The sequence below is a fragment of the Amphiura filiformis genome, chromosome 15 (genome assembly GCF_039555335.1).
Source record: "Amphiura filiformis chromosome 15, Afil_fr2py, whole genome shotgun sequence".
Classification (NCBI taxonomy): Eukaryota; Metazoa; Echinodermata; class Ophiuroidea; order Amphilepidida; family Amphiuridae; genus Amphiura; species Amphiura filiformis.
In genome coordinates, this window is record NC_092642.1 from 34,429,648 (window position 1) to 34,501,736 (window position 72,089).

General features: G+C 36.8%; 3 protein-coding genes across 3 annotated transcripts; 2 read left to right on the plus strand and 1 right to left on the minus strand.

Moving 5' to 3' along the window:
• Positions 1-8,730: 8,730 nt before the first annotated feature.
• Positions 8,731-28,028, minus strand: LOC140171551 (alpha-2-macroglobulin receptor-associated protein-like). The gene is made up of 7 exons (XM_072194826.1): positions 27,748-28,028; positions 22,128-22,269; positions 20,786-20,908; positions 17,671-17,778; positions 16,443-16,720; positions 14,860-15,024; positions 8,731-12,933 (listed from the first exon to the last, which is right to left on the minus strand). The coding sequence occupies exons 1-7, from the start codon at positions 27,937-27,939 to the stop codon at positions 12,868-12,870; spliced, it is 1,074 nt and encodes a 357-aa protein (XP_072050927.1). The 5' UTR covers positions 27,940-28,028; the 3' UTR covers positions 8,731-12,867.
• Positions 28,029-33,010: 4,982 nt separating this feature from the next.
• On the plus strand, positions 33,011-38,056 carry LOC140171552 (uncharacterized). The gene is made up of 4 exons (XM_072194827.1): positions 33,011-33,588; positions 34,203-34,336; positions 35,291-35,410; positions 36,580-38,056. The coding sequence occupies exons 1-4, from the start codon at positions 33,288-33,290 to the stop codon at positions 37,546-37,548; spliced, it is 1,524 nt and encodes a 507-aa protein (XP_072050928.1). The 5' UTR covers positions 33,011-33,287; the 3' UTR covers positions 37,549-38,056.
• Positions 38,057-40,442: 2,386 nt separating this feature from the next.
• Positions 40,443-52,453, plus strand: LOC140171553 (NXPE family member 1-like). The gene is made up of 4 exons (XM_072194828.1): positions 40,443-40,643; positions 44,847-45,736; positions 46,643-46,692; positions 49,738-52,453. The coding sequence occupies exons 2-4, from the start codon at positions 44,988-44,990 to the stop codon at positions 50,529-50,531; spliced, it is 1,593 nt and encodes a 530-aa protein (XP_072050929.1). The 5' UTR covers positions 40,443-40,643; positions 44,847-44,987; the 3' UTR covers positions 50,532-52,453.
• The last annotated feature ends 19,636 nt before the right edge of the window (positions 52,454-72,089 follow it).

Consider the following 72,089-nt stretch of genomic DNA (forward strand, 5'->3'; position numbering starts at 1 on the left):
AGGCCAACAAAACAAAAAAGGCCGAAAATATTCATCCATCATCATCAGTCTGTCATGTTTCAGGCCATGATTCAGATTTGCATGAGCACTGCAGCAATAAACTATATTGTAATATCACAGTTTGCTTGTTGTAAAGTCACTGGGTGGGCGCTAATAGGGGCATGGGCGGTTAATGAATGGAACAAAATACGGTACATAATTATCATTTACTTCATAGGCCACTTGTTTGGGTTTTTTTTTCCTTCTTCCAGTGTCTTGAGAATATTCACTGTAAGGGCCATCAACATACAATTTTTTTCCAGTGGCTATACGTGCTAAGTGTGTTTTTTCACAAGCAAGACACATGTCATGCCTGGAGTATGATAAGACTGCAATGATAAGGCCACTGATAAAATATGATATGTTGATGGTAATTAAAGCCATGTACGATCTTATAATATTAAATTGGATTTTTTTGCATATTTGTAATGTCTACACATGTCCCAACTTGCACCTAAATGGAATCGGCCAAATTTGTTGTCTTTGTAGGTCAACAGAGCAAAGTTCGGCATATTATCATAATTTTGAAAATTATGATAATATGTGTACATCCATATCAAAACGATGCACTATAAATTTGTCAGGTGCTACATGTGTCTCATTTCATGTAATAGCTAGGAATAAATACCAGACTCGTCTCAAGTGGAGGTCAGTTCCAATCATCCCCAAGTCATAGGTTTAAGGAATGTTCTCTGTATTCCTAAACCATGTGACTTGAGATGATTTGAAGTCACCTCCGCTTGAGATGAGTCTGGTATTTCTTCCTAGCTATTATGTGAAATGAGACACATGTAGCAGCTGACAAGTGCATCGTTTTGATATGGATGTACACATGTCCTCCCATAGAACTGCATGTTATATGGCCAAAATAACCAGTGGCGTTTCTTTCACTTTTACCTTGTTCTTTCAACTTAATATTGGACAGCAACCCTTCCCGTCAGTTATCACTAATATCATTTCAACATTTTGAATAAAGAATTACAAAATTAAAATTTGATGGAAATCGTACATTAAGGCAGGGCACTTTTAGTTTGTGCCTAAGATTCCAGTTATGTCAAAGGAGCCCATAGCACCAGTTTTTTACGAGTCTTTACGGTATAAGTAACTAAATCAGGACTGTGGCATACATGTAGTCAATCAATCTGTTACGCAAAAAAGGGTGTGGTGTGTAGGTGTGTGAGAAGAAAAAGGATTTCAGTTTCTTGATATGTATAGTGGAAATGTTTACAACTGAGCTAGGGTCTTGTGCACATAATGATGTAAAGCATTGGGCTATTCCAGTTGAAATCCATACACCCCCTATGGAAGACATGACATTAATCTCCCACACAGGGAGTATGAATTTCAAATGGGGTTACCTAAATTGGTAACTGCATTTGAAATCTACACTACCTGTGTGGGAGATTAATGTCATGTCTTCCATAGGGGGTGTATGGATTTCAACTGGAATAGCCCAATGCTTATAGGCACAACATCTTCTTTAATAAACATCTCAAAAAAGTAACTAACCCCCCTTAAATAATGGCCATTATTCAAAAAGGGGCTATTGTATTGCAAATCTGTAAAATGCGTTGGAAGCAGAACTTATTTCTGCGTATTTTGACACCTCATTTGATACGATAGCCCAGAACACAATAAAACACCGGTCAATTTAATGTAGTGAGGTCCAGATTTGAAAGTTGCACTTACACACAAATTTTTACAATACAAAAACACTCCGATATCATTACACAGATTTCCTTCCATTTATATACTGAATGCAAAATCAATAGAATTTACTGCAACTTTCAGATCTTGGGCTACATTGATTTAAATGTACGCTGTGACGTCAATATTTAGTCAATTGCTACAAATGAGGTGTCAAAATGTGCAGAAATAAATTCTGCTTTCAAAGCATTTTACAGATTTGTAATACAATCACCCGTTTTTGAATAATGGTCATTATTTAAGGGGGGTCAGTTACTTTTTTTGAGATGTTTACTATCAGAAGCAGAAATTATTTTGCCAATTGTTTACATCCAAGATTGTTTGTCATTGCTACTTATTGATGCGACTAACAATAAATCCACGATGTGGGGATATTTTTGGAACAGAGTATACTAATCATATGCTATTAATTTAAGTGACTCTATCTGACAAGTGTGTGCATTTTATATATTCTATAAATAAATCTGGGAACAAAATTACTTATTGTGGTTCCTGTCATTATTTGTTCTCATTGTTGTCAACATTGGTGAGGCTGGTAATTATGGTATAGATATATATAAATTTATATACTGTAATAAGGAGTGAAGCAGCACTATTACTATGGTGTATATTATTATATTCTTGAACAGGTGTATTGAAAATAAAAGATTTGGCATGATGATCTAAACAAAATACAAAGTACTTTAACTAATTTAAATTTGAGAAAGGTTTTATTTCTCCTATTTTTTCAAATTTGTTTGAAATTTTTTTTATTTCTTACTTTTTTCTATCAATTATTTTAACTGATTTATTTTTGGGCTGTCTAAGATCAAGGCAAGGCATCAGTTATGGCCAACATCAAAATGGCCTCAAGTAAGCTCATTTCTAATTAGTTTCAGTGCTGCAAATAGTTATTTGAAAGCGAGTGACAAAAGTGAGTTTGTACTAAAACAAAGTTGCCATTACTCTGGTTGATAAATAAATGATCTTTGGGTGATGGATCCAGTATGAATTTTGTACAAAATGGGGTGTGTCCTTAGTGTAAGATATTCATGAGTTAGACTAGTGTGTAAAGACTCCATTGAGAAATTAATCAGCTTACGGAATAAAGCTGTATAATCCTACAATAGAAGATTTCTGTGCTAGGCTTAAGGTAAAGCCAAGAATTTTCTGCTTTACAAATGCTAAATTCCGCTTTTCTCTGCTTTGTAATTTTAGCACATTTCTGACATAATAAAATTTCACAAGAATCTTACCCAATAAAATTTGATTGGGTATCATGGCTGCAATGGGAGGTAGGACAGGCGTTGTATGGTAAATCTATGACGGATTTATTTTATTTTGATGAATTTTGAAGACCCATTTCATTTAGTATTTTATTTATTTCTTTTCAATTGTATTGTTTTTCTTTTTCTAGGTAATTTTTGCTTATTTAAAAAAAAAACATTCTCAGAAATGCGTTTTCCGCTTTACCTCCGAATTCCGAGTTCACGCGGAGAATTCTTGGCTTTAGCTTAAGGACCCTACAGACTTTTTAGGGGATGTAGAATATTCGATGTAATATGATATATCTACATTATTTAATCTATTCACATTTTAATGTTAAAGTTGTAAAGAATGTTTGATGACGTGAAATCGATAATATATTTCTACCAGATATTCTACGTAACATATAATCGATTTTACATCATCAAACATTCGTTATAACTTAAACATTACTGGGAATGGAATGGGAATAGTTTCATAACATAGATATATGTTACATCAAATATTCTATGTCGAATACTCAAGAGTCTGTAGTGGCCTTAATTCATTGCTGTAGTGCACGTTAGTAACCATTGGTTACTGAAGCCTGGGCTCGTACACTTATTCCGAATTATGATATGCAATAGGCTTTGTGTGAACTTGTGGTCATTTTGATCAGTGGTTCGTAATAAAGAAAATGTGAGCCAGTTGACCTAGCAATGGTCATATTCCAACATGCACTACGCCAGTGAATTACAAAGTTTTACACGAAGGACAAACCCAAAAGTGGGTCTCTGGGTGACAGGAATGGGCAGGGATGCTAAAATGGCATTAACAACCCAACAAATTAATTAATCTCATATGGAAGTGACCACCCGGGCCGGACCCCGCCCATGGCCCCACACCTTGGTAACAACTCAGCTACACATTACACAACTTTAAGGGGGTACTACACCCCTGTGTGGTAAATGTTTGACTATTTTTGAATTTTTCTCGAAAAATAATAACACTGGTAACAAAAGTTATGTATATTATTGGGTCAAGGAATCCAATTACTACACTGAAATTTCAGTGACTCAAGACAAGCGGTTCAGTATATGTGACACGATCAAGGGAAATGAGTCGGATGTCCCTAATATTGATTTTGAGATATTGGCAAAGAAAGTGTTAAAATTCTTTTGTTTTATATTGTTTTCAGCGATTGATAAATTGACATAACTTCACAAAGAAAAGAGGTATCAACATGGAGTTTTCAGTTTCTGAAAGTTCTACATGCCCTCTTTAGAAACATGTGTAAAACTCATTTTCGACCAGGGCCGACATGTGACTCATTCCCCTTGATCATGTCACATATATGATAGGAAATGAGGTACATCCTGCATATATCCTAGCGGTACCTTATTTTTTTATCATAAATAACGAACCGCTTGTCTTGGGTCACTGAAATTCCAGTGTAGTAATTGGATTCCTTGCCCCTTACAATATACATAACTTTTATTACCACTGTGTTATTAGTTTTTGAGAAAAATAGACACACATTTATCGAGGGGTGTGCATGGTACCCCTCAAGACATTAATAACACAACTCGCAATTATTCAGTGTGGTTTACATGTATTTACTAAAAGAACTTCCGCATTTAGTACAACACATACATGAAACTATATTGCTGACTCAAAGCAAACCCATAATATATTTATTTATTTTCTACAAACTCCCAATTTTAAACTTCCCATTTTAAGTACTTCACATTAAGTTTATGATTCCTTGTACTAAAGTTACATCACATACTGTGGTTAAAAAGCGCAGTGATTTATAGTGCGCTACGCACAGGCACAACGCCTAGACGTTGATCCACAAGCCTCAGCACACTTTACAGGTTGTCGCTGACCACTACGGCCCACATCATTCCACAAACCATTTAACAGCATTTCAGGGACTTTGCTGCTTCCAAGAGCGCACACCCTAGACATTCCACAAATAACCTTCACAACCAGGATCAGCTCCCCGAGTTTCGTACGGGTTACAACGAGACAAATTAGCAGTGAGTTCCTTGTCCAGAGGAATTTCAAGCTAACTCAATTTTTCCACGAGAGCGTGGCACCGCCAGGGTTCGAACCCGCAACCTCTCGCACCATAGTCGAACGCCTTATCGATTGAGCTAACTTGACATTATCCCTGACACAGATTCCATGATACAGAAGACTCCTGCAACTTTCCAAAACTGTATACAGCAACAAAACTAGCTACTTTGGCAGCCCTGCCAACTGTCCCTCATTTTGAGGGACTGTCCCTCATTTGGGGTTTTCCAAAGTGAAAAAGAGGGACAGTCCTGCTTTCTGAAAATTTCAGTGTTCAGAAATTTAAATGTAAGAACAGCAGAAAATGATGCAAATTTCACTTTAAAATTTTGCTAAAGCACTCTCTTTAGTCTACTGTGATAAATTTAGACCTGCAAAACCTTCCCTGAATTCTGAAAGTATTGCACACCTCAATTCTTTGAATTTGCAGATACCTGGTTTGTGTACATGTACAAGGTTTTGGCCTCAATGTTCCTCTTTCTGACTTTGGTAGGTTGGCAGGTCTGCTTTGGGAATGTTTTACAAAAATATATTAATTTACAAAACAGAGTGATTGTACTGTGTTCACATCAGATGGTGATAAATTTGGGTAAATTCTAGTACTTTTTCAAATTTAATAGCTATATCAAACATCTCTCCTCTTAATCAAATTAGCCAGTAAACCCCAATAATATTTTTAAACATTTTAATATCACATTTAAATGTTGGGTTATACAATATTTGAAAACATTTGCATCACAAAACACTAGTACAAAAACATTTCCATAAGGTTGACACAATTTTACTGCAAAACATTTTTTGCAAAAACACTTTCAAATAAAACACTTTGTAAATATATAAGTGACATCCGTTGCCAAGTGTTTTGTGGCAACATGTTTTATAACCCAATATTGACACATTTTCTGGCAACCTCAGTCTGCTCATAATAATGCTACTGAATTCTGAACATCTGAGTACTTTTCGATAGCAAGTACCTTTGAATTTTCATATATAATATATTTAAATCTTGTAGTTGTAACTATAATTTTCAGCCCTGTGGTCTACCACTTTTATATCACATGTCTGCTACTTATATATTAGAAATAGAAATAAACAGATATTAATTCCCATACATGATGTACTTCTAATATGAAATTTAAAGGATATGAGTTCTTTGGACCTTATATACAAAACACAAAAATGTTGTATTTGATACAGTTCATATATATAAATGTTTGCTATTGACATACTGAACTATTTTTTTTTTACTATGAGGAAAATATATGCTTCTACACAACTATAAAAACGATAAAACAAATCTTCCATTCTATGGATATTTTATATAAAAGTAGGCAAAAATACTGTCATTGCATGCAACTTAACATTTTGTTTCTGAAAATGCATATTGTTTGTAATAGAAGTGAATGCAAACCTCAAATACTTTTTGATTTAAATTTTCCCACATTGTATAAAGTTATATTTCTAAATTGTATCCCCAATTTCATATTTTTTAAATTGAACAAATACAATTTCATTCTTATAAATACTTGTTTCTTTGCTATTCAAAAAATATGCACAAATTTCAATTATTTATGCATAAATGTACACAGAAGGGTGGGAACTGAAATAAGTGATGGTACAATACTGGCCTGGAATTCAAATATAATATAAATTATTTTAACTTGCCCGATAAAACACTGTTGTTTAATATTTTTGTTTGTAAGTACATAAATATTGAATAAAAATAAACTTTTTTTTTTTTAAAACAGCCTCTGTTATTGTTTTTACATTTTCTAACCAGGTTGCAACATCATCAGAGTTGAGTGAGGGAGCACTTAACGTGGCTGTGTACTCTAGACATTGTTTCTTTCGCGAAATTGAGCTTTTTTGAAATGTATTTACTTTGTTATGTTTTTTAATAAAAACAAGGAAAGAAAATCCGGATTTGTTAACTCCAACTGCTCTATTTTATGGATTTTATTTCACTATTTCAATCGTTTCCGCAATTTAAAAGGAAAGACAACGCATCGCGTTTTGTAGTCGCGCAATTTGTTAACGCACAGATACGCTATGCATACGCAACGCTTATCTGCATGCGCGGCGCATCTTATGGAAGCACAACGGAAGCACTGATTTCACCAAAACCTAGCGGTCAAATGGCTCTGTTTTAGCTGATAAAATGTGAATTTTTTTCAAGTTATTTCCCCCGATTTAAACATCAAGATATAAATAGATTTCGCCCAAACTTCTCAAGGGGCTGTAGATTTACCGGATGTTCACGTAATGTAAGGTAGAAATACGAAAACTGCCGCATTCTCCTATGAGCTTCGATCTAAGTGCAAAATATGACCACTTTATACTTCAACGGCCTTTATTTCAATGTTCATTTTCTCGGTAAAATGACGATTTAGGTACACGATAACTCAATAAATACAGCATCTACAGGTAGGCAATTATGCTCATCATAAAAAGCATGATCGTCTTAAGAAACGGTTTTCTCATTTTTTTATATTTTGGTCATTTCCGATTTTAGGCATCATTTTGTGCAAATAGGCGTTTGTGAATTTTAAAAAGTTCATTTTGATGCCTTATATGGTCAATATCTAAAAAATAAGGCCGATATCAAAAACTAAAAACACCGCTTTTGGAATGGAGCCTCAAGATTGAGATAAAAACAAAATAAAATATTTTGGAAAGAGTGTATTTTTGTTATGATGTACCTAACAAATAATGCCAAAAACTCACTTTTTTGTGATTTTCTTCATAATTGTTGTTTTTACACTAAATCTATATTTATATTAAGATTCATTGATGTCTTGCCTTTATAAAAATGTATACTTTTATATGTCTTGCGCGAATAATTACAAAGTTATTGCAATTTTACTACTGTACATGCATGTTTGAGAGTACACAGCTACCTTAAGTTTGTTCGGCTTATTTAAGGCGGAAATTATTCGGTTTTTGTTACTGGGTGCTTCAAGAAAGTCCCAACTCACGCTCGCGTATATTCACATAAGCGTGCACTAGTCACGCATTACGCAACACATAATGAGTGCACTGCACACCATTCTATATCACTACACATTGTTATGAATCTTATTTTTCCTGCCTTATATAAACCGAACAAACTTTAGCATTATCCACCTCCAGACACTCTCTCTTGAGAACAACCAAGGCAGTATTGCTCCAAAACACATAAGACCTGTTTCCTGTTATTACTTACATACCACTTTTGCTCTGCCCTGAAAGCTATAAAAGAACTGGTTACCTCCCGGGTTACCTCTCTCATCTTTGCAACTAATTTTTGATGAAAAGTCTTGTTTTTTGTTTTGTTCTTTTAAAATAATATAGTACACATTGAATAAAATATAAAATTTAGCTACATAATTCTAAGACCTATTGGACACTATTTAACTATATATGATAGGTGCATATAATAGTACATTACTAAACATGCTAAATCAAAAACACTAAAGGCACCATGTGAATATTTCTTGTGCATAGAAAATTTGTTCAAAACATGTATTCTACAATCTCATCTAATACTCACCTCCATGTATAGCAATCAACCCTAACCCTAATCCTTATCCTAACCCTACACCTATTGTACACAGCAGGTACAATGTACATCTATGTCCATAGTCCTTAAAGAGGAAGCCCCACCAGAGCAGTTCTTCCGGGGTGAACCAAACCTGCCTGGTTAATTTGATAACCAGGCAGGTTTGGTTCACCCCAGAAGAACTGCTCTGGTGGGGCTTCCTCTTTAATATTAAGCATATTGTTAAGAACCATCCTACACTTATTGGGCATTAATAACTAAAGAAAAAATATTATATTCCTACTAGAGGTATTTAAAAGTAATTCTTGGCCAAGGTAGACCACTTGGCGACAAAAATGTGAGCTTACATTGCTATCAAGAAAATTGCACGCCTGAGTCTTACACAGCGTACATGCTTAGTAGGCCACATGGACGCAACTGGTATGTTCCACCGTGGCCAAGAATTACTTCAAATTACCGTAGCTAAATTTGGTCTCATAAGTTGAATAGTTCATTCTCACAGGTAAGGTTTTATCATCACTTACTTACTGTAGTGGGCTATTCCATTTAAAATCCACACTACCCCTGTGGAAGATTTTGGAGTATGAATATCAAATGGAATGAACACATTAGCAGCTCCATTTGAAACTCACCCTCCCTCAGGGGACTATTTAGGTTGAATCTTTATCAGAGGGTGTATGAAATTCAAATGGAGCTGTCTATCGTGCTCATTCCATTTGAAATTCATACTCCCCTGTTGAAGATATTTCCAAAATCTTCCACAGGGGTAGTGTGGATTTTAAATGGAATAGCCCAATATGAATAACCAAGTTCGTACTGTGAACCTTGGGGAGTTAACTGAACGGAGAAAGTCTAGATGCTGAGATTGCTTTAAGGTACTATCAAACTTTGAATACAATAATGAGCTTTGTTTACAAACTTTTAAATTGCTTAAGGATCATGATCAAACTTGAGTTCACACCGGTGCATAACTATGGTGCATAATAATCTTGCCATATGAAAATTAGGTTTAAAAAATATTATTCAGCAAGTTAAGAAATAAACTCTTACGTAAATAGTTCCATTTTGCTTGACTAAACCAAGTGAATTTTTACTCACTACAATATTTTGTCCTTATGTACCCTGTTTTTTTAAACAAAATAAATAGTTGGTAAGTTTTTAAAGTGTTGATTTCACTTTGAACAAGTATTTCAGTATACGTTATCACTTTGGTGAAAAAATGAACCCATGAAAAAAATTAATTGATCGCAAATCTTAATAAAGTACAGTTTGGGTGGTTACTATTTCAATTCATTAATAAAGTGAATAATTTATATAAATACCGCTTTGGCTTGTCAACCATTAGGCGACAGAAGAAATGCCTGTTCTACGGGCCCGAGCAACCCAGATTATCTGTGTGCATGAGCCATTTCTTGGCCAAAAGTGGACCGAGTGTGACAGAAATTGTCGTATGCATGTAAAATCAGCTTGTTTGAGCAACATTTTGACTGAAACAAATGTGTGCAAAATGAGGCAAAAACTAAAAAAAACATTTGCTAAAAAAAATAGAAAAAAAACCAATGCCTGACCGACTGACACAGGTCTGTCTGCCCATAGAACAGGATATTTTTCTGTCACCTAATAATAATGTTCACTTGGCATTACTTAGCTAAACTTTTAATCCACTCCCTAGTGAATATTAAACAGATATCAAACAGATCTGACTTATTACAGCTCCGTTTTGTTTGAGTCCTTTTGAGATTTAATGAGATCCTGCAACTCATTCAGTTCCACGTTAAGCTAGGCAGTAAAAAAAATACAAATTGATATTATACAAGGTTTACTGATATTGTCTGTCCAAATTCTTCAGTAATTATCTAGGAGCCCTGATTTGCTTACCAATTTATTTCAATTTTGCTGCACAAGCAGAAGAGTACTGGTAAACACCATACTCTTTATGAAACTGACTGTGATGTACATGTATATACATTGTTTAGGTACGAGTCTCTATACAAGGGACCAACTGCTTACTATCCCCTCCAAAGAATGGAGTACCATCATGGTTCATTACAAATTCTAAAAGAACCTTGGGGGAGACCAGACAATTAACACATAAAGTCAGTACAATGTGGTATCGCAATTCTGCACCACACTGTATCGCAACAGGTAAATTTTGGGGTGCAAATTACACTGCGATAGAGCTTAGTTTGAATGCTGGGGAGAGCAGAAGTCTGAATCTAGTTAAATTCAGACTTTTTCCCATGACAACAAGTCAATACCCCAGCAAGTTGTCACTGCAGGGAATTGAACCCAGGGCCTCTTGCACTAGAAGCGAGTACTACACAAACCACTGTGCCAGGCTATTCAATTAAATGCCCAAAGAGATAGATGCATTTTGCTTCAAGAGTTGATCAGGAGGTCCTGATAACTGTATGCAATGGGCTACTCCAATGGGAATAAGCACATTAGGCAGCTCCATTTGAATTTCATACACCCTCTGAGAGAAGATTCAACCTGAATCTTCCGTGATGTAGAGTGAGTTTCAAATGGAGCTGCTAATCTGTTTAGTTCCATTTGAAATTCATACTCCCCCTGTGGCAGATATTTCCAAAATCTTCCACAGGGGTAGTGTGGATTTTGAATGGAATAGCCCAATGGAGATGTTGCTTCAAAGTCTTTCTACAGTGTCAAGACCAGGCCCATAGCCAGAAATTTTTTGTGGCATGTGGATTGATTTTTGGATCCTATTTTTTAACAAATTTCACAGAAAGTTTATGATTTGGGGGTATTCCAAATTTGTGACATATTTAGCCCAATTTTGCTATTTGTTACAGACAAAGTAGACTTTTTGCAGATTTATAGGGGTGCGTCAACCCCCCGCCCCCCCCCCCCTCGGGTATGGACAAGACATCTCATGCTCAAGGTTCACAATTTAATTCTACTGAAGAATTTGGACATAGATTATTGCTTTAGATTTTTATACATAAATTGAACAACAACCCATACATAACATTGAATAACATTTCGCCATCTGCATCACATACTGTCATATCTCAAAAGGCTGCCTTGTGTACGTGTGATTTGTTATTATCGGCATCAAATTGTGATGTGATACACTGCAAAATTAACTTTAAATATTAATTTTGAGATATCACAATATTACAATCTCATGTCCATTTATAAAAAAAAATAGAAGCATGCTGAAATATAGAATAACAATACATGTATTTCATACAATCATGTACAACAATGATAATAAAAATCACACAAGGCAGCCATTTGAGATACAACAGTATGTGATGCAGACGATGATTTAACAATACAAAAATATCTTGTGTAGTGATCTGTGTATATAAAATCTCCCTTTACCTGTATGCAATTTTTAAATGCAGAGTTGAAATTCAAGGACTAGAATACAGTATACCAACAGTTTACCAACTTATGTGTGCAACACAGTGGTACAACAAAGTTCCATCAACTGGCTACATACCAGATAGTCACAAGGGTTGCATCACCATACCACTTTAAACATGTACTTTATTCAACTAATAATAGACACATCTCATAACATCATGGCTTGAGTTGAAAACAAGGGCATATACATGCTGCTGGGTACTGAACCTATATATGCAGTGTGCTTGTGTATTTCATGACTGGTGGATGCTTTTGTCCATTTACCGCAATCAATGTCAGTTGGGATTTTTTTGATGCGCGCATGAACAAAAACAAGAATTTCATCTATTACTAGTTGAATTGAAAGCACAATTCGTCTGGTGTATCACATAGTGACGGATGTGAAACTGGGTGTATCACATAGTGACGGTTGTGAAACAGGGTGTACATTATATCACATCGTGTCGGATGTGAAACCCGGTGTATCACAAAGTGACAGATGTCAATAATAAACTGACCAAGAAATGAACATCAGACTAGTTGAATTGTATTGGGTATACAATATAAACTTGACATTAATGTTCAACCATTCAAGTGTCTATTAAGAGTACACCTTTGACAGTTATTTCCATAGTATTAAAATCGTACTTCTCATATAATGTAACAAATTGCCAAAATTATAAGTCGCTATAATTATGATAACCATCTTTCATGAAATCTCAACATGATCCAATTGCTCTTAATTATCCGTCAGTATGTGATACACCTGAAGATTTATACATAAACTGCCTTGTCTCACTAAATATCAACTCTGCCACTAATTTTATACTCTGTAGTTGTGAAAGACCAAAATATATTGGCGGGTACAATATTCTGCAATAATTGACTAACTAAAAATGGCCTTTACATCACAGCTCTTTGTGTATGCGTCCTGCAGTGAGTGCTTTCCTCCAGCTGCCCATTGTCTCCGATATCTGTGTGGTGCAAAAAGGTGAGAGTGTAGAGTGAAGTGTTGAGTGATGCAGATTTGCAAAGCAATAAATACATTAAGGGTAGATGAGGTATTGTTGGTTGAAGCAACCTAAAAATTGATTTACATTACCTAGATCAATATATTATTGAAAAATAACACCTTGATGTTTTGCAAAAGTTCATTCTACAAATCGTATACTTTGCAAACTTGCTTAATTTATTGTTGTTAATGAGTTATGTATGTTTTACAAAAGTGTTGTTGTTTCAGCCCTCTTTACAACGTAACTCGAGAACTGCAGCACCTATAAAAGTATATCTGTGATATTTTAATTCTTCTACACACTCGCTATGAATTGAGTAATGCAGTTTTTGCCAAAGCTCATTACCATTCGTAAGATGCTGTGAACTACTAAATCACAACAGTTTAAAATAATTATTAACCAAAGAATATCAATGTTTGGCTGTGCCATATTTGCATATCAATATTACACATGGAGGAGGGATATAGTAGATTCATAACTTTAGAAAAAAATATATTAATTTTGATGATGGATTCAGCATAGTGCAGTGTTTACAATGTGTAATTCAACATTCTTATTCAGTGGGTGTGATTTGTAAAGAATACACATAATTTGATTGGTTTTCAGGTATATAATATGAGGTGATATTGTATATTGCTGTGCTAGCATCCACTACTCAAAATAGTGGACATGAATATCATCAATGACACGATAGAATATAGTAATAAACAACAATTCCTATCTTTTATTTTCTAAATATAGAAAAGCCTAAATTGAAAATCATTGTTGGGCAGGAAAACCCTCCTATGTGTCATTGGCCCATTATGTAACTAGACTAATTCCAATCAGCCGTCTACACTTCGCATGTACTGTTCATGCCTCGTAGTGACGACTGATTATCTGACAGTCCATATCATGACGGACTTCTGAAAACTATTCAATGCGACTTTGGTTGTGTGCCGTAGCGCGACTGACTAGCGGCGCCCGTGTACCGCGTCGCTGCACCGCGCCGCTGTGACAAGATCGCGCTCTGAACTTCTAAAAACAACAAACTCAGTCAAAAGGTCAATTTGGACACAACTGCGCATGCTCTATGCCACAGGAATCCTGTTGCAAAATCCGTCACTTTTTTCCACATAGTTTTCTCAGTCGGCAATCCAGACGGTTGACGACTGAGGGCAGCAGTCTATTATGTAACATCTTGACCTTGGCAGTTTTGTTTTAAACATGTTCAAGGGCCACCAGTACATAGGTGTTTCCTGCCCAACAACTGTATGTGACACAATTTGATCCAATCAGGCCAAAGGAGGAAACTTTTTAAATTGGGCTGTTCCAGTTGAAATCCACACTAAACCTGTGGAAGATTTTGAAAATCTCTTTCACAGGGGGATGATGTTTTTCAAATGTAATTGGTTAGGGTTAATCATTTTGAAACCCATACTGCCTCTGTGTTATAGCTGTACTTATATCTTTCACAACTGGAGTGAGTATTTCAAATGGAAGTTACCCAATAATGTCTATTCTATTCTAAATGCATACTCCCATTATGGAAGCTAAATCTTCCACAGGGGTAGTGTGGATTTTAAATGGAATAGCCCATTTAAGTCATTATCATCATCAAATTGCACAGTATATTCAGCACACCCATTCAGGTACCCCATTTGAAATACACACTCCCTGTTGTGTGGAAGATTAATGCCATGTCTATCATAGGGAGTGTATGGATTTGAACCGGAGTAACCTATTTTGTTTTGTTTGTATCACACAGCCTATTAAAATGGTGAGGACCATGAGGGTGAGCTAAACAATATTAATTCCAAACAAAGATGGCTTCTAACAAATAATTTCACATCATGATTCTGACATACATTTGTATATAGTTTCACATCAAACACAAAATATACTTACTTTAGAGCCCAGTTCCTTGGCTGTCTCTCGTAGTGTGTGATGTTTCTGAACATCAGGGTTCTCTCCTCTGCTCTTTAGATTGTGATACATTTTCTCCTCTCTTAGTGCCGCCTTCTGTGCTTCTTCATAACCATGGATTTTGGCCTCAAAAGCCTGCAGTTCTTCCTGTTATATTAAAAACAAGGATGTATAAAAACAGTGTTGTAGCATCAAATGGGCATGTGCCCTCAAATCGATCTGAGATTTTAGAAAATAGCATAAGAAAATAGCAGAAAAACCGCTTGTGCCCCCCCCCCCAATAAGACCCGGTGCCAACCAATCATGGTCGGTGCCCCCCCAATATGTTGACCAACACTACGCCACAGTTGACATCAATGTTTATCAACAAAGGCAACGGACTGGCCTATCCATATGCTTGAACAAACAGTATATGACCACTGTACAATGGGCCTTATTGTGATGTGGAAGGAGTTTTAAAAGCACAGGTTTTAATCAAAACATGATACAAGTGCATACTGCTGGGCAAGGAACAATCAGGCGGCAAGTGGCATGATAGAGCCGGCAACTTGTGAAACCGCCCAGCCGTATGGCATTTTCCATATACTCGATAGTTTTGTGGGGTTCATTATCGAACCCCAACGGTTTTAGCTTGTATTTATATTATTGATTAACATAGGCCTATTTGTTTGTGATATTTCAAGCGTTTTAAAATTTCAAAATAATCCCATTCAATTACACGGTTGACGATGGAAATTTACTGAATTTAGAGAATGCACATCATTCACCACCTGGGAACAATGGCAATTTCCCAACTTATATTGTTTACTCATCTTGGGATCGATAGAACGAATTGTATCTGAGCCAGTGAATTGTATCTGAGCCAGTGAATTGTATCTGAGCCAGTGAATTGTATCTGAGCCAGTGAATTGTATCTGAGCCATAAAAGGCTTATTGTACAAGTAGTAAATAGCCCAGGGAACCCCCATAGATCCTCATTACTACAAACTGGACAGAAGGAAATCAAAATATGTAAACATTATGACTTTTCACAAAGCTACATTAAGAGTTTACATTTTATAAATACAGTATTTACTCAAGTGGATATAATCCCTGCGGCCCAATACCAAATGGCCTCACTTTGGGTGCAGCCTTCAAATTACTACAGTCAGTCTACTCTGAAGTACAAAGTACAGACGCGGACGCACACATTGTGCCGACTTTGAAGGCACGCATACCTGCAGCAGAGACGCAGTACTACGCACTTTTAACGCGCTGTATACGCGCGCGTTGTCACTTTGTACTTCAGAGTGGACAAACTGTAGTGAGGCCAACCTGGGAACTGATGGGGCCAGGCAATGCAGCCAGAGAAATATGAGGCCGGCCCCACATTAGTGAGGCTCTCACGCTTAAAGGGATACCACCACATCTGGAAAAATGGAACTACATAATTGAGTTATGTGGCCAAGGGCATGTCCAGTCCAGACACCACCTAAATCCAGACTAGTATATACAGGAGTGTGATCTAAGGACAAGGTCACCAGTTGGCCTGGCCAATGATTTTGGACCTTTAAGTAAACACAAACCTTGATAGACTCCAATTCTTCATCAGAGAAGCTGGCCTCCACCGCGTCATTCCATAGGGAGATCACCCTACGATCTTCAAACCCACCACGCTCCTCTTCAGGGGTCATCTTGGTCCTCAGACGTTGGTAGTCCTTGTTGAGGTCACGATGCTTCAGCTTCAGGTCCAGTTCTCTTGCCCTTCTTTTCGCAGGATCTGCTGGATCATCTCCTGTTGGTGTCATGTTATCTTTAGCATTCCTCTTTTCTCTCCTGTCTTTCTCCTTTTTGGCATCATTAACTATGAGAGAGTAAATAAAGATATAGACTTAATTGTACTAAATTTATCCAGAAAACGACAGTCAGCAGTGGCGTACCGTGGCCGCTCCTTCCCCGGGGGGCTGAAGAAAATACAATTTTGCCGCCCCTTCCTCAACAGCCCGAAAAGGTTGACCTTTTTTTTCGGTGGTTTGAAAAAGTGAAGAACAAAAAAAAAAAAAGGATTATAGGCGCTAGCACCCTAAAAGCAACACATTTTGATGTATAGTACCATTTTTTATACTTTTTCAAATTTTTTCCGCCCTTTTTTCTTTACTAATTTTTTTGCCGCCCCTTCTTCTTCCGCCACCCCTTCGCTTTTGGCCGCCCCTGCTTTTTACCACGAGGGGCTCACGCTCAGAGCCCCCCCAGGAGGAGGGCAAAATAAACACATAATGTGCAAAATTGCTGCAAAACTTGTGCCAAGTCTTTGAATATTTGTGACTGCAATTGTTGGAAAATGTGCAATTTTCCCATTTTTCTAATTGACCCATTTTCCCTCAAATTGCAAAAATATTAAAATTAATAACCGTCCCCTTTTCACCTTTTTAATTCCATCTGCGTCATATTTGCTTTTAAATTTGGAAACAAAACACAATTTTATATTTATCATTCATTCAAATGTTCCCTGTCAAAAAATCAAGGTCAAAACCGATCAGTGTACGTTCTGCTGTACGTCCCTGTAGAGAAATCCAAGATCCATTCAAGTGTGGGAATGGACATTTATGAAAAATGGTAGAAACCTAAACTTCTCATGCCTGGACAAGGAGTAGTGCGGGCCCTTTTAACATCTCCTCTATCAGCCCTAATTCATTTTCGCTTTTGCTCAGGGCCTGTGAACCCTTGGGGCCCCTGGACTTTGTCCACCCTGTCCACCATGCAGCTTGCTAAACCCCTGATTAAGGACTGGGTAGAAAACAGGTGCATACTAACGTGGGCCGTAGATATCTTCAGCTAGTGCATTATATTCATTAAGCTGATCCTGATGGTGCATAAGTTCTTTCTTTAACTCGTCTAATTCGTGCTTGTCAAAGTGATCCTCTGTGAGAAAAAAGCAAAAGGTACACATATAGAAAAGTAATTATTGCATTGTGAGAGAAAATCATATACAGTCCAACCTATCATACTGCATCGTAGTGGATACTGGCTGTGCCGTCATCCACTACTCAAAATATTGGACCTGCCTGTTGTCTAGCACACGGTAGAGGATAGTAAAAACAAAAATTCCTATCGGTTATTAAGTCCAAGTTTTGAGATATTTTCTCAAAATATCAAGAGCTATCTTAAGAACCACTGAATCAATACTAGGCTCTTTGTACTCATTTCAATGCACTTTTCATGCCAATTTCAAATATGAAAAGTGGCATCATGGTTGGATAAAAGAGGTTGGACTGTACAATATAAAGTGTACATACAAAACTCATGCAGATATTAACTTTCGTCTTGATCTAGGGATCGGATAGCAACTTTACACAGTATTTTTGCAGGACATAAGGCTGGCGTTGACATGCCTTATGTCGACATAATGTCGACATCGGCATGTATCCCGACATGTCGACATCAAAAAAAAATTCTAAAAAAAAAAAAAAAAAAATCAGGGACACATTGAATTAGTATGCATTGCTAGCTGTTCAACAGTATGCATTGCTAGCTGTTCAATAGAAGCAAAAGTAATTAAACTTTATCCAACTTTGTAAAAAAAACATTTTTTTTTAGTAGCATTATTTCTCTGGTTTCCAACCTTGAATAACAAGTCATTTTGGGCCTATAACTTGCTTATCTGGCCAAAAATATTTCTTTAATTTTTTTTAGAATTTTTTTTTACAATTTTTTTTAGCATTTTTTTTATGTCGACACACTGTCGACGTCGGTATACGAATTATATGGACATGTCGACATTAAAAAACGGTGCCGACGCAGAGAGCCCATCAGACACATCAAATTGGCCTTTTCGGTAAATCCCATAAGCCTTTGCGAGTACACCTAAGAACTCGTCATTTGACGCCACGCCGATCTGCGCCAATGCGCACATCGTTTATCGAACATCGTCATTGCGCATTTCAAGTCGGCGTGACGTCAAATGACGAGTACTCAGTTGTACTCGCAAAGGCTTATGGGGTTTACCGAAAAGGTCAATTGCCTTCTGAATACAAGGAATGTCCTTCTAATATCAAATAATTTTGATTTTTTTTTTTTAATATGCGATGCAATACATTATGGCAAATTATTGAAAATTGACATTTTTGACATTTAACAGTCCCCAAAGTAAACTTTATAAATCTAATGATACAATGTATGTACTTAAACTGTATGTAGCTGGGAGAAAAAGCCTTCCACCATTTGAAGATTTTGACCTTTCATATTGAAGATATACATTTTTTCCCCAGAAAAGACCTAAAAATTTTCAGGTGTTTGGCTTGTGCGATAATGAATGGCTCTTTTCAGAACCACCCAAAACTTTCATGTTAGCAGATAGACAAAGTCTGCTTGTTCTCTGTTGACAAGAGGCATTCTTCAGTGATCGGCTCTTTTCAGAGCCATCAGTAGGCAAGGGGTGATCTTCATGTCTCATTCTTTACTTTGTCTTGAAGAAGTCAGAGCTACTCATGATAAAAGCTTGACAGTTCCAAACTTGTCAGAAGGTGAACCCGCTAAAAAAACTTACTAATTACTGTAATAACAGCTTTCATTACATCAGAATATTTTCAACCTTTTGTCAATTAGAATAGAAACTCAAAAAAAAGTGGCTACTTTTGCCAGATCATTCCCTGATGGTGCATTGGTTGGTGCATTTGTTAACAAGAGTAATCTTAAAGGCCCTTTCAGTGATTTCACAGGAACATTAAAAAAAATGGAAATTTGTCAGAGTTGCTTAGAAATAAAGAATAAGTCTACAGAATTTCATTAAACCACTTTTCCCCTGAATACATCGACAAATTAGTCAAAAAACAGAAGTTTTAGAAAGGTTTTCTACTTCAACTCAGATCGACTCGAGAAAATCGAGATTTTCGTACAGTTCGCCACCAATCGACTGGAAAAACTTCCTAGTCCAGTGTTTCTAACACGGGGGAAGTAGAGTCTAAATTGATTTAAAACAGACGCTTAATTTTTGTAGTAGAAAACAAAATAAGCAATTAAAGGTCACCGAGGCAAACTAACGGTCAATTCAAATATGAAAACAGTTAAAATTGTGTATTTTGTTTAAAATAGTAGCTACTGATGTAATAAGTAGTAGAAACAATACGCAACGCGCGTGTTGGTACGGTGGAGAGTGAGCTTCTTTTCGATCTCGAGTCGGACTTTTTGTACTGTCAGTATCAAAAGTCCAGAATCATGCTAATGCTTTATTTTGTCTAAAATACACGGCTTTCGATCGAACCACTAGCAGGCTATGTTAGCACATCTATGCCAATTACAAAGGTACCAAAATCTGAATTTTGATGATTTTTACGATCGTCCGGATGAGCAAATCACTGAATGGGCCTTTAATGCTCTATCTTAAAAACTACTGGACCAATACTAGGCTTGTTTGTACTCATGCATTTTTCATGCTTATTCCAAATATGGTCATGACAATTTACATTACTGAAATTTTTGAATTTTAAATTTTTTTTGAAACTTGACGCGTGAAGAGAGTTAATTGTATGGGTTCATTAGCTTGCAAGATTTGGTTAACTTTTGGGAAATGTTGTTAAAAGTGATCATTCTTCTACTTTCCTACACAGTGCTTGGCTCCACAAAGTTGTTTTCAAAGAGTGAGGTATCACACAGTGTAACAATACAACTTTTGACATTGTGCTCAACAACACCAAGAAATAGCAAATTTTGTTATCTACATTTGAAGATTTTATTCCATTTTTTCTCCTGTTTTTCATCTCTTCTTCCTCCTCTGGATCCGGAAACCATTTCCCGTCTTTACGCAAAGCACGGATCATATCAAAATCCCGCATTATGTCTGCAACAAAAACGGCCACAAAAAAAGAATCCAAAACATTTCGTTATGTTATCTCACTAAGAAAATACTGTAATGTCTATAATATAAGCCTACGTGTTTGTGCATGTCTCCACAGCTGCTCTAGTCTTTGGTCTTCAAAGTCTCTGTTGACGTCATTATACAGTGCCTTTTGGTTATCTGGTGCACCCCTGGCCATGCCAAATCGTTGCATTATCTCTGAAAAATAATGGGTTGGTGCAATAACAGAGTAAGAGCACAAAACAGATGTACCTTGTGAAATGTAAAATCAAAGGGTACAATAAATAGTTCGCCTCATTGTTGGGATGGCATGAGCCGTATTTTTTAAGTATATAGTAGCCATTTAACTAAAAAATTGCAGTGTACTTCTTTATATTATATTAAAGGCCAAAAAAAGAAACAAGTTTGTTTCCTGTAGCGCGCACGCATTACGTTTTTGACGGCTTATTTTGCGCATTAGAATTTTTTTTCACTTTTCAAAGAAAAAAAAACCCAGAAAAATCGCAAAAAATAATATAAAACACTACTGGAGAAAACATCACACATTTTTTAAATACCTTTTTTAATCTGCAGGTTGAAAGGGGATCATAAATATTCTTGAATATGATTTGTTTGTGTGTGTCAGAGAGACCCACTGTAAATTCCCATTCCAATTTGCAGCAAAAAAAGGTATTTTTGTCATTTGAAGACATGGATTTAAAAAAAAATTTTGCATTTGACTTTTTTGACCTGTTACATGAAACAAACATGTTGTTTTTTTGTCTTATATGAAACAGGGTTGTCACTACACTGGTGGTCGGTGCGGTCGATAGTGACCAGCACTCAAGCTAACCAACCGGCACTCAAGGAAATATGAGGACTTGCCAAATGGCACTGGAATAGAGAAATGGTACTTTTTGCCATTCAAAACAGCTGGAAAATGATCCATGAGAGTATTTGGACAAATAGTCCAGTGACAACCCTCATAGGAAATATAGATGGAAGCTAACCACCACATTTACAAAGGTCTTGCCCTTCTTGAGTCAACATCAAAAATATATCAAAAATATAGATGGGTGTTTTTCTCCGTCCCAAGAAAAATCATGCACATGGGGAGGATGGAAACAATACCCCTTATAATCAAGCCATGGGATCTTCTTTACAGAACCTATACCATTCCTCTTGTGTGTCAGCTTTATTTGTTTCAAAATTTGAGTGCAAACACAGCTAGGTCAATTATGCTCCCCCTTTCGACCCGCCTGAACTACCAAAATAGAATTGAACATGTAACAAGAAATATTTGATACATTTCTGTAGCTACATTTTAGAACAACAGAAATAAAAAGCAACATATAATATCTACGTAATGCAAAATTGCACATATCATGCGGTGTTTCATATTTGGGACAAAAAAAATCTGCACAGCACAACCACTTACGATTGAGTTTGATTTTGAGTTTAGCATCAGCGTCCCCAATGTCCTTGCCCTCTCTGTGGTCCTTCTTCACCTGCCAGGCTTTCTGGTCATGAGTGGCCAGCAGACCTTTCAACTCTGCCATTTTTGTCTCGGATAACTCCATCTGCAACATTAACAAATTAGAAAAGATTTCAATTTATTTCTTATTCTTTGTAATACCGTACCTATGTGCCACACAATTGCCTGCACCAGTTGACTATCTCCACCTCTTTTTCCCTCAGCAAAAGCTTTTCTTGGTGAGTCAATGCAAGGACTGCCTTTTTGAGAGGAGTGAGAGCAATCACTCCTCTACAGCTCTTCTTAAGTTGCATTTTCAAGAGTGATTTATAGCTCTTATAAATGACTCGTTAAATTCTTTATGCTTCAATAGCCACAGGTGCAAACAGCTCTTCTTGAAGAGACCAGAAGAGTATTCTACAGCTCTTCTCTCATTTTCAAAAGGCAGTCCCTGCAATGTGCACTCTAACCCTAACCGCCCAAGGGCTTTTTGGCGACGGGAAGGGAAAGAAGGAAGGAATAAAGAGAGAAAAGAAGGAAAGAAGTTGTTTGCTCTGGGTGGGATTCGAACCCGAGACCCCTCGCATGCCAGGCACTGGGTCGGCGACACTTTGCCAGCGAAACCGTGCCTATATCACTTAGGGCGATTGCGTCATCACACCACGTGGGATGCATGCACGAGTAGCGCATATATCAAGTAGTATTTTGTAGTATACCGTCCTGTTAGGGTTAAGGCTATACCATTTGTTGGCATTAAGGGAGCAGTTTCGCACGCGCATCTATGCGGCGTATTGTGTATGTGGGTACGCCAGCGCTTTGAGTGAACGCTAGTGATCTGAAGCTGTGGCAGTGTCCTATGAAATTCACTAGTTACAATAAAAATATTGGACCTGTCTGTCATTTCTCATACTCATAGGTAGAATAGTAAAAACAAACATTCCTAATCACTTATTCTCATTCTCTTGTTAAATATTATTATTTTAATAACTGTAAACTATTTTAAAAACAAAAATTAAGTTGTTACCGTCGTAAAATCTCCCCTTATTATAAAATGAACTAATTTGTTTACAACTTCAAGTATTCTGTTCATGTGTTACGCAAACTGCTAGCGCGTGCACATGATATTCCACACTAGTCTACGCATAAAACGCGAAACATACACGCACATCTACGAGTGTGTTAACAGGGACTGCCTTTTGAAAATTAGAAAAGAGCTGTAGAATGCTCTGCTGGTCTCTTCAAGAAGAGCTTTAGAAGAGCTGTTTGCATCTGTGGCCATTAAAGCATAAAGAATTTAACTATCATTTAGAGGAGCTATAAATCGCTCTTGCAAATGCAACTTAAGAAGAGCTGTAGAGGAGTGATTGCTCTAGCTTCTCTCAAACGGCAGTCCCTGTGTTACGCGTTATCAACACTCATGATGGCGTGGGGTCGTTTACAGCCTGATAGACGGCACCTATCAGATTATGTGTCTGCGAACTAGACCACTCCCATCTCCCACTGAGATAGGAACAGGCACATCTGAGTGAGGGTGCTATTTATTTACTTGATAATAAAAAGGCCCTAAATCTGTGCCACTGAAAACACGTTTTTGGGGAAAATGATGAATAAAACCAAAATTAATCTTCTTCAGATGCTCTAGCTTGCATTGACAATAGATTCAATGCTTTAGGAACCAGAATGCACCATTGGCTTCACTCTTTAATATTTTTTCCGTAAGATATGCCTTGGCAAAAATCATCATTTTGGTCAAAAAATGGGTCAAAAAGGGACATTTTTGGGGAAAAAAATCAATTTTGACCCAAAATTCATCTTCTGACAAAAGTGAAACATAGTTTGACAAAAACTTGCATCCTTTTCACATACCAATTCAAGTTTACTTAATTGCTGGGAGAATGCACTTTTTTGTAATCGCTTGGCAAAAATCATCATTTTGGCCTAAAATGGCCGAAAAATGGCAATAATAAATATTTGACCAAAATTTTTTCTCACCTAAAAATTTAGTTTTTATATGAAATTTCACAGATGTGTTGAAAATGACAATACAAAGTATTCAACAAAAATTAGATTAAATTACAATGAAAACAAAAAATTGACAGGGGGGCACAAAAATTATCAAGTCCCCCATGCACTAGCTCACTATTAAATGTATGGTAAGTCAATATCAGAAAATATGGCCTAAAGTTATTTTTTTATTACTTCCGTGGTCCGGGTACGCGCTGGTGAATTGCGATCGCGTAAAAGTGACAAGGTCGCCTACTACGCACAGAAGAAATAAACAATCCGTTGATCAGCCAATCAGCGTGATTGTTTATTTCTTCTGTGTGTACGCTCGTCTACGCTTGACGCACAGCTCGGACCACGGAAGTAATTCTGTCGGTCCGTGTCACGTCACTTCCGGTTGATGATGTTCGAGTGAAAACAAGTCCCTGATTCGATTTTTGTTGATGATTTCTGTCATTGGTGTTATGTAAATTTCGATCGCAAATAGTCAGTGGAATCAAACAACCGTTTCTAAGTCTTAAGAGTGAAAGAAACTTACTTGATTTACAGTTTATAGGTATGCCAGGTGAATTCAAATTTGCCAACAAACTGCATCATTTTATATATCAAATTAAAGCCCTTGAGTAAAGAAAGCCAACACTGAAAACCTTTTTGTCATAGCACTTTCCGTAGCAAAGTTACATCTTGTCAAAGATTGACTTTCATCAAAAAGATTCTGCTAGCAAAATTCCCCAAAACAGCAATCTTACGGGGGTGTTTCTAGATCTTAGTCTCATGACGATAGCACCTTTTTTAATGGAACTGCTATCAAAATCTCTCTGAAATTCCATGTGCGAGTCTCTCATCACCAAAAAACATCATATATTGGGGTCAAGTGAAGTATAGACAACATATTTATTTATTTATTTATTTAAGGGATTCCTTCTTAAAAAGCTTCTTTTTAATTTCAATGTAAATTTGTATTGCCGGTTTAGGCCATTTTGACTGACTAACAAATGTGTTAACTGAGGTTTCCCTGTGATACCTACAGTTTATATACTGACAAACTTAAAATTAAATTCCATGGTCGAGTGTCGTTTTTTTCCGAAATTGAATGCCACTCCAGCAACATCGCTATGTAGCCTCCTTCACAGCCGGTTTCTGTTGTTCACAACAAACCGGCGCCACATGCAGTTTGGGCCCGAGACTAGAGATAGCCCGGATGTTCGACCGACAGAATAAAGAATTAACTTTAAGCCAGACAGGGTCTAATTCTGCATAAAACCGGGCAACGTTATTTCTATAGATCTGCTGCGCATTCAAATTGCATTGTATTGCATCGTAATTTCATTTGTGTCTATGCTAATTATGTTTACACAACATGAACTCATGTGTTTTCAAGCAAATTCGCCGATAATAGGTGATCAAAAGTGATCGGAATGTTACAAAAGTACAGATCGCATTCAGCTTACTTCATATGAGATGATCTTTGGAAAAATACGGCATAATTTGTCTTGGTGTTTGCGGAATGCCATGCAGTAAAGTATTAATACGCTTGCGGCAATTCATGATTGACAACTAACAATCGGGCGTGTCCTTCGATCCTCCGCTGTCAATTTCTTATCCACTCACTAATCCTCACAAAAGCTTTGTGTTGATTACGTAATGTGTGGAGGCAAATTGCAATAAGTACAATGAAATAATGAGTAGGGCGGGCTCCGAGGCGGGTTTCTTCTTCATCTTACGTAACAGTATTGTTCTCCAAAAAAACCCGGAAGCTTATCGTTTGGAGCTCTAGCTGAAGATAGTAAATGTAAACCTGTATTTTAGCTAGAGTATCTCGAGCTACTTTAAGCTAAGGCTATGCCTGCCACTTCCACATACTTGTGCATAATACGGAACGTCGATTTGTGCCCATAAATGTTTAGGCCTATGTTAAACTGTATGTTATACAAATTGTACAGCTATCATTTCTACCCTATGACGAACCGACATACCTGTAAATCAAATAGCCCACAAAAAACTGGTCATCGCTGGTATTTTTCATGAAGAAAAACGACACTTTTTTGACGCCGGAACATGTCCAAAACACGTCAGCTGTCGTACAAGCCTCCCCACGCATGTACATAAACAAGCCGTGTTCATTGTTTAATTTTCACCTGCAGCTGTTCGCAAGAATACTTTCTGCATAAAATTACCTGGGGTCGTTATCAGGCCTGAGACACACTGGCGCTAGTTTGAGGACAGTCACTATGAGTTACTAATGTCGGCACATACAGAAAATGCGTGATGGGTCGCCATTTTGTGACTCGTGCAAGCTAACACAAACAAATTATTGGACTTAATAATCTTTTCAAGTTTTAATTATAAAACGTGCATCTATCATGATAATATTACATTTTATTATTTTATTATTTGAATTACATAAGCTATGTCAATTTTGTGTCCATGTTAATTTTTATATGGATTTACCTGTGTTGATTTTAAACTGTTGTGAACGTGGAGCTACGCAAATTGGCAGGCGATTACCCACCATGCAATGCGAATACACGGAAACGATCCAGTTTAGGATGCATCGCAGTTCCTGTTGTGTAAACCAGGCGTAAACCGCCCATCCAACCTGATGGTGTGCACAGGATTTGTGCTGGAGGCTAGTTAATGCGCACAACCAATGCGCAGAAGAAGACCTTGATACTAGGCGGAGCTTACGTTTCACAAGAATGATTGACAGCTGTGAGTAAGTGAAATTCTGTTCTGTGATTGGTACAAAAATATGGTTCTCGTGATAAATGAATATATTATCCATGGCTTCAAAATTAGGAACTGTTTTTCCACAGAGCCCTATATAGGGCTCTATGGTCTCTACTCATCATACACGACCATCAGAAGATCTGGCCAGCCACGACGCTTGCCAATCAGGCTAGCTATTTGTACGGGCGTGGCCTCTCATCCTTTTTATTATCTCTGGTCTTGTCACGCTGGTAGATTCGCCCACCTGTGATTACTGACCTGGATCTGACAGAAGATTGTGGAATTTACGATTTTCAGCAGCAGGATTTTATGAAACTGCCAATATTTGCAAGTATTCTGAAGGATCGGTAATAATTAAAATATTTTTCATGGTGTCGGTAGTGCAAGTTGAAGTTAGTGAATTTGTGGTTTTGTATGTTATGTGCAAGAGTGTTTTCAGGAAGCGTAAATAGGCAGGCCGTTATGCTAAGCTCTCCATCTTATATGTGAGTTCGGCGACGAACTGGACACATCACACGGTAGTGTGATGTGTCCAGCCTGGATATAAGCTAAGGCTAAGCTAATGTTCCGACAGTAATTTCATCATATAACTAGTTTCACATTTAGCAGTACAGTAGAAGATTGATTTTGGTATCAAATTGTTTCTGAGAAGTTCTCTCTTCCAATAAACAACAATTCAGGTTAATAGAATCAATTTGAAATTTTTATGCCTGTCCCTAACTTAGTCCTGCCAGCAAGACTTCAGTCTTCATCATAAACATAATGACATCAACGGACCTGACTAGGTACGACGAGTTACAGTTACTGGAACTAGTCCCTAACTGAGTGAGAATAAACTTTTTAAGCTTACCCGTTTTGCTTTTTCCCACACTTGAATAACATTCCGCGACCGAAACTCTGGTTTTTCACCCATTTCAGGTATTTTGTTCGTCTTCTCCTCGTACTTTCCCCCAGGAATACTTCCCCCTTCAACTTTACCAAATGCATTTATGCATACAATAAGGATAAATGTCAAAATTAAACGCTCCATTTTGCTATTCATGTATTGCGTACGTGTCAAAGCTTCAAAATTCGACTCCGGAAGTGACGATGACGACGACAACAAACTTCTGGCATTTAAAAAGGTTGCCAGCCCATTAACCCAATTAAGGAAGTTTAGGAGCACTGTGCACTCAGCACTGCGCGGAGAACAGAAAAACATTTTCAATAATGAGTCTCTGATGGTGAATTGATCCATAGGCCTTCAAATTGATCAGTGATGATTCTGATCAGAGAGCTTCTCTGTTCTGATGTTGAAAAATCATTATATCAATATGATCATTTCTATATGTTTGGATTATTATGAGGCTGGGGGGCAAAATAGGAGCAATAATTATTTTTGGCAATGGGCGCCTTTTAAACGCATAGGCTAACGTACATGGAATTGAAAAATCGGCAAATATAGTATCTCTAAACTCCTTTTTATACATTAATCAAAGGTAGTCCTTCCAAGTTTCATTCTGGAAAATATGAAGAAATCTTGTGAACTTTTATTTTTACAGCAATTTTAAATGCCCATGTGTTTTCTATGGGCAGCTTAGGATGAAAGGTTAGTGAACATGTTACTGTTTACAGTAAACTAATTAAACAATTCTACTGCTGTCATGTAAGATACATGTCACATTTTCAAAACCACTCGTTTGTCAATTCTTGTCACAGTGTTTCAAGTTGACCATAAATCCCTCAAACAACCTGATTTTACTGACTATTAAAAGGTAGCTACTTTGGAAAACAGTACGGAAATGCAAAATCTCCCGTACCAAAACTGTCACAAAAAAAGGTTTGCAATAAGATCCCAAAAATTTGGCATTATTCAAGGGGGGGGGGGGGCAAGCATTTTTTTCCTGCCGTTTGCATTGAACTGCACAGCTCCTATAATAACGCATCATAAAACCCAAAAGATGTCAACTTGCTTGACCGGCCTCTATTGACATGATTTTCCCCCGTATCCAAAATTACTAACTGGCAAAATCAAGCATTGGCATTAACTCAATAACTGTTCGGTGAATTTAATGGTTTTTATAGAGTATATGCAAGTGTATAGGCCCCACTAAGCCCACGGGAAATTTACACATGCTATCTTGTTTTCAAAAGCCTTAACGTTTTATGTAAAACGTGCCATCCCTCCTCCCCCCTCTCCGTTTCAAACTGCCAAAAAATAAATAAATATAGATAAACAAATTGAGGCTAAATTTTGCACGCGGCCTTCTTACAGACTGTACCCATCAGTTTTTATGTTTATTGAAAAGCCTGGCTCTTCAAAATGTTACATGATGGATGGGTGACAATCAGGGCAGCCTCTATCAGAGATAAAACAAATTGGGATATGACAGCTCATTATAAAAGTAGGCCTAATGGAAACCGCCATTACTCTGCCATCGCGTGGAGCAAAACGGGCAAATGGATTTGACGAGTTAATGGATCATTCTGATGGATTACAATTAATTTAACCACGCAGTGCTACTAGCATCAACCATTTAAAAAAAGATAAAAAGCTCCGAATTACCGAATAAATGCGTTATGTGAGCCATAATCATAATTTGCCATTGATGCTGTACGCGCGCAAACAGTTTGACACTTTCCTATAATGCAAATAATTTTCATTATAAAGAGGTCTTTTTCAATATAGGCCTACTTATTTTTATTTCATTTTATTTTTCAAAGCTGAGTTATATATCATAGGCCTAGAACAACCGGGTGAAGGGTGTGGAGGGTATATAGACCTAACTGGGATGTAATATTTTCTGGTAGAAAAAAAAAATTCTACCCCTACTGGGTCCACAAATAAATGAACACTCCCTCGTGCCTATTGGTTCTAGTAGGCCTACATGTATCATGGCAATAGGCCCCTGCGAACTATGAAATGTTGTTAAGTAAAAGATTTAATTAATATGGTCAGATCAGGGATATGAGATGTTAAGTAATAAATATGCATGATGTTTGTAGCTGTTTGTATTTTCAAAACTCCTACAAAACACCCCAGCAAATGTTATAATATGGCTTTAAAGCCATTATAACATTTGCTGAGGAAGACGCCCTCACTGAATTTTTAAAATTCCTTTTTTACACGATTAAATTGTACTTTATTAAACCAATATACCCTGCAAAAATCAAGACTCTAGGTGTTGTAGTTTTGTCAAAATCCGAGATTTTGAATAAAACGCCGGAACCGGCGCTTTATTATTACGATGGAATTATTAGTCGAACGCATACACGATGTTCATAACACACAGTACGTACACGGCGTGCGGGACGGTGATATACACAACAAAGGGTCGTACCACAACATGACCGAAGGAGTGGTATTTTTGGCGACATGTGCGCTGGTAGTAATTTCCAATTTTCTTTGCTTTGGCGTAGTTGTTCGGCTCAAAAATAAAAGGGGATATATCTGACAGTAAAAGCTAACATTTTATGGCAAAGAAATGCTAATCTATTTTGTTTGAAAATGTTATAATATTATTTTGTAAAATGGTTCGCGTGTTAATCTTTTTTATATATGGGCTATTCCAGAAGATAGGTGGACACCTCTAATGCACAGTTTACACGAGGACTCTATTGCTGGAAATTTATTTCCAGCAAGGGAAAGTCCTCGTGTATATTGGTAATTTTGCCAGGCAATACCCCTGGACCTCTGACCTTTCATAGTTTCCTCAAAATAGAACCGGGGCTATTTTTTCAAGACAGTACTACACTCTCCAGAGAGTTTCTCTGGAATGTTGATGGCTTTTGCACACTTTTGTTATGTATTTACCTGGTTATGGTTTTATAGGTCACATATAGGGGGCCCCAGATATAGTTGATTCAGATCATCTTACTGGAAACAAATGTTCCCATGTAAATTGCATCGCCAGGGCAAGTCATCCATCAAAATCAAATTTAGGCCCTATGGTTATTATGTAGGCAAGGGTAAAGTCCTCATGTAAATAGGCCTTAAAGAGGAGTAAATTTTTAATAAAAGAAATCATCTGGTTTTCCTTCCTGAAAACGACTTTATAATTCCACTTGTCGTGTTACTGGAAAAAGCTTGGAAATGCAATAAAATGTATAAAAAAATCAAGGAATTGTCCGTATGAGCCCCTTTAATTTAGGATTTTCGATTTTGATCCAGTTTTTGCTGGATATTTTCGTATTTTAGATATTTTGAAAGAGACGGTGGATTTACAACAATCACGACTGGACAAATAGGCCTAGCCCGTCGTGATTTAACTACAATTGAAATCAAATACTTTTTTCCTGAATTATGTAAGGCCTAAGGCTAAACAAAAAGTGAACTAGTCAGTGTAACAAAAAGTTACTTAAAAACTTACCCTGTTTGCTTTCCTCCAGATTCTATTCACCTCTTCTGTTTTAAATATATTATGTGGTGAATCTTTGGAGCTCGGGCGCGGCGGTTGACCCCGCCCCGGTTGGGGCCTCCGGTTAGCTCTTTCGCTATATTTACCTCCTTCAACAAAACTGTAATTCCAGAAAAGAAACAACGCTGCAATTGTTAATAAAATCGCTTTCCTAGTGATGGTTTCCATTTTCGATTGCATTAGTGTAAAATATGCGAGTGTGATGCTAAAATAAAGTATAATCATACAATAAGCCTGCTTGCAAAGGAAGAGAGTAGATTTATAATAAATTGAAACTAATGGCACTAGTTGCCAGCGTGGTATGAAGCACGGTGTATTTTAATATCATTAAGGGATCTGGAATGAGCGTTTTGAGCGTTTCGGCAGTATTTTTTGTGGGACATTAGAGCACATAGACATATCGAATTGCATTCTGAATACGAAGAATGTCTTTCTGATATCAAATAATTTTCATTTTTGAAATTCACGATATAATACAAATTTTATGACAAATTATTAAAATTTGATATTTTTCACATTTTGATATATAACAGTCCTCGAAGTAAATTTTATAAATCTAATGACATATTTTAAAGTGTATGTAGCTGGGAGGAAAAGCCGACGATCAATTGAAAATTTTGACCTTTCATATTGAAGATATGGATTTTTTTCCCAAAAGATTTTTTTTGGTGTTTTGGGAAAAAATCCATATCTTCAATACGAAAGGTCAAAATTTTCAATTGATCGTCGGCTTTTCATCCCACTTACATACACTTTAAGTGTAAATCATCAGATTTACTTCGAGTACTGTTAAATATCAAAAATATCAATTTTTAATCATTTGCCATAAAAATGTGTATTACATTGCGAATTTCAAAAATTATTTGATATCAGAAGGACATTCTTCGTATTCAGAATGCAATTCGATATGTCTGATGTGCTCTAATGTCCCACAATAAATACTGTCCAAACGTTCATACCCCATCCCTTAACATGCAGTGGTGTTTTTCGATTTCTATTTCATAGTCTTTTTTCACAGTTTTGTTCAAGTTTGTTTATTTCGACAGCTAAACGAAGATGGGAAACAGCATTTGTATAGCATCTATACCAGTTCAAATATGTTGCTTTTTTTTTTAACTTCATTTTACAACATGTCATTTGGACGGATTCTATTTATTCAATCGATCGAAACAAATTTAATCATGAAGCCCGGGTCATGAAGCCACTATCCATAAATCCCAGTTCTTATTTTTTAATTATTAACAATATTATTCATTATATATCACTTTGTTCACATATTTTAATATTTATTATAAATTGCTCGATAATTGTTGAAAATAATTAACTTGGCATGGAGCAAACCCGGTCCAGCAAGTTTCTAAGAAGCAATCTAGCACAAAACAACACGTTTGGCAACGGGAAACATGTTTGACAAGTGTGTCCACGTGGATGATGATGGTTGGGTAAATAAATATAAGGAAGACGTAGACTGCAAACAAATCTTGTAAATGTATGCTGTTATCATGGTTATACTGATGGAATAAATATTTTCTCTAAAAAACAATACTTTCAGAGAAAAACAGAGTTCTTTTCTATTTCAATGATTTACAATATGTATTGTAAAAGCATATTAACAAAGAAAAGAAAATACTCCCGTAGGCTACTTTTAGCTTACTAGTAGTTGCACTTGAGGTAAGTCTATACAAGTGGTGATGATTTGCAGAAATATTTTATTTTATTTTCCCCCTTAAATAACTACTTTCAACTAAATTTCTTTAACAAATCATCTCAGAGTTTCTCATTTTGATTTCAACTTTCTTTCATGCAAACCGGGCTTGTGGGTGATTAGATAACAACAATCAGTTTTGAGTTTTAGGTAAATGACTATCGTGAAATGATCTAGAAACATTTCAAACATGTCTGCGCCCATGGGAAGTAAACAACTAGTGAAATCAGAAATGGACAGTAAGCTTATCCATGTTTCCGTTAAATTGATTTTACAAAACAAGAACCAATGGAGGATTCAACCGCCCGGTCTCTTGAGGAGGAACTAGTCGACAAGTTACAGAATTTGAAGAAAACATCAACATATATATCAGGATATTTGGATAAAAACGAACATTTTCAAGAAGTTGAAATAATTTTAGAGAATCATGGTTACATATTTAGTACACGAACTAGCAAGTGTTTTGGAAAACAAACACAAGGCACAACAGGAACCACAGGAGACGGTAGAGTGAAAGTTGAAGATGAAAATCAAGTTGCTATTGCTCAGAGTCCATGTAGTCAAAGCATATCGGATCATAAACGAGAAAGTAAGTAGACCAATAGGGTAGGCAGAGGCGCCGTGGGTCAAAATTAATTTCTTCAGCAAAATTCATCCTGCATCAGTGATACTTTTACTCAAGAAGTCTCACCGATAGCTTCACATTCTAGGCTAGAGTCCAGCTATCGAAATCTTGTACTCGATGAAGCATATGATACTGCCCTGGAAGTAAACAGAGCCGATCATGATGAGCAATCACTAGGCAATTGCATCAAAATTTTTGTTACAATTGTGCTTCAACTCAATTTTAGACTATTCAAAATAGGCTAGCTTTGAAGACCTTTCATAACGTTTGTGCCTTGTTTTGAAGTTGCTGGTTCCTGCAAGTTGTCCACCACTGGGAATCGAACCTGGGACCTCATTCTCCAGAAGCACTGAGCCACGCTCTTGACCCGTTAGTCCGAGGTGCTCTGACGATAACACTCCGATCGCCAGGCATTAATCTACGTGTAGTAGGCCAGTGGGACAACGGAACCGCTACGTGAACGAGCTATTGACCTGTAAGCTCTGTACCTCATTCCGAAAGACAGTCCATGGTGTGAGATAATTCTCTACCTCCTGAATCTATATGAATTTGCATGTTGTATTTATTCTTCTATACAGGAAAAATAAGTTTGATGTTTCGATGTCTGCCTTGCATTCCCGACATGGGAGTTCCTTTCAATATGGTCAAAGTAATTCACAAGGACTGCAAGTATGGTACCTCATACTGGAAACAATCAAAGGACACAACACAGGTAAGTATCAGAGAAGATATCTGACCCTTCCCAGAATCCTTTGCAACATGATATATCACCTCTTTTCATCAAATGGCACTCCAATTACTTGTACAGGTTCAATTTGAGAATATGGGTCGATCATGAAGAAATAGATAATATTTTGCAAGATCTGCATTTGTTATGTTTATTGAGGTACATTTTGTCACTATCAACCTGTGTTGCACTATATAGCAAATCAGTACAGGAAATTAAAATGGGAGAAATGCATATGGGATGGAGGATATCTTCTATGGCTAAGCATACCATCCTCATAAGGGGCAGTATCTACAAATAATTAACAAAGCAGATCTTTTTACTTAGCAGGTGTTTTTGTAGCCTGCTAAATGGGTAAATATTTAAAGATTAAAACAAATTAAATTGACAACACTATATTTTTCTTTGACACCATAATGCACCTATAATGACATCAGGATTTGATTTACTTTGAAAAGTTAACATCAGCAATTTTGAGGGAAAACATTATTTAGGTGATGTTCAAGATTATGATATTATTAGAAATTCTATATGTTTACATTGCTAAAACATTGCTATACAACTCATTACAAGCTGAAATTTGTGTAGCAGGTTGTCTAAAAAGGGAAGCACAGTGGCATAGCCAGCAATGTTGAATGATATTGATAGATAATGAAAGGTTAAGTGTGTTAAAAAGTTTTTGGAAAATTTTGCTCCACACCTACCCCCCCCCCACCCCCACTTTTAGATTCTTGAGGCTTGGGGTCAACAATTCACAACTTACGTTGGCAAAATATATTGCCATCAGTACATTTACAAGTTGTGCCCCAGCCAAAAGGGTACTCAGCTCATTTTCCTCATGCTCTTTCAGGGGTGTAGTGATTTACGAATAGGGCTAAATCTAATCAATTTATTAAAACGTTCCCTTTAATATTTTTTCCTATTTAATTCATACATCAGGGAGACAAAAGTGAAGCAGGAAGGTCTTCCGATCATGAGCGTTATGTTAAGAAACAGCGAAGAATTCGCAATTCATTCAAGAAAGACTGCAAGGCTACAATGATCATCAGAGAAATACAGGTAGGAACAACATACAGCATTATGTGCAAAATTGTTTACTTATCATACATTGGTTTGCTATGCTGCATAACCAGCTTGTCAGGGGAGGGGGGTAAGATCTGGGAGGTGGTTCGGGTACAAACATGCCAATGTACCTTGACCTAAATGCTGACATATTTTTTTGGGGGGTTGGGTATTTTCCAGGCCTCAAATTTTAATTTGGGCACCCATTTTCAAGGCCACTGGCAATGGGCAAAGACAAAGAAGGGCACCAAGGCCAACAATTGATAAAGAATGCCTTGATCAGTTGACAAAGATCTGGGGCACCAAGGCCAAAACTGAAAAAGGGCAGGCAATGGCCTTGGGCCCTGGTGTTTTCAAACAAAGGTAAGCATTTCTATGCATTCTGCTTCCTTTCGTACAGCGGAAATGAAATAATTGGAGTCAACAATCAACAATTTCAGTTGGCAAGAAATATTTTTACCAGTTTGGGGCGCCATTCTGTATCCTTGCCCTGGCCACCACGGCCCCTAGCTACATCATTGTCCAGGAGACTGTCCAGGAAACAGTCTGTTTTGTAAAAGAGCTTAGGGGCATTGTTTGGGGACAAGTGAAAAAACCAAAATGTCCAAAAAAGGAGTTTCTAGTGCAAGGAGTCATCATCTGCAATAGCTGTCCAGATATTGTCAAATGTCAATAGGGCAGAGCTGTTGCATATAGGGCCTTTTTATGCAACATTTCCCAACTTCTCAGAGGGGAACATCCCCCGCGTATGGATAAACAACTTGCCGTTTTCGCATTTGTATTGGAGTTTTTGGACACCTGTACACTTTATGTATAAGCAATAACTTATTAATTATGCCTACAGTAATAGTAATAGAAAAAAAAATTCTGAAATTGGCCCCCTCTGATTGCTCTAGATCTGCCACTGAACACCCCCCCCCCATGATATACCATTGCCTAACAATAGAAATAGAAATTGTAAATTGAGCTTCATTCCTTCTATTTAAAACCATCCACTTGTTATATAAAGAAGATAATTTTACCCAAACGGTTACATTTCAGCATATCACATCAAAGCTCCCATTGGGCATCCCATTCCTTTTTTAAAGGAATTTTTATTCCACTAACCCCTAATTATAATGCAAGCTCTAAAATATAGTTTCTATCTATAATATTGTTTCTTACAGATGTATCCAGAATACAGCGTTGAAGAACAGAAAAACAACTGGGGCAGACGGAAAGCCAGAGAAGCAATGATTCAAAAATTACACAGGGATCTAAACTCTAACACACCACCTGAAAGTTTCACAAGATTCTGGGTTACAGTACCGCTCACTGCATGTCATAATGATCATCCCTTGGAAGGGAGTAATAGAACTCAGCTGCAACCTGATGAAGAGAACTTGGGCGTACCTGAACCGTTTGTTTGTACTGTTGAAAACGGTGTGATAGAAACAACAGAGGTTTATATGGACATTGGGTGTGAGACCATGGAGGTACGAGACTTCCATGGCGAGGCTGAAATTGAAAGTGCTAATTTGAGTGTTTGCAAGGAAAGAGAAGAAGAGATCATGGATGCAGTTGTGACAATCAAAGAATTTGAAAATATAGCCGCCGTCCCATCAAAGAAATTAGAAACTGAGGTTTTTCGATCTAAAGAATTTGAAAGTGAGGGAGGTACTTCCGGTAAAGAATTTGAAACTGATGACTTAGGCCAAGAATGTGGAACTGTGGAGGTAGTCTCTGATAAAGACTTTGAAAATGAACAGGTTGACACACCCAAGGAAATGGGAATTGAAGAGACTGTGTCGTCAACTAATGCATTTGAAACTGATGAGATTGACTTAGGTCAAGAATGTGGAACTGAGGAGGTAGTCTCTGATAAAGACTTTGAAAATAAAGAGGTTGATACACCCAAGGAACAAGGAATTGAAGAGACTGTGTCATCAACTAACGAACTTGAATCTGTGGAAGGTGAACTCTGTGGACCTGCACCTGGTGCTATTAATGAGTGCGTAGAAAGAATCAAAGGATATTTAGTAGTTGTTAATAGCTTAGCTGAACATTGTGAAGATATTAATGTATTGAATGGTGTTGAAGGTGATCTGAAGAGAATTTTGGATAGATTCCCTGTAATGGAACTAATTGGACACTAACTTGTTTTGGTTTTTTTGTTATAGACGAATCCAACAAACCAAGCGATGGTCAGAATTCATTTGGCCATTACTGGGTCCTCTCTGCACCAAACTGCTGTTGTGACTACCCAATTGGGTGAATTAAATCCGCTTAAAATTGATGTTATATTGTATTGTGTTGTAAACTTTTATCATTCTTTTGTCTATGTGTAACACGTGTGCACATGACGAAATGCAGTTTAAAATTACCGCCAAGGTCACATTATTTCACATTTCAGGTGGGATACACCCAGTGGGGACCCAGCTATGGCTGCCTTTGAGGTGTAGGAATGCATGAAATTGGATTCATCTATATCAAGGATGTGGGTAGGGTTTGTAGCATCTAGGACAAGGATGTAGAATGACATCTCTTTCTGGAGGGGGCCAAAGGGGCAGGGGTCAGAAGATTGTGCAAATATATAGGTATAGCTTGCCTATTTCAACTTCTAATTTATGTTTGTAGATCAGAAAAATGGGTAGAAAATGATGGAGGTGGTCATTTTTTTTTTTTTTAATTTTTTTTTACCACACAAGGATCAAAAACTAAAAGTGCTCTTTATTTTAATTTTTTTAAATGGTTTTAAATTTATTGTTCATCACATAAAATTTTAAAGTCCAATAAGGAATAGTTTGCACTGTCTAAAATGCTTTGTTATTGCCAAAATCCAATAATAAAGGTCAACCCCCTCCCTCTGCAGCCTATTCCTTATTTGACTTCATTTTACATGACAAAACAATTTGAGAACATGAAATCGGATCGTTTTTAGTGTTTGACCCCTGTGTGGCCAAAATAACCACCCCCAATTTTGACCTTTTTGCTTATAAGTCAAGAACAGCTTTCTTTCTTTCTTTTTTTCTTTTTTTTCTTTCTTTCTTTCTTTCTTTTCTTTCTTTCTTTCTTTCTTTCTTTCTTTCTTTCTTTCTTTCTTTCTTTCTTTCTTTCTTTCTTTCTTTCTTTCTTTCTTTCTTTCTTTCCTTCTTCCTTTCTTTCTTTCTTTCTTTCTTTTCTTTCTTTCTTTCTTTCTTTTCTTTCTTTCTTTCTTTCTTTCTTTCTTTTCTTTCTTTCTTTCTTTCTTTCTTTCTTTCTTTCTTTCTTTCTTTCTTTCTTTCTTTCTTTCTTTCTTTCTTTCTTTCCTTCTTTCTTTCCTTCTTTTCTTTCTTTCTTTCTTTCTTTTTCTTTCTTTCTTTCTTTCTTTCTTTCTTTATCTTTCCTTCCTTCTTTCTTTTTCTTTCTTCTCCCCTTAGGAAAGTCAAAATCTTTAAGGGCCCCTTTTTGCATCAGGCCCCCTAACAAGTGTTTGTGAACGATCCCTTAATAAGTTATTGCATGTGGCCCTATTTGAAGAAAAAATGTTTTTGAAAAAAATAAAGCTGAAATGTACTCAATCAGGTGTGTTCTCTGTCCTTTCTTTGGTCTTTTTTAAATAATTGTAAATCTTTCTTCTCCTATAATCTTTTTCATCTTTTCTTTCTGTCGTTTTTCCCCATTCATTTCTCTTTCACCATTTCTCGAGATCTTTCATTCCATTTCATCCATTTTATGCTTATTACCCACTACCCCCCCCCCCCACCCCACCCCCCATTTGTTGGTTTGATTGCTCCCCATGGAAACACTTGGGTTTTGATTGTACTAGTATCAAACAAATTGCTCCAGCTCAGCTAGACCAGGGCCGTTTTTTTTCTTTTACCGAAACAAACTTTTTGAATGATTTAACATTTTGTTGTTGTTGATTATCCTTTTTAATTAGGATCTTAAAACAGGTTCTGGTTTTGATCAATTTTAATAAAAATGTAAATGTATTACATAAAAATCATGAAACTGGGCATGAAACAGTATTTATATGACTAAAATATTTTAAAATGTCAGAATGCAACCAGTTCCGTTTTGCATATAGGCCTACACTTATTATAACCCGACAATAAAAGTCATAATGTGTGATTTTCCCCCACGTGCTTTGCCCGGGACGCGTCGCCCTCACTTTCTCGAATTTCTACTTTTTGCTTAATTAACGGTGCCCAATGGTGTAATAAAATACCATGTGAAAGACTAAGCCTGTCGTGCTTTAATTACATTTTGAGCTTTAAAGTTCCAGTTCCCACATAGAGCTCCTCAGTTAAGCAGCTAAGTGGTTTTCTTTCATTTTACCTCAGTTTTGGCTTAAAATGATCAGAAAACCTCCTTAACATGCAGTTGTTACTTACATAATGTAATAGTTTTGGCAAAGAATAAGAACATTAAAGTTTACCGAAATCATACATAATGGCTTTAAACGTTTTCTGTGGGTACATTTATATCTTCCGCTTAAAAGAGGACATTTTTGTCGATTTGGGGTGTGGTGTTTGTTTATTACTGTAGCATGTTTGCTTTTATGAAGAGAAAACAGAAACAGAAAAAAAAATTAAATATTTTCTGTCTCTTCCCTTTTTGTTAAGATTTTCTATTTTTCTTTCATTTATACTTTCTGTATTCTGACCTTCATTTAACCTGTTCCTTGCTCTTTTTAATTAATTACTTTCCTAATTGTTTTCAGATATGACATACTAGTACTTTCAAGTTAAGTGACATCGCCCAACTCTATGAGGAAGCATGGCGCTGCACATGCACATACATAACATAATCACTTACGGAACTTCCTTTTATACTCGCTGTCCAAAAAATTGCCATAAGAGCCATTATAGTTGCTTCTTAATAATGTAATCTTTTGAATCTAACAATATCTTGATATTTATCTAATCATCATGTGTCGCGAACTTCTGTTTTGCTGGAAATTATACTGCTATGCAGTATACTGTCCTCTCATTGGTATTTTAATGTGGAGCATGAAGGAGGTCTCAATTTATATTGCAAGCAGTACAAACTATGTATGAACATGATTTTGAATGTTTAAGCAAGCGTAGTTTATACAGTGAACTAAAAATATCTGATTTCCAACTAAAAATATCTGCTTTCCAGCTAATTTTTCAACTCGCGAGAATTTTGCAATAAAAATGGACAAAAAGGTTGGAGGAAGTATGTAATAAATAAAAAGATCCTGTTCGTTATTCTTCTGGCGTTTTCTACAGCAGCAGTTTATAAGGTAGGCTAGTGCTATTTTTGTGACAAATAAATACGGATAGACTTTCAAAATAATGTTAGGCCTACTTGTAAAATTATCAGTACTGGATCGTTTCAAGGGTCTTGTGGGGTCGACGTAAAAATGTTTTATTCAAGTGTTCTTCTGTACGGATAAACAGTGAAAAATCATACATTTTGATTGTGATTTTTACTAGTACATCGTAAAGGTCTTCCATATCATGTCATCGGCAACTTGCAGTTGCTGGAAATTATACTGCTATACACTGTCCTGCTTGTGTGTGATAGATTATGAGTCATTTATAAACTTCGACATACTCACGCACACCCCGACGCATACAGAGTGTCCCAATAACAAATGTCCGTTTGGGAAGATGTAGGCCTACCACAATTCTCAAACTGTATAGAAAATATGAAACTAATATATTTGTTTACCTTGTGTGAATTTTCCATTTGATTCGGTTTAAACTCTAAAACTCGAATGTCGAACTATTCCGTTTTTCATAAGAATCCCTACTCATTTTTATGAGATATATTTTTCTTAGGTATATTATCACTTTGAACCGACAATCTTATCAAAATGAATAGTTATTAATTTATTTATTTATTGAATTATTAATTTATCTTCTTGTTGGGCTCGGTGGTAGGATTTTTTTTCTTTTTGCTCTTTCTGTTTTTACAACATTTTTTTTTATTAATGAATATTTTATGTGTGTGTTTTGGTATGTACTATAGTTTTCATAAAAAGACAGCTGATCCCGCCAAAACATTAAAGTAATCTTTTCCCACAACTAATAAACATAGTCAGGAAATTAATGATGCATCTGGTAGCTTAGATCATAACTTTCATTATACTTAGTTGTAATTATCCCAGAAAATTCTTGATTTGTTTTTACAGAGTCTTGAATTGTCGATGTTTTTGATCAAAAAACATCACTCGGTGTATTTTGAAACTCGAGGCATTAACTCTTCTCAAATTAGCCCCAAATCATAATTTATTATATACACGGTAGCAAACACCATTGGGAATAATTGGACGTTGTTTGCGGAGCCTAAATTTGGTTTGATTTTATTTCACAATAATTCTAAGGTGAGAATTTTGACCTGACATTTCCTTTTTGGATTTCCAATTTAAATTCATTGATATGTGATATTTTGAATAAATAAAGAGTACGCTTACCTTTCTGCAACACTTCCCGGTATCATTAAGCATCTGCTGATACCAACATTTTAGCTGAAAACAGTCCCTTCCTATCATTTTTGAACAAAATATGGTTTAATAGTACGTATACTACGCGTATATAATGGCACTGCGAGGTAATGAAGAGAGCTATTTACGGTGGGGTATCTATTGTAAGCTATTAGGGTAAGCCTATAGTACAGGCCCTCGAAATCCGTGGTAACGCGGCCCCGCCGTTCCCAGAAAAAAATTGAAGTCACAGAAAGAAAAAAAAGAAAAAAAAGTCGATTTTTTTTTTTTTTTTTTTTTAATTTTTCTAAGTTTTTAAAAATGTTTTTCATCCCCTTACACAAACTCTTACCCACCCTCAAACCTTGCTGCATGTATTCAAACCACCCAAGTCCAACTAACCTTTAACTTACCCTCAAACCCTTACCCTTACCCCAAGGGAATTACAGTAGAAATTGATTTCACCTGAAAATTACAGAAAATCAGACCTATATTTAATGTTTTTAAATGCATTTACATTTTAATTACTTTATTTTGTCTTATTTCATCGAAATTATTGTTTTTGTTGCTAACAAAATGAAAGAGAAACCTTTGACATAATTTTGGAAATTTAAAAATTTTTCTAAAATTCTGAAAATGCAAAAAAATACATTTAAGTGCACAAGCTTTTTCCAGTTTTTTTATTGCAGGGTAGAAATTTGAGAAATAGGTCATCATATACAAAATGAATGCATGGACCTATTTATCAAATTTCTAACCTGCAAGAAAAAGGCTGTTGCATGCAAGAAAAAAATTCTTACCCAGAAGAAAAAAGCTTATGCACTTGAATATATATTTTTTTGTATTTTCAGAATTTTAAGATTTTTTTTTAATTTCCAAAATTATGTGAAAGGTTTCTCCTTACTATAATTAGCTATAAAAATAGCTATTTTGATGAGATGAGGCTATTAAATAAAGTAATTGAAACTATCAATATATATTCATGCATTTAATAATACTGAAGATGTAATTTCACTCCTAATTTTTTTTTTAGGGTTGGGGCAAAGGTGTTAGGCTTGGGTTTATAGTAAGGTTTGTAAGATGGGTTAGAGTTTTCAGTTTGTGTAATGTCAGGAAGAACATGTTATTAAAATTTATGCTATAATTACTTGACCATGTCGGAATTGAATCCCACAAGAAAATTCTGAAGATAAGGAAGTCCAACACTCAACTCTTGTACTGTAGAGCATAGCGAATTTTACAAATTACTTTTATCATACAATGCATTCTTCTGCACATTAGCATGATTTGTACCCCTCCCACATACCCAAAGAGGGGGGGGGGACAAAAAATTGATTAATCAACATTTTTATATTGTGCATTATATATATCAATTTCAGCCATGTTATTAGGTTAAAAAACAACTTTGAAGAATGTGTGTCATGTACAAAAGTATAGGAAACTGAACATTTAAAAACACTTTTTAGGATAAAGGAAGCATTTTTTAAAAGTCTAAAACAGGTCAAGAATTACTTTAACATAGATATATTCATTTTTTTAATGTCAAAATGGCTTCTTTTGGGATGCAAAATAATCGCCTGGCTTCGACCCCCCTGGGGGCTCCGCCTCCTTGACCAACATGGATATGTTTCATTCAGAGTTTTTTTCTTTCTCATGCCTGAATTAGAGCCTCAGAATGGTGATTTCTTACTTTAAAAAGCCTTAAATCCATGAGCTTAGGGGCCCTAAGGCGATCCCCTGGACCCCAGGCGCTCGTGAATTTCACAGAAAATTTAAAGCAACATAGTTTAAGTTCCCAGACAGGAAATATTTTTCCTATGCCCTGCTATAGTATATCTTCCCGCAAGTGACAAGATGTGTCAAGCAGGTGCATACATAAGGGCGGTATATTCAAACGGTATTGTCTGGATCATTGAGTATCGATTGCGCACGTATACAGTAACACGGATGTGTGTGGTCCTCCCAGGTTTTGACATGAATTACAAATGACGTCGTGAGTGACCCAGCGTTTTCATTTTATTATTACAAAATTAATCGTCGTTTATCACGAGTCCTAAGAGTCGTACCAGTTCAATTCATAATTTGTATTAAATGAAAAACAAACAGACAAGTAGAGTCATATGTCTTTCTACATGTATGACTGTATTCCTACCAAAATCTGATTTTCAATACACTAGAAACGTGTTGATATGTATATCTTTGAAAATCGCCGAATGTTAACCACAGTCACCGTGGCACAGTAGGCATCTTTAACATTCATAGTGCAATTGGCAGTGGTTCGAACCCTGGTGAAAATTTTAGTATTTTTTATTCTTTTTACTAATGCGCTGTGCCGTTTTTCAAACACGCCCCTGAATGAAATTGATGGGCAAGTACCCTTAACATGATTATAGATTATGGATAGTACTATAATTATATGTTCTGTAAACTGTAGAGGGTTGAGCGATAAAACTTCAGAGATGAGATGTTTTAAATTATTTTAGGAGAAAGAAATTTTCAATTTACTGCCTTCGGGATGATCACTGGGACCAGCAATGATAAAATATGATAAAATCTGAGTATTATACCAGAAATCATTATAATCGATCACTAGTACTGCAAATGATAAGCTATATCATTTGCTATAAAGTAGGCCTATGTACTGCAAATGATAGAAATTATATCATTTGCAGTAGGCCTACTAGTTGCTGGTCGCTCTAAAAGGCTTAGGAAAACCGTACGGAAACGCTTAAATATGCAAATTTTCCTGCTCGCTGCGCTCGCAACATGTATCTAGACCATTTAAAGTTGGGATCCCAAAAATTTGGCATGCGCAAGGGGGGGCAAATAATTTTGGCAGGCCGAGAGGGGGGGAGAAAGCGAATTTTGGCGGGCCGAGAGAGGGGGTGTGCAAACTATTTTTGGCGAGCCGTTTGAAATTTTACCCCCGGGGGAGGGGGGCTCATAATTATTGCACAGCCCCTTAGTTTACGAGGCTCTTATATTATATCTTACTTATTTTCATTTTACATGTTTTAGGGATATTGGATCACCAGAGAAGACTGTTTGGTTGGCTTTCTATGCACGTCTGTTACTGAAAAAACAAAACCTTTGGAACCAAGCCACCAGATTGTACACGAATATCATTCAACCAGTACTGCAGACAATTTTACACAAAATATGGATAAAATATCAAATGAAGAGTATCTCAACGTCTCTCATGTTTCAAATGGGTTGCCAAATGGAACTCCAAAACCAATAAATCTAATACTGAATTCATCCATTTTTGAAAACGTCATAAATTTACCAAACATAACTAAAGAATATAATATGACAGTTACATCCGCCAAATATTCAACTTTAGAATTTGTGAACGAGCCTGAAGTTGGTAAGAATTTCACCGTGCGGATACATGCGAGAGATGGGTTAAACAGATCAAAGACTCACGGCGGAGATTTTTGGATGGCGTTTTTACAATTTCCTTCAAACCATTATTACGCTAGCACTTCTGCACAGGTACAAGATCATCAGAATGGCACGTATACAGTTGATTTCTTTATAGGATGGCCAAGCGCTGTTGAAGTCAGAATAACGCTAGTACATCCAAGTCGAGCCACCAAAGTTTTAGATTTAATAATGAATCTTTCTTATCCACCCAGAATGTTTTGGAATGGAACATTTATAAACCAAAATAATCAAACTGCTCATACTCTGTGTTATATGGCTTATCGAGGACCACAGTTTTGGAAAGATAAATGTCAATACGTGAACAGGAGGGCGTTGGGGGACAAGACAGGTCTGGTTTGTGAGAAACCACCCGATGGATTTGGTTGTGATTCGATGGTTAAGTATTCTACCGCGGCACATTTAATCGACGGACTGTTCCGTGTGATCGGGAATGCATGTGGCTGCGTGTGGTTATTTGACAAGTAAGTAGGCCTTTACTTGAATTAATGGTAGAAACTTTTGGGTTGAACAGAAGATCATTTTCCCCATACTCTGCGGGTATTTGGAATGCAAAACCAGCGAATTTATTGTAGCTTAAAAGCAGGATTTGCAAAGCTTCAAGCTGGATGTTAGGAAATGTGGCGCCAACCCGTCAGCGTTAGCTAAATAGATTACTACTGATATTAATGTTAATGCCTATATTAACACTGACATAATTAATACTTACATCATTATCATAAAATTATTTTGAAAAACATAATTGATATTATAGATTTTTGCATGAACTTTCCAGACCTGAACACGATAAAAGAGTTAGAGAATAAAGGTATTATTTTAGCCGCTGTCGTGCATCTATCGTCTCATAAATCACGGGCGACATTTATATTTTAAGTAAAACAACGAGACGAACGCGAGTTGTTTTACGCCAAAAATAATGAGTGTTTAAGAATCTGGTTCAATGTAGGCCTACCTTAATATGCATGAACGAAGGGTATACCACTTGTACTCAATCGTGAATGTTTTCTCTAAGCAATATAATCAGTGGCGGCACCAGGAATTTTTTTCGGGGAGGCATGGGGGGGGGGGCAACGTGAATTCCAGAGAGGGGGAATCGGTCAATTTTGCGCAAAATTGTCGCAAAAAGTTGAAATTTACGTAATTTTGGGGGTTTTGCCTCAAAAGTGAGGGGAGAGCGAATTAAGGATGTCTCTTACTTTTCAAACTGTTCGTTTGCAAATTTAGAAGGAAACTTGCTGGCGCATAGCTCTCATTTTTAGTTTTGAACGTATTGGAAAAAAAAAAAAAAATAGGAAAGATATGAAATGATAAGATACAAACGAAGAATTGCACATTGTCATGTATTTTTTGTTTTTGTTTTCTGAATTTAGGGATCACTATATGCAAAAGATGAAACCAGAAATCATAGATATGGTTCAACGTAAGTTAAAAATATCAATTTCCTTATCCTACCGCCATGAACGAAAAATTGTAAGTGCCATCTACAATGGTATTGCACTGAACACTCACAGTTTGTTGTTGAGTGCAACACCGTTGCAAGTGCCACTTACGATGGTGTTGACACTCACGGTTTGTTGTTGAATGCAACACCATCGAAAGTGGCACCTACGATGGTGTTTCACTGAACACTCAGTTTGTTGAATGCAACACCATTGTAAGTGCCAGCTACGATGGTGTTGCACTGAACACTCACAGTTTGTTGTTGAGCGCAACACCATCGTAAGTGCCACCTACGATGGTGTTTCACTGAACACTCAGTTTGTTAAATACAACACAATCGTAAGTGCCACCTACGATGGTGTTTCACTGAACACTCAGTTTGTTAAATACAACACAATCGTAAGAGCCACCTACGATGGTGTTTCACTGAACACTCAGTTTGTTGAATGCAACATCATTGTAAGTGCCACCAACGATGGTGTTGCACTGAACACTCACAATTTGTTGTTGAATGCAACACCATCGTAAGTGCCGCCTACAATGGTTTTGCACTGAACAATCACAGTGTGTTGTTGAATGCAGCACCATCGTAAGTGCCGTTTACGATGGTGTTGCACTGAACACTCACAGTTTGTTGTTGAGCGCAACACCATCGTAAGTACCATTTACGATGGTGTTGCACTGAACACTCACAGTGTGTTGTTGAGTGCAACACCATTAAAAATATCAATTTCCTTACTACCGCCATGAACGAAAAATTGTAAGTGCCATCTACGATGGTATTGCACTGAACACTCACAATTTGTTGTTGAGTGCAACACCGTTGCAAGTGCTACTTACGATGGTGTTGACACTCACGGTTTGTTGTTGAATGCAACACCATCGAAAGTGGCACCTACGATGGTGTTTCACTGAACACTCAGTTTGTTGAATGCAACAGCATTGTAAGTGCCAGCTACGATGGTGTTGCACTGAACACTCACAGTTTGTTGTTAAATAAATAAATAAATGTAGATATTTATATAGCGCTTTATGCCGTAAACAGCCTCAAAGCGCTTTACATTTATTCCGCCGTTATTAGAATATGTCGGAACCACGTTTACTGCCTACAAATGGTGCAGGGTTCATCAGTACAACGACTGTGACTACCCCTAACAGCTTCCCATTGCACCTGGGTGGGGTGAGGCAAGCGTGACAAAGCGCCTTGCCCAAGGGTGCAACACGGTGGCGGGACGGGGACTCGAACCCACGCACGTCAAGCAAGCTCTCAGATTATGAGTCCAAGGCCGTAACCACTGAGCCACCGTGCCCTCTATTGTTGAGTGCAACACTATCGTTAATGCCGCCTACGATGGTGTTGCACTGAACACTCACAGTTTGTTGTTGAGCGCAACACCATCGCAAGTGCCACCTACGATGGTGTTTCACTGAACACTCAGTTTGTTAAATACAACACAATCGTAAGTGCCACCTACGATGGTGTTTCACTGATTACTCAGTTTGTTAAATGCAACACCATTGTAAGTGCCACCTACGATGGTGTTGCACTGAACACTCACAGTTTGTTGTTGAATGCAACACCATCGTAAGTGCCGCCTACAATGGTTTTGCACTGAACAATCACAGTGTGTTGTTGAATGCCGCGCACCATCGTTAAGTGCCGCCTACGATGGTGTTGCACTGAACACTCACAGTTTGTCAGTTTGTTGTTGAGCGCAACACCGTTGCACTGAACACTCACAGTGTGTTGTTGAGTGCAACACCATCATCGTAAGTACCACCTACGATGGTGTTGCACTGCACACTCACAGTTCGTTGTTGAATGCAACACCATTGTAAGTGCCAGCTACGATGGTGTTGCACTGAACACTCACAGTTTGTTGTTGAGTGCAACACTATCGTTAATGCCGCCTACGATGGTGTTGCACTGAACACTCACAGTTTGTTGTTGAGCGCAACACCATCGTAAGTGCCACCTACGATGGTGTTTCACTGAACACTCAGTTTGTTAAATACAACACAATCGTAAGAGCCACCTACGATGGTGTTTCACTAAACACTCAGTTTGTTAAATGCAACACCATTGTAAGTGCCACCTACGATGGTGTTGCACTGAACACTCACAGTTTGTTGTTGAATGCAACACTATCGTAAGTGCCGCCTACAATGGTTTTGCACTGAACAATCACAGTGTGTTGTTGAATGCCGCGCACCATCGTAAGTGCCGCCTATACGATGGTGTTGCACTGAACACTCACAGTTTGTTGTTGAGCGCAACACCGTTGCACTGAACACTCACAGTGTGTTGTTGAGTGCAACACCATCATCGTAAGTACCACCTACGATGGTGTTGCACTGCACACTCACAGTTCGTTGTTAAGTGCAACACCATTGTAAGTGTCAATTACGATGGTGTTGCACGGAACACTCATTTGTTGTTCAGTGCAACACCGTTGCAAGTGCTACTTACGATGGTGTTGCACTGAACACTCACAGTTTGTTGTTGAATGCAACACCACCGTAAGTGCCACCTACGAATACGATGGTGTTGCACTGAACACTCACTGTACAGTGTGTTGGTGAATGCAACACCATTTTAAATGCGACCTACGATGATGATGCACTGAACACTCACAGTTTGTGTTTGAGTGCAACACCATTGTAAGTGCCACCTACGATGGTATTACTCTGAACACACAGTTTGTTATTGTATGCAACACCATCGTAGGGCCACTTACGATGGTGTTGCACTGAACACTCATTTGTTGTTGAGTGCAACACCATTGTAAGTACCACTTACGATGGTGTTGCACTGAACACTCATTTGTTTTTTAGTGCAACACCATTGTAAGTGTCACTAACGATGGTGTATTGCACTGAACACTCATTTGTGGTTGAGTGCAACACCATTGTAAGTACCACTTACGATGGTGTTGCACTGTACACTCACTGTGCGCTTACTGTATCAGTAAATTTAAAAAGATTAAAAATATTAATACTCCACTACTTCATTATTTTCCCTTAGATCTTGGTAGCCAGTACGCAATCCTGGATAACATAACCAAGACACTGCCTCCCTGCAACTCGCACTTTCAACATGGCGTCGGATTTTGGAGAGCAAACTACTGGGTGTCCATGGTTTGCCAACCTAAACAAGGGTATAAATTTGGCGCGAAAGTTGGAGAATGTCTCCGAAATAAAGATGTGTATTTTCTTGGTGATTCCACAACACGACTGTGGGCATTTCATCTGTCAACTGTATTAAAGGCACCGATGAATAAAATGGATTTAACTAATCATACTTTCAAATTTAAACAATATTTTGAACATTTCAACCTTAATATAACGTTCCGATTTCATCCTCAAGTATTAGGCTCTAAGGTGGTGGATTTACAAAATGAAATATATGAAGTGGATGTTATTGATGATCTGCAGAGTATAGACTGCAATTTTGTGGTTGTCATCAGTCCGTGGGCTCATTTTGCACAATGGTGGAAAGATGCTTACGTAGAACGTCTTCGACTTTTAAGGGCATCAGTAGAACGACTTAAAGCTAGGTGTCCGGGTGCTCAAGTTATACTGAAAAGCCCCCACGTTCGCGAGCATGGCGATATGTACTCACAACTTAGGACCAGTGACTATATCCTCTTTAAGTTGAAAGAGATGATGGAGGATGTTTTTAGGGACGCTGATGTGTACTATGTTAATATTTGGGACTTAAATAATGCGTTTAAAGGGAAGAAATCAGTTCATATGCCACCTGAAGTCATAAATCAGGAACTGTCGATTTTGTTATCTTATCTCTGCACGGATGCTTAGACTGGGCTTTTGCGGTTGAAATTCACCACAACCCCTATGTCTTTCAAACAACACATGTAATTTTGGGTTCAAGTGTATTTTTAATCTCTGTTTTATTCAAATTTCTGATATAATTAGGAGTATCTTTTACCGTAATGGTAAAATCTTTTACCATGTTGTTGCTTTGATATATTGTTTTACTTAAAACCATGCTGTGTATGTTTTATGTAAACATCTCAAAAAAGTAACTAACCCCCTTTAAACAATGGCCATTATTCACACAGGGGCTATTGTATTGCAAATCTGAAAAATGCGTTGGAAACAGAATTTATTTCTGCGCATTTTGACACCTCATTTGATACGATAGCCCAGAAAACAATAAAACACCGGTTAATTTAATGTAGTGAGGTCCATATTTGAAAGTTGCACTTACATACAAATTTTTACAATACAAAAACACTCAGATATCATTACACAGATTTCCTTCCATTACACTGAATGCAAAATCAATAGAATTTACTGCAACTTTCAGATCTTGGGGTACATTGATTTAAATGTACGCTGTGGCGTCAATATTTAGTCAATTGCTACAAATGAAGTGTCAAAATGTGCAGAAATAAATTATGCTTCCAACGCATTTTACAGATTTGTAATAGAATCACCCGTTTTTGAATAATGGTCATTATTTAAGGGGGGTCAGTTACTTTTTTTGAGATATTTATTTTGTTTCTTTGTACAGCGCATGCTCCATTGGAAATGCGCTTTATAAATTCCCTGAAATAATAAATAATAATGAGTTACAAAAAAAACCAAAAAAAAACCCACGATTTTCGTGCTTTTTGAGTCGGCCGGTCGCGAAGGACAAACAAACATTGACTTCGGGTTTGGGTCAGTCTAATCTCTGTTCTTGATGCTTTCCAGCAATAGGCTTACCTGTAATGGGGATTTGCCATTTGGTCTAATACCATTTGGTCTAATATCCATTTCGTCTACATCCATTTCGTCTAAACCCATTAGGTCTATATCCACTACGTCCAATAATCATTTGGTCCTATAACCATTTGGTCCGATAACCATTTGATCCGATAACCATTTAGTCTAATAACAATTAAGTCTAAAACCATTTAGTCTAACAACCATTTAGTCTAATACCCATTTGGCCTATAACCAAAAGGTCTAATAGCCATTTGGCCTAATACCCATATGGTCTACAAACCATTTTAGTCTTACAAGCATTTAGTTTATTAATAAATAAACGAAATTGTATTAGACTAACTGGTTATTAAACCATACGAGTATTAGACCTAACGGTTATTAGACCAAACGGTTATTAGACCAAACGGTTATTGAAGAAATATTAGACCAAATGGTTATTAGACTATATGGTTAGTAGACATACCGGTTATTAGACCAAACAATATTAGACTAAATATACATTAGACTATATGGTTAATAGGCTAAGTGGCAATTATCCTTTCTGGTAATAGACCAATTGAATATAGTTTAAACAGGAATTAGACGAAATGGTATTAGACCAAATGGCAATAGACCCCTGTAATTGGTTCATAAAATGATATAACTATTCATCGCAAAATTGAAAGCAATGCCATACCCGATGTCAGTCAATGGTATCCAAACCACAATATTAACCCGAAGACTCGTCATCAGACTTGGACACTATCCATGCTATCAGTGAGGAATTGCTATTATAATATAAATGTACACGTATTACCCCATACCACAGTATTATGTTTGTAATCATTCCTTATTAAAGGCTCAAATGCATAAAACTTTTAAACTCATTTATGTTAAGTACAAACTTGAGAACGTGTTCTTCATTTTAAGTAAATGTCATCAAAACATATTTTTATTAAGTATACCAAGAAATGAACTAAGTACTCAGCATATAAATTTGTGCCCTCCTTCTCCTTGTGGGTTTTTAAGACAAAATAAAGGAAACAAACATATTTTAATATGCTTGCATTCTCCTTTTTACAGTGTCGTTTCTAATAGCTCATTTTTAAGCCAAAGGTCCTCCCAGTGAATGTGAAATCCAACATTTTTTCTTCAATCACTGCGCCGTCTTTTTTAAAGACATTTCTTGTTGTGGAGTAATAAGGGATGAGTGTGGATCATGAAGTACCCCCCTGTAAAGCCTCCAGCATATTTTCCTGCCGCTTGCCGCTGCGGCAAGCGGCAGGGCGTTTCAACCAATGACAAGCCTTTATTGTGCCCGTTTGTCTGCAGTGCGCGTGCGCCATGCCGCTCAGCGGCAAGCGGCAGGGTAGTATGAAACCAGCATTAATCCATAATGTACGATTTCCGTCAAACTTTTATTTTGTTATTCTTTACCAAAAGTGATGAAATAAGTGTATAGGTTGAGACATGTGTAAGCATTATTATGCCAAAAAAACAGGTTTGAAAAAAAAAATATAATAACCAATTGAAATTTTATAACATCGTGCAATTCATGAATTAAAGCTGTATCAAAATTAGTGGTATACGCATCAGTTTCCAGTGATTATGGACAGGACTGCCACATTATAATGCAACATAGGAACCGCATAACAAACAGCATGTTACAATAAATTATGGTTATGTTCAGAGGATCTAATGTTGCATTTGGAAAAAACAGGCTTTTCAATTATCATAAAAACTGGTTGATATCAATTACTTGATATAGCTTGTACATAATCATAATTATTCCATGTTGGCTAATATCAAACTTGTGCGAACGAATGAGATATATTAGTCTCCACCGCCGTCAGTTTGCATGTTTTGATTCCGCTCAGGTTTGTGTGGCGAGCGAGCGATAGTAAACTGGCGGCTGAGTAGACTAATGAACTATCCGCATTCAGCGCGAGCTTCCGTGTACCTCATTGGACGAATTAGTTAGTAGCTGGTATCGTGTGTTGGCACTATCAAAAAGTTACTCCAGTAATGGGATCTGATCAATTGTGTTGGATCACTATGATCGGAGTCGGGGATCGGAGATGTGTGTAGATTGGACTGAAGATATACAATCTATGATGGTCATGCAGATACGTATACTAATAACACACGTGATTATACAATATCTTCATTTTGTTGGCGTAGACCTATTACATCATCCCTTTTACTATCAATTTGGTCGGTACCGAAAATTAAACATGGTACTCTCCAGCCTATATATATCTCACACAAAATAAAAATTTGTTAACATATAAAACTCTGTTTAGCTTAGCCAATGTGGAACATCTTGCTTCCTGCATTGGGCTATTCCATTTAAAGTCCACACTACTCCTGTGGAAGATTGGGCTGAAGTCTTCCACAAAGGGAGTATGAGTTTTGAATAGAATAGAAAGTTTGGTAACTTCTATTTGAAATACTCACTCCAGTTGTGGAAGATATAGGTAAAGCCATAATGCAGAGGGAGTATGGGTTTCAAAGTGATTAACCCTGACCATATACATTTGAAAAACATACTCCCCCTGTGGCAAATATTCTCAAAATCTTCCACAGGGGTAGTGTGGATTTCAACTGAATAGCTAGCTTTTTGGGTATCACCTTGAGTTCAATTGTGGCATCAAAATTGATTAATCTGCAGTATAATATTTATTTTAGAAATAATGATTTCATATGAACAATGCCGTTTTGGATTTTTTTTAAGTTGTCCTCGACAGGCTTTAATGCCAGACATTTTATGTTAAGGGGGTACTATATACATGCACCCCTGCTTATTTTTGCATTTTTCTCTAAAATTATAGCGCATTGGGGACAAGTAAGATATGTATATTATAGGGGCAAGGACTACAACTACTGCACTGGAACTTTTATTTCAGCACAGACAACAGTCGTGGAGTAAAGCAGTATGCAGATTTTTTTTATCAGACGTACAATATTGTACATGTATGTAACATATCTACGTTATTTAATCTATTGCCATTCTTTTTTCCAGTAATCGATAATATATTTCTACCAGATAACATATTATCGATTTTACGTCATCAAACATTCATCAGAACTTAAACATTACTGGAAATAGAATGGCAATATATTAAATAAAGTAATATGTTACATACAATATTGTACGTCTAATACTCGGAGTCTCAGATAATTTTGCTTTGACACCACATAACAAATTTAGAATTGTTTGTGAAGATTTCATGATTATGTGTTAATCCAATGGCGACGTCAAAATGGCGATATCGCATCCGCCACCGCCTGGTGCAAACTGCCCCCACCCTAGCGCCGCCACTCCCCTCAAGTGCGTATTTATTGCTTTATAAATTAATATCTTGTGTGGGGGCGTTTTCCTTAAAGGTGAACCTCATTGAAAATAAAGTTATATATCAATGGAAAGCTTATGATGTCAGGATACTAAAAATTATTTTTTCCGATTTTTTGATGGCCAATGAAGCTGAAAAATTAAAAAAATGAATGAATTTTTTGTCTTTTTTAAGGCGCCCAAAAAGCACCCAAATCAATCGTCTATGACCTTGGGAATGCTCGTGACGTAAGCTCAGGGTTCGCAGTCACGTGATCCTACTCGGAAACATGTAAACAAGACTTGCTTCCTGTACTTTGCAAGCTGCCCGGCAAGTCTGATTTTCACAATAAACATGATAAAGCTTGAAATTAGAGGAATCTTCAAGTTGCTGGTTCCTTCTATATATATTAGAAATAATAGAATTATTGTCAACACATACATTTTCCGTAAATTTTTGACAAAATCAGTGGCTGGGTATAATTGGGAAATTGAGTTTGAATTTCGCGCTGGGATCAATTCCATGCGCAAATGCTTGCTGCTGCCGTTCATGTCATGGACTGAATAAACATGATCGAATAACAAATTAAATACTTATTTGTGACATTCCCTATTCTTGATTCATTTTAAAATATCGTCTTGCAGTAATCAAAAAATTAATAAAAAACCGCCGATTTCATCAAATCCAGCCCATAAAGGTTTTCATATACTAGCGCATTGCGGCAATATATATACATTCTTTCCACACAATCACGATTGAAAGAAACAGATACTTTATTATAAAATAAATACAATTTAGGCTTAGTAGACCGTTATTTGAATTGAAATATTGTCACTTGTGTCACGATTATTTAATGATAGTACAATCAGTGTACGGTACTGCAAAAGTGAAACATTCATTTTTTATGGATTACCGAATAAGATGCGTAAATTGCTGCTGAAGAAATTGCAGGGAGCCGTCGGCTAGCCGATCAAGGTGGATATGCCCTGGGGGATATGCACAAACACAGCGACTCGCTTCGTCCTCATAGCACTTGCGCTGTGTGTTTGAGCAGATTTGATCAATCGTTCCCTTATATTTGGAACATTTACAGGAATACATTTTTGCTGATGAAGTAGCAATAAGTTGGAAATATCAGAATGTGAATATCAAATCGGTCATTTTGTCTGCAAGTACAGTACAGTCGCGGATACGGAACACTCGGCGACTGAGACTCAGTCAGTCACTGAGGTCATCCCGTGCTACGAGTTCGCCTATTATACATGACCGGTTGTAAAGCTTTAAGAAATATTTAAAAAATCCTGTACATGTACCTTATTCTATTCCTTCATTTTCTCATTGTGATAAGTTCATCTCAACTTGGTGTGACGATCTGAACTGGTAGCACTAGCAGTTATTTTTGCAATCTGTTTTCATTCCGGTTCTTCGGCGAATCATCGCTCTTCGTGCTTTACTGTAATATTCCCTATGCATATCGTGGATGGCTTGGCCTATCCCAAATCATCCCGGCCAGCACTTTTCTCATTTTTAAATCCACACTTTATTCAGAAACTTCATTCTTGATTTGATCATGATGTTTCCTTCATGTTATTCTTATTTCATTGAAGATATTTTCCATGTAAAGTAAGTTGACAATGACTGAATTCGTGCATTGCCCCGATGCATGCCACAGTAATGCCAAGGGGGTGACACTAAATTCACGGTTGTTCTATTAGTTATCGATCCGTTATAGCTCGTTATGAATAATTCATGTTCGACCCCTTGGATCATGTTAATTGAGTTTGGCAAATAACAACGTTGTTAGTTTTGCGAACTTTGCCCGTTCAATGAGAGTATAGCGCGCCCCCAATACATCTGGGCACAAACCAGGCGAAAACGATCCAGTTTAATGAAATGGCGGACGGGTATTCCCATCAGGCACCAGTGATATGTTTTTTCAAAGAAAGTCTACTAATTTGATATGAAATGACATTTTGCAATAGCAAAGTCAAAATTAGGACTTGCTGTCAATAATATGAAGGAAATATGTGACAGAGGCAAGGTGGGAAATACAAGTAGTATTTAAGTTATAATAACCTTTGATACCCGACCTGACCTTCCATCATGGCGCCTTATTCGTCTTATGTATTTCTATTATGCTCTCAAGTAAAATAAAATACCAATCTGCGTCTGAGCAGACAATGTTACTTGGCTCCCAGCATGAATTATTGATTTTATACGGAGGTAAAGAAATGCACAGTGTATGTGCATGATGTGCAAGCATACTCCAAATAATTACGGTAAATCTGAATAGTGGTCACATGTGTTCGGGAAATCACGTGGCAACATTTTAAGATTTCAGGTTTGTTTACTAGTTAATTGCCATTTGTACTCTTTATTATTTATCTTTAAATGCTGATAAATCGTGGTTGGCTGCCCATGATACCGGTATCTGTTAAATTCAATGTTTTATGAATATAATTCTACCACGCAGAGGGGGTCACGCAGCAGAATTTCACATCACCTGACTTAGCTAGATTTCGAAGCTCTGCTCTTCAAATTCATGTAAATTTCAAAGTTTATACATTTAATATATTTAATATGATACTAATTTTTTGTTATAAGCAACTGGTACACGAAATATACTAGCTTATTACCTATACAGAAAGGTGATTATCAGCCTTCACTCAGCAAATTGACATGCCCGGCATATGCAGACATTCTCCGTCTGGATAACATGACTGTCGCCCTCAATACGTCTGGGCACAAATTTAAATAACAATACGCTATTTACATATCAATGCGGCCTCATGCTAATTAAAGCTGCCCCATCCAGGAGTTCACCTTCTCCTACAGGTTTGACGATCACGTGACAATTCGAATCATCATATCGAAAAATCACGTGATCTGTAAAAATATCAATATCGATATCAATACTATTCGTCAATTCAGCCCCAAACCAATTCGCCCACATGCCAATTCGAACCCTGTATAATGATGTACAAAAAAAGTTGGCCAAATTTAACTTTTTCGTGATTTTCTCCATAACCGTTGTTTTCACACCAAATCTGCACTTAACCCTCTATCTTTTTAACCCAATATCCTAAAGAGTCGTGTGATATGTCGAACTTTTCCTCTGGTCATAAAGAACAAAAAATAGTCAGCGTTCGCGTATCTGTACGTAGCCGCAGTTTGTGGCCCTCACATCACGGGCTTCGGGTGAGCTGCCGGTCCTAGGAAATGGAATACCGTAAACGTTCGCCTAATGGCGCTTTTGGATTCTTAGAAATGTGAGAGCGCCATCCTTGTAAAATCTCAACAGCATTAAGGATACGTGTATGTTAAATTGAGCAACCTGGATATAATGCCTCAGAAAAAATATCGTGACATGACCCAATACTTTAGGTCACTAGGTTAGTTGCTAGAGCAGCAAATGTTTTGGGGTTTCTTCGGGTATTCTTTCTCAAAGTGCCATTGGACTTAATTTGTAAATCGATTCATACGTTATACCTAACTCATTTTGGTAAATCTTTTTATAACATTGTAATTTCTTCATATTTTTTTAATATTCTTCAGTTCAAAATTACACCCTTCTATTGTCTGACCCGTTAGCTCAGTCGGTAGAGGGTGCGCCTTGAATGGTGAATGGTACTTGTTCGAATCTTGATTTCTGCCCCACTTTTATGTGAAGAAGGGTCAAGAAATGTTTTTGGATTTTGTCCCCATTTTACGAACGAATATTTTTTTTAAATTTAATTTTAATTTTCTTATTTTTTTAGATAAATAGGCACTGCGAACAAACGGCAACAAAAACCGCTGACAAAATTTGCTCCACCTGCTACCTATCAATGCGTGATATATTCCACTACATTTAATAGTTAAATGACCTTTGAAAAATAGAACGTCCTCAATGTTTCAAATTGTGTAACTACATTAATTTATGCATTATAAATGATCAAGCGCACCGACCATGTTAGTAATGAAAGGGTCTATGCCATCACCAACACTGTGCCTCTTATCAACTCTGTCAGATCACAACAACTACGATTCCTGGGACATATCCTGAGGATGCAGGAAGATGAACCATGCAGAAGATATGTTCTCTACACCCCATTACATGGTAAAAGAAGACCTGGAAGGCAAAGAACATCCTACTTGTCTTATGTGCAAAAACTGTTGGGGGATTTCGACAACTTTCTACTGCCAGATGCCATTGCCACTTTGGCTTCAGATCGTAGTACATGGAGAAACTTTGTAGTCGCCTGCTTCGCAGCCGAATGAAATGAAATGAATGAAATGAATGAATGAAATGATCAGCTATTTTTTCTTTTCTTAAAAGGATCGAACCCAAGTAGATCAGACCATTGATCATATAACTATCAGACCACGAAGTAGTTACGTAACTCCGTGATGGTATCGGAACCAAGCACTGTTTGTATGGCGATCATTACGATCACGCTATATTGGTATGCCTTTTTGTGTACTGATTGTTTCGATCGTGGTTCATTACTTAAGTGCGTGATCTCGTTGACATAGTAACATTACGTAACTTCGATACCGGGCTTCGATACTGAATAGTTGTTGAGTGCACATAATATGGAAAGCCATTGGGGTATTGTGTGCCTTCCAAAGCGCCTTATAATAACATGTTCTCATTGTGTAGTGGAATCCTAGCCAGTATTCAATGATAGCTATAGAGGCCTTGCGTTTATCGATTGGCTCCAAACAAAGGATTTGAACCGGTTTCTTCCCCGTAATCATGACGCAGTGCAGTCCATTCAATTAAATGTTGTCATCAACCTATTTGATCGTAGTGCATTTTGTTATGTGTGTGAGACGAACTGTCGCGGTAGATGCAATCATGCTTTTGTTGAATGCATTTGAGTAGTCCGCCATATTTACGGGATGATACGTCATAATGCACAGCCTCTATTCGCTGTCGTAATGCACGTTAGTAACCATTGGTTACTGCTCCAAGCCTGGGCTCATACACCTGTTCCGAATTTTGATATGCAGCATGTTACAATAAATTATGGTTATGTTCAGAGGATCTAATGTTGCATTTGGAAAAAACAGGCTTTTCAATTATCATAAAAACTGGTTGATATCCATTACTTGATATAGCTTGTACATAATCATAATTATTCCATGTTGGCTAATATCAAACTTGTGCGAACGAATGAGATATTAGTCTCCACCGCCGTCAGTTTGCATGTTTTGATTCCGCTCAGGTTTGTGTGGCGAGCGAGCGATAGTAAACTGGCGGCTGAGTAGACTAATGAACTATCCGCATTCAGCGCGAGCTTCCGTGTACCTCATTGGACGAATTAGTTAGTAGCTGGTATCGTGTGTTGGCACTATCAAAAGTTACTCCAGTAATGGGATCTGATCAATTGTGTTGGATCACTATGATCGGAGTCGGGGATCGGAGATGTGTGTAGATTGGACTGAAGATATACAATCTATGATGGTCATGCAGATACGTATACTAATAACACACGTGATTATACAATATCTTCATTTTGTTGGCGTAGACCTATTACATCATCCCTTTTACTATCAATTTGGTCGGTACCGAAAATTAAACATGGTACTCTCCAGCCTATATATATCTCACACAAAATAAAAATTTGTTAACATATAAAACTCTGTTTAGCTTAGCCAATGTGGAACATCTTGCTTCCTGCATTGGGCTATTCCATTTAAAGTCCACACTACTCCTGTGGAAGATTTGGCTGAAGTCTTCCACAAAGGGAGTATGAGTTTTGAATAGAATAGAAAGTTTGGTAACTTCTATTTGAAATACTCACTCCAGTTGTGGAAGATATAGGTAAAGCCATAATGCAGAGGGAGTATGGGTTTCAAAGTGATTAACCCTGACCATATACATTTGAAAAACATACTCCCCCTGTGGCAAATATTCTCAAAATCTTCCACAGGGGTAGTGTGGATTTCAACTGGAATAGCTAGCTTTTTGGGTATCACCTTGAGTTCAATTGTGGCATCAAAATTGATTAATCTGCAGTATAATATTTATTTTGGAAATAATGATTTCATATGAACAATGCCGTTTTGGATTTTTTTAAGTTGTCCTCGACAGGCTTTAATGCCAGACATTTTATGTTAAGGGGGTACTATATACATGCACCCCTGCTTATTTTTGCATTTTTCTCTAAAATTATAGCGCATTGGGGACAAGTAAGATATGTAGGCTATATTATAGGGGCAAGGACTACACTACAACTACTGCACTGGAACTTTTATTTCAGCACAGACAACAGTCGTGGAGTAAAGCAGTATGCAGACTTTTTATCAGACGTACAATATTGTACATGTATGTAACATATCTACGTTATTTAATCTATTGCCATTCTTTTTCCAGTAATCGATAATATATTTCTACCAGATAACATATTATCGATTTTACGTCATCAAACATTCATCAGAACTTAAACATTACTGGAAATAGAATGGCAATATATTAAATAACGTAATATGTTACATACAATATTGTACGTCTAATACTCGGAGTCTCAGATAATTTTGCTTTGACACCACATAACAAATTTAGAATTGTTTGTGAAGATTTCATGATTATGTGTTAATCCAATGGCGACGTCAAAAATGGCGATATCGCATCCGCCACCGCCTGGTGCAAACTGCCCCCACCCCTATCGCCGCCACTCCCCTCAAGTGCGTATTTATTGCTTTATAAATTAATATCTTGTGTGGGGGCGTTTTCCTTAACACGGGATAACAGGTATAATTTTTGTGTCAGTTCCTGCAGAACTGACACCTTCTCCTACAGGTTTGACGATCACGTGACAATTCGAATCATCATATCGAAAAATCACGTGATCTGTAAAAATATCAATATCGATATCAATACTATTCGTCAATTCAGCCCCAAACCAATTCACCCACATGCCAATTCGAACCCTGTATAATTGATGTACAAAAAAAGTTGGCCAAATTTAACTTTTTCGTGATTTTCTCCATAACCGTTGTTTTCACACCAAATCTGCACTTAACCCTCTATCTTTTTAACCAAATATCCTAAAGAGTCGTGTGATATGTCGAACTTTTCCTCTGGTCATAAAGAACAAAAAATAGTCAGCGTTCGCGTATCTGTACGTAGCCGCAGTTTGTGGCCCTCACATCACGGGCTTCGGGTGAGCTGCCGGTCCTAGGAAATTGAATATTACTGATAAATATATAAAGCAAAATCAGTAAACCAGTTTAAGTTACAAATAAAGAAAAGTATAATAAAAAAGTACATCTAATATTTAGGCATTGTTTAATGACCTCATCCATCCCCACCCATCTCCACCTCAACTATCAATTTCTTGTGTGAACTGTGGAACGTCTATTTATTGAAATGTTATAAATATTTATTTTGGTTCTTTCTTTGCATGTTCTTCTCCTCTTTCTTTTTTATTTTATTTGTTAACTTTGTGTAATTGTATGTTGTAACTTAGAGCAGTGGCCTTTTGAGCATCTCCTCATTCAAATTTTGTGTCTTTTATATATATATTGTATGTTGATTTGAATGAAAATAAAATGATGATGTATACAGATGATGATGTACATCATTTCCTACAGAGTCGTGCCATATGTCAAATTTTTCCTCTGGTCATAAGGAACAAAACGTCAGTGGTCGCATATCTGTAGGATCATTGGTTAATGAGATATAGTCACTTTTGTTTTAATTTTGTGCACTTAACCCTCTATCTTTTTAACCAAATATCCTAGAGAGTCGTGCCATATGTCGAACTTTTCCTCTGGTCATAAGGAACAAAAAAGTCAGTGGTCGCATATCTGTAGGATCATTGGGTAATGAGATATAGTCACTTTTTTGTACGTTGTGCACTTAACCCTCTTTTTTTACTTCTGGATATCGTTTGGAGTCAAATGATTTTTCATTTTAAAGCTTATATATATTTTCTAAACACGAAATAAAACAAAATTGACCGCGAGCCGACTTTACAGCTGTTTCATGATGGACGGTCACATATATTCATTAACATATCGTTATCCCTTTGGTCAATATCGAATTGGTTTGTGGCTGACTTAGCTTGGGACCAAATACATGAATTGGCATATGGCCAAGTCAACTGTGGACGAATTGGTTTGGGTCCGAATCGACCTGCTTCCATGCTGATAGGAGAAAATGGCGAAAAATTACGTACTTTTACAAGGCAAAAAGCAACTTTTCTAGGCATTGTTGACATGGTGCCTTCGCGAAAGAAAGTTTCCTACTATAAAGACCTAACTTTTGAGGTGGTTTGTATGTTTGAAGGTGCACAATTAACAATAAGCTTTAAAATAAGGCACCCGGTTATACCGCCGGGTTTAGCAAGTCATCATCAACGAGTTTGACAGATGACGTCAGTCGCAATCTCTGTCTTGATAATATCGACATGGGCTAATAATATAGAGCACGTAGTGCGATGGACTGGAAACTTGACGCATCGATCTGAGGACAGCTTTCAAACATAAGTCTTGATAGTAGTACGCTGTTTTACTTAGCCAATATCTGGTGGCAGCATCACGTGATACTGGCACCGGCCGATAATACACGGGGGAAGCCGACGGTGTCCACATGTTTTTGTATTGCGCTGGTATAGGAGTTGCAAGGGCCTGACAATTTGCTGATATCGAATGATAGAATTCGCCATCTTCGTCCTGTGAAAAACTTTGAAGAATAGAAGGCTGACGTTGCGCCAAAACACGTCGGCCTATGTAAGTGTATAATTAGGCATATTTAATGATAAATGAACTACCACGTGTTCTTGTCAGTGCTGCAGTGCAAAACTTCTCTTTAACATTGCATTCAAATAATAATTACATTGTAAATTGGAACTGACACCAATTTTTTTCAGGAATATCTTGTTTTTTACCTTGCAACACAGATATTCCTTTTTACCACTGAGTTTTACCAATGGTGTTCTCTTTATTCGTTAACAGTTTAAGTAATTTGATGCCTGAATTCAGTGCAGAATTCATCGAATTAGCGGACAGAGTTTGACAGTATGCGGGAGATATACTGGGTCAATGTGGAAGTACAGACTACAGAAGAGGTAAGAGGATTCATACTCCTGTACACTTCCACTGGTTCGAACAGGATCCGTCTGCATGCCATGACTAGCGCCAGCTATACGAGCTGAGGTCAAATTTAAATAACAATACGCTATTTAAATAACAGTGCGGCCTCATGCTAATTAGGGACTGCCTCTTCCTATCAATTATTCCATGGTCATGCCATATGCCAGTTTGACAATAGTATTGATATTGTGTTGTATAGTATGTAAATCGATACTAGGGGTCTTTTTATCTTTTCAGTTTCCGTAAGTCTTTTGTTCAGGTACGAAAACGCAAGGGATTCAGTAAGTTACTGTAATCTGACCTCATTGTTAACTCTGAAGTACCAATCACCTTATTTCAATAGAGGGGATTGCTTATGTCAATAAAACCGGGAGAGAAAAGATTACGTTAACACCAGTGTTTTTAATGGTCTAGCGCCCTCTCGTCTTTACATTGGTAAATTGATCTACATTAATTTGACAAAATGCATGCCAATCCGAATGACAAAGTCCACTTTTTTCTGTAAAAACGTTGCAAATAAGCCCTAAAATCACAAAAGGTCCGCTTATGAGCCTGTCGAACCCCAGAGCACCTGTGCATGGCCACAGTGTCCCCTTCCATCAATGTCTATTTATACTCCCTATTTTGCTTCCTCCTGCCCCCCCCCCCATGATCAGTCTCCCCACTCCCTCCCGGTCCATACTCTCTCCTCTCGAGTTCTTCTTTTTCTAGTCTTTCCGTCTCTCCCTCTCCTCTCTTTCTTCCTCACCTCTCCCACTCTCACTTGTTCAGTCTCAAGTATTTCACTCCCTCCCTTCCTCCCTCCCTCTCCATCCCTTGCGAAATTTATCAGTGTGATCCATGACTGAAAATAAGCTCTGCAAAAATAAACATTTAAAATAAACCCGAGCCTTGCATATAGACCCAACCAATTATCAGATTAGCTTGCCATTGGTACGAATGAATAGAATACATTATCTTTGCTCCAATGCAATTCTTTTGTATTGCATTTCAATATAAAACATGATTCCCAAATCACCACTTGTACGCGCCTCATTGGGAGGTATTTGACTATTTTAGACGTTCGTTTCATCGCCAATATGAAAGACTTTTGCTTGTAACTTGGCAAATGGTTGGTATATATTTCAATGCAAGACACTTTTTACGAGCTACTTACGTCTAGGCGTAAGTGCATATACACCAAACACTTACACAAGTCAATTGAAGCCGTACAATTTACCGCGAATTTAGGACCGTAAAATTTAGACTCTTCTTTTGTCTAGATTAGCACCCAACCGCACATCTCAAGGTTTTATGTCAAAAATCAATATAACTTACCAAAACGAAAACTGAAATTCACGAGCTTCAAATTTTCAGTAACTAACAAAAGGCTAGAATAAAAGATTCTAGTAGTTCACAGCATCTTGCGAATGGTAGTGAGCTTTGATTGCATTGCTCAATTCGTAGCGAGCGTGTAGATGATTGTATGGACCACCCTAGCAAAATATTGGGGGGGGGGGTGATCCCCCATCCCCCAGGATCTACGCCTATGTTCACAATCAGTCATGTGGCCCCGGCATGTGGCACAGATTGTGAAGTAGAGTGAATCAAGTGTTTTCGCTCACAGAATAACTTTTCACAAACAAATACACACAAAATACGTACCAGTTTGAAGCTAAAATAAATATGGACAAATGGAGCAAATTCGCAATTTTGCAATTTAAAAGCTATATGAGGTTACTAACTGTGACAAAGTTTTTTCACCCTTGACATCAAATCTTTTTTTTTTTCTGGTCCTAGGTGGAGAATTTGTTTTTTTTGGGGGGGGGGGTCTAAAGGGGAGCAATTTTGTTTTGTTTGTTTGGTCTGAGGTGGAGCAACTTTTTTTTGCTTACAAAACTACCCAGCCCCTCCCCCCTTGATATCTAATAGTGCGTCCCATACAAGTAGCAGTTTCTGCCTATTCACTTTTACTGCTTCCAAAGAATCCAAAAGTAAAAGAAAGTAATTTGGTAAAGCAGCAGATACCTTGTTTATGTACTTGGGAGGGTATGCACGTAACGTGTGGTAAGACGTTATATTCTCTTCGTCATTTCAAGTATACTTCCAATGTATTAAAAGGCAACGCCCTGGGATATTGTCAGTTCGAAGGGTTTTGTGTATTTTTGTCACTGCGAATATTATCGTTTTAAATAAAATACACTTAGGACTAAGGTTTATACAAGATATACATGTATATCGAAGAGAGCAGACCGTAAGTAACAAAAACATGATATGTCCTTGTACATGTTGTAGGAAAGCATTAATTAAATAAATAAATAAATAAATAAATAAATAAATAAATAAAGCTTTTTTTTTTCATAGTTTACTAAAAATGGTGACGATATTCTCACTGTCAAAAATAGGTATTTAAAAAATATTCCAGAATTATGACAACAATTCTCACTGTCAAAAATTAGTAATCTAAAAATATTCCAGAATTGTGACATACTTACTGTCAAAATTAGGAATTAAAAAAACAAATCCAGAATTGTGACAATATTCTCACTGTAAAAAAATTATAAAATAAATGAAATACCTTAATGAACAAATATAAATAAATAAATAAATAAATAAATAAATAAATAAATAAATAAATAAATAAATAAATAAATAAATAAATAAATAAATAAATAAAATAAATAAAAATAAATAAATAAATAAATACATTAATTAATTAATTAATTAATTAATTAATTAATTAATTAATACGTTAGTGAGTATATAATATGTATTTATTCATACAAAACAACGGAATTAAAAAGAAAGAAACGGATTAATTAATTGATTGATTGATTTTATCTATTCATATGTTTTTTTAGTAGGAATTGTAAAATGTTCCGAATTTTGACAATAAAAATTGTAACACCCCTGAAATTTAACAGATAATTTAATTCTACAACAAAGTAGGAACATTAATACATTTCTGTGGCGCGCCACCAACACCAGCTGGGTGTGCCTGGGAAATGAGATAAAGTTTCCAAAACTATCATGACTATTGTCAATTTAAAACAGTAGAAGTACATAATGGACATACTGTATATTATACATGATTGATGTTTCTAAATGGTTTCTTAAATACCACTTTAATTTGCGAAAACACTTACATTGCATTTGCCATGCATGTTTGTATAGCATTGGAATCAAATGATTGCAATGCATCACACTCACTGGGTTGTTAGTTTTCAGCTGTACAATAAAGCTAACATTAATTGTTCTAACAATATGAGGAAATACTGAAAAAGGGACAATGATGAAAGTTTCAATTATTTTAACGTTGCTCTTCTCCATTTGGTTTGATTTCCCACAAGTTGCGTCTGGCGTCATACCGCTTTCCAAGGGTAAGTACGGTAGTATTTTTAAGGTTAGCAACTGTTTTAAACTATTGCGATTTTGGTAGTTCACAGTATCTTGCGAATGGCAGTGAGCTTTGGCAAAACTTGCATTGCTCATTTCATAGCGAGCGTGTAGAAGAATTCAAATATCACAGATATACTTTTGTAGGTCCTGTGGTTCTTGAGTTATGCTGTAAAGAGGCCTAAAACAACACTTTTGTCAAACGTACATAACTCATTAACAACAATAAATCAAGCAAGTTTTCAAAGTATATGATTTGTAGAATGAAGTTTTGCAAGACATCAAAGTGTTATTTTTCAATAATATATTGATTTAGATAATGAAAAATCTAGGTATTATGGTCTCAGGTAGAAGATAGCCTTGTCGTATTAAGAAATGTGCACCTTTTCACAATAGTTTAATGTGCAACTTTTCACGATGTTAGACAGAATTTATTTTCATGGGTGCTAATAATTTTTAGGAATTTTAAATTCTTGGCGTAGTAGCACCAAACATAGTGTGTATCTCTAAATTTTTTACCATTTGAAATATTTTTTTTGGTGGACCGCTTAGCGGAAATGGGCATATCTCGAAATGCCACGAAGCTATAACCCTCCGAGTGGTGTCATTGAGTCCCATTCAGTGATCCCAGCAAACGTGTAAAAACAAATTTAAATTGTTTATAAATTGTTTAAAAGTGAGGAATAAGTCGTTCAAATTTTCATTTGAATTGAAAAAATGTGCAAAAAAGAAAAAGAAAAAGAAAAAAGAAAGAAAGAAAGAAAGAAAAAACCAGCAGTATTGACGAAGTTGAAGCCCATTCAAATAAATTACACATAGCTAATTTATATACTGTCGGTATAATAAATTGCAGATTCATGTTAAGTGCCTTATTTTGTCTAAAATACATGACTTTCGGCTGAACCACTTGTTACGAATCTTACTGACTCAAGGCCAATATCACCTTTTACCCGAACTCACACGAATGCACAACACAAATACACTGTTTGATTAAGCTAACAAAACCTAAGTCTTTAATTGAAAGCACGTTATGATTGGTACAATATATGACAACAAATGCTCATACACAGTAATCAAGTATAAACACTCTTTATCTATTTAGTACTTAGCCAGCATTCGTCTTGTTGGTGGTGATCTTAGAGTTCTTGCAATGTTCTGGACGACTGACGTAATATATCCTTATTCACTTGTCCTGCGAAAATCAGCGAAGTCCAGTGTACACTTGCGTTTATAAATATCCTTGCGTATGAAATCCTCACACGAAAATGATGCTGCTTTCTCCAATCATTTATCTTCTTGCGCTGCTTTCTCCAAAATATATCTCCTTGCGTTGCTTTCTCCAAAAATGGTGTTTCGTTCACCAATCACTCTTTCTCCAGGGAACAGGCTTCTTTCTGCTCCGCTGTATTTGACAGAGGTGTTGTTTTCAAAATACCAGCAAATTCCAGCAATTTGACAGAAGAATACTTAGTAATACTGAGTAATACTTACATGTATTGAAATGACAAGATACTGCACGGACATGTTGTCTATTACACTCATAGAAATTGTTCGTTGGCATTACTCAGTAAGTTGATGTAAGTCGTTGCGTCAACTTTCCGAGTAACGCTGACTCGATATCATTATGTTGGTCGCACTCATTTGCACTTACTTTATTGAGTTGTTACAACTCAGAAAATGAAACTAGCCTAGGTTAGCATAATTTTCTAGAGGTGTGCTATAGTATACAAAATTTTGCACTGATTACAAAAATAAATATTTGAATACTGCTAATTGTGCAGAAAATGATCCAATTACGTGAATTAAGTAACAAAGTACCAAATTGGAATAACTCAAAACAATAAGTACCAGTAACTTAATATGAACGAGTTACATCAACTTACATGTTGAGTTACAATAACTCAACTAATTGGTTCTTTGAACCTTGTTTATTTTTCTAAGTTCCCTGAACTTGAATTCAGAAGTTGGCATTACTTTAAAAGTTGACGCAACGACTTACATCAACGTTTTAAGTAATGCCAACAAAGTTGATTAGTTGACGGAACTTTTTGAGCTTTTTCTTCATTTTTTAAGTTCGGATAACTAAAATGAATTTTGTTTTGGCAACTTTTACACTATTTTTGAGTTGTCCAAACTTACTCCTTTTGAATTGCGCCAACAAGGCGAACAAGTCATTTCTATGAGTGTAGAGATGCGAAAGTTTTATGAATGTACCCCTTTTACTTGAAAAAAGAAGAAGATAATTTGTATCATTTGAAAAAATATCCAAAAAACAAGTCACACACTTATGTTCAATGTATTGATGCAAATTTGTTCTGGTGCTGTTTTAAGTTCTACAAGACCATTGTGCAGGTTTCATATTTTCTGCCGCTTTCCGCTGAGTGGCGTGACGCTTCATCATGCCGCTTGGACTGTCTGCAAGCGGAGCGACACACGACTAGCGGCAGCGGCATGCATGACTCTGAAAGCCTCTCTTGCCGCTCAGCACCGCTGGAATCGTAGTTTGTTCTCATACGTCAGAGCGGTACCGCTCTGAATTGACTTGAATTCAACACCCAGCGATGCTGCCGCTTGGGCAAAGCGGTGGAGTGATCGATACATATGCCAACCGTGGAAACATGGCATGTTGCCCATGGGGATCGACGCTAAGTCAGGTACCGCGTCAGCAAACGCAAAAATAGCGCTGGATCGATACATCGGCTTGCGCTGGTCACCAGTGGCGTAGATTTCTTTTTGACATGGGGGGGAATGAGGTTGGAAAAAATTCTTGAAGTATAGTCAATCCAGCATCTTTTGGTGACAGAATAAGTTCATGGTACAATTGTATGGACCATCCCCCTGGCAAAATATTGGGATAATTATGTTTGCCAAATGAAATCACAATTCAAATTCAATAATAGCCCATGGAAGTTCCATGTATTACCACCCTGTCGGCGTGTTTAGTCCTCTTATATTAACCTCGGTCAATATTGATTTTTCTTTACCTTTAACAGTATTATGTGCGATTGAACTTGGAATGAAAGATAAATCTGTAATAGGAGATGATCAGATCTCAGCATCTCACCCTGGAGAAGCAAATCATGAAATAACCGAAGCGCGAATTACATCAGAAAGATGTTGGTCACCTCCAAAATCCCACCATGACCCATGGATTCAAGTCGCCTTTCCTGAACGTCAGCTCCTTAGTGGGCTCATCATCAAAGGATGCCGTGATTACACAAACATTAGTTTTTATGCCATGGTGACGAATGATGATGAAAAACCCCGGTATATCAATGAGTCCTCACAGAATTCCACCGGCAGTAGTCATAAGGTACGGTACATTATAATTATCATTCAGCGAGATTTTTAAGTATAGATAAATCCTTATCATTTAGTTAGGCAATAAAGGTCAAATTTTAATTTGTTTGCAATTATAGGGAAAATTGGCCAACTGTAGTCACAAAATGCTAAGACTTGGCACAAGTTTAAGCATTCGAAATCTTGAGAATAAGCTAAGAGTTAGCTCATGATTTTTTATGTTATGTTATTTTTAATAATTGGTTATGAAAAAGATTAGAAAGTGTATTTTCCAAAATTTTGAATGGATAACTTGAAATTAGCCTTTGTACAAGTCTTAGGGCTTGATTGTCACTGCATACGGAACATGCCCAACAAACTAATGTTTTTGGCACTAATTTCCAAAAAACTGACCAATTTTACTTTCATTGCCACTTAGAACTAACTAAAGGACTAAGATTTCGCTATGTTTCGCTATTGTTTGGCAAAACATGACAATATTTTTTTTAAAAAAAAAATAAAAAAATAGTACTGCACCTTTCTGATATAGGGAGTACATACTCTGTCCATTTTGGTAGCCGTAAGTGATATTCTTAAAGAATATATTAATTTAAGGGAATGAGCGTTTTGAGCGTTTCGACAGTATTTTTTATGGGACATGAGAGCACATCAGACGTATCGAATTGCATTCTGAATACGAAGAATGTCTTTCTGATATCAAATAATTTTCATTTTTTGAAATTCACGGTATAATACAAATTTTATGACAAATTATAAAAATTTGATATTTTTCAAATTTTTGATATATAACAGTCCTCGAAGTAAATTATATAAATTTAATGATATATTCTTAAAGTGCATGTAGCTGGGAGGAAAAGCCGACGATCAATTGAAAATTTTGACCTTTCATATTGAATATATAGGATTTTTTTCCAAAAAGACCTAATTTTTTTTGGTGTTTTGGGAAAAAAATCTATATCTTCAATATGAAAGGTCAAAATTTTCAATTGATCGTCGGCATTTCATCCCACCTACATACACTTTAAGTATAAATCATCAGGTTTATAAAGTTTACTTCGAGTACTGTTAAATATCAAAAATATCAATTTTTAATCATTTGCCATAAAATGTGTATTAATACATTGCGAATTTTAAAAAAAATCTAAATTATTTGATATCAGAAGGGCATTCTTCGTATTCAGAATGCAATTCGATATGTCTGATGTGCTCTAATGTCCCACAATAAATACTGTCCAAACGTTCATACCCCACCCCTTAAGAAGCAAGAAAACGGGGCAGGGAAATTGTTTACAACCTGTTTTGATAATCATGTTCACGTTTACCAGCTCTTTTATGCTGTTGCCAAGAACTCAACATCACTTGTGATGTTTGATGAAGCCGTAGCCAGCAGTGTTATTCGAATCCTGCCGCAACATTGTACAGACTGTGAAATCAAATTTGAAATAACTGGATGTAAAGCAAGTAAGATGCATTTTATAACAGCTATCAGTATCGTTAAGGGGGTAGTACCAGGCCTCGAAATAAGAACAAAAATCCAAGGGTCCTCCGGACCCTTGCCTTGGAAATTTCAAGG

Excerpts from the sequence above, each read along its gene's own strand:
- LOC140171551 (XM_072194826.1), bottom strand. The coding sequence starts at position 27,939 with ATGAATAGCAAAATGGAGCGTTTAATTTTGACATTTATCCTTATTGTA. Across the intron at positions 16,721-17,670 it reads TGAAGATATCTACGGCCCAC|TTAATGATGCCAAAAAGGAG; the intron begins GTTAGTATGCAC and ends ACTCTCTCATAG. Across the intron at positions 15,025-16,442 it reads AAGAATTGGAGTCTATCAAG|GAAGAACTGCAGGCTTTTGA; the intron begins GTTTGTGTTTAC and ends TTAATATAACAG.
- LOC140171552 (XM_072194827.1), top strand. The coding sequence starts at position 33,288 with ATGGAGGATTCAACCGCCCGGTCTCTTGAGGAGGAACTAGTCGACAAG. Across the intron at positions 33,589-34,202 it reads ATCGGATCATAAACGAGAAA|GAAAAATAAGTTTGATGTTT; the intron begins GTAAGTAGACCA and ends TCTTCTATACAG. Across the intron at positions 34,337-35,290 it reads AATCAAAGGACACAACACAG|GGAGACAAAAGTGAAGCAGG; the intron begins GTAAGTATCAGA and ends TTCATACATCAG.
- LOC140171553 (XM_072194828.1), top strand. The coding sequence starts at position 44,988 with ATGGATAAAATATCAAATGAAGAGTATCTCAACGTCTCTCATGTTTCA. Across the intron at positions 45,737-46,642 it reads TGCGTGTGGTTATTTGACAA|GGATCACTATATGCAAAAGA; the intron begins GTAAGTAGGCCT and ends TTCTGAATTTAG. Across the intron at positions 46,693-49,737 it reads AATCATAGATATGGTTCAAC|ATCTTGGTAGCCAGTACGCA; the intron begins GTAAGTTAAAAA and ends ATTTTCCCTTAG.